The sequence below is a fragment of the Phyllobates terribilis genome, unplaced genomic scaffold, assembly GCF_046119375.1.
Source record: "Phyllobates terribilis strain yellow unplaced genomic scaffold, ASM4611937v1 Scaffold_11__3_contigs__length_659146591, whole genome shotgun sequence".
Taxonomy (NCBI): Eukaryota; Metazoa; Chordata; class Amphibia; order Anura; family Dendrobatidae; genus Phyllobates; species Phyllobates terribilis.
Window position 1 is genome coordinate 147,647,829 of NW_027362771.1, and position 72,089 is coordinate 147,719,917.

General features: G+C 42.4%; 1 pseudogene; it reads left to right on the forward strand.

Moving 5' to 3' along the window:
• The first annotated feature begins 34,016 nt into the window (after positions 1–34,016).
• LOC141167235 (pinopsin-like) lies at positions 34,017–49,300 on the forward strand (annotated as a pseudogene).
• Positions 49,301–72,089: the final 22,789 nt, after the last annotated feature.

Below are 72,089 nucleotides of genomic sequence, written 5' to 3' on the forward strand. Positions count from 1 at the left end.
ACAATACAGGAATTGTTTGTTTTTTTTAATTTTTATCCTGTTACGCGTGTGCTAAAATTGATAAGGTAGCTTTATTCTTCGGGTCAGTACGTTTACAGCTGTACCACACTTATATAGTTTTTCTATGTTTTGGCGCTTTTACACAATAAAAGCTATTTTATAGAAAAAAATATTTTTTTGCATCGCTTTATTGTGAGAGCTATAACTTTTTTCTTTTTCGGCTGATGGAGCTGTATTGCGGCTTCTTTTTTGCGGGACAAGATGATGTTTTCAGCGGTACCATTTTTATTTATATTCATCTTTTTGATCGCGTGTTATTCCCTTTTTTGTTTGGCAGTATGATGATAAAGCATTGGTTTTTGCTTTGTTTTTTATTTATTTTTTTTATTGTGTTCACTAGCGGGGTTAACTAGTGGGACAGTTTTATAGGTCAGGTCGTTCCGGACACGGAAATACCAAATATGTGTACTCTTATTGTTTTGTTTTTTTTCATAATAATACTTATTGATGGGTACATTATATTTTTATTTTTGGTGGATTATTTTTTTGATTTTTTTTTAAATATTTTTACAAATTTTTTTTTTTTCTTCATATTCTAACACTTTTTTTACTTTTATACTTTGTCCCACTATGGGACTTTCACTTTTTTTACTCTGATCGCCTGTATAGCATAGGGATGGAGCACCATCCTTATGCTTTTGTCCTCATAAAGTCATTTTGTCTTTTTCCAATACAGTCACTGAATATAGTATTTTAGCACAGCTTTCAGCATCTCGAGCTTACTAATTTATGAGGGTTACAATATTACCAATGAGGATTTTTAGCAGTTTGCTTTAAACATCACTAAATTAGTATGCACAAATACAAGCCTAGGATTTTGGGCATTATGTAGATTGATTTGCACTTTATGGCTTTTACATATTTTACGAATATCCATTTATTATATATGATATTTTTATATAAAAGAGATGTTAAAGCCTGTAGTCCTGAATGGTTTATAAGTGATGCTTAACAGGTATCAAAATAGAAAAAGCTGAGTGAGTAAGTCTGTATAATATGTTATTACAGTACATCATAATGCATGCAAGACTGGAAATGATTTTGACATTATCATAAATAAATGTACCCTTAGGCTGACTTTACTTGTTGAAAGCAAGATTAATGTTACTGTATAGCAAAGCAATCATTTAGAAATGTGATTGAAGTTTAATTTCTAATTACATACATCCTAAAGCAAGTATAGATTAAAAACTGCCAAATCAGATACAGGAAGAATAATGAAAGAGTGGAAATGTTTCATACAACCATTTATTTAGAAAAATATATATATATGATATTTAAAAGTGCAAATATCTTGGACAAATGCCTTGCAACAACATGTTTCTATTTATCAAGATACTGGCAAAATATATACAATGCGTTGCCTGAGGGGTAGTGCAGGACACAGGGATTTGTGTCAAGAATGTGCAGTTTTACTTTCCACTGTATCTTTAACCCCTTTACCCCCGAGGGTGGTTTGCTCGTTAATGACCAGGCCAATTTTTACAAATTTGACCACTGTCACTTTATGAGGTAATTGCTCTAAAACGCTTCAACGGATCCCGCAGATTATGAGATTGTTTTTTTTCGTGACATATTGTACTTCATGACTAGAGATGAGTGTTGTTCTACTCGAACTGTTCGCCAATCTCAAATTCGAGCTGTTTTGGGCGGTGTTCGAGCCGTTCGGCGAACACGAACGATTTGAGAAAAATTCGGCTGTTCGAGGTTATGTTCGATAACTGTTCGTGCACCAAAATCATAACTGGATTTTTTCTCAGTAATGATGAAAATTAATGTTAATACGCAGTTTGAGTGTACAGCGGGGTGGGGGGAGGGGCAGGGGATGGATCTCTGCAAGAATAATGAAGATCTCCATTTTTTTTACTCTTTCCCGCATTTGCATTGGGGAGGTGCAGTCTGTCAGCCTATCAGCAGCGCACACACGGAGCGAAGTGCTGTTTTTCACACAAGCAAGGGCATGTGTCATTGGCAGTGTATGTCACATGTCCTTGCCCTATAAGACCAAGCCATTTTCCCCGTCGCCACCATTTTCTCACTGCTGCAGCTGCGTGTTAGACGGCACCGCTGTTGCTGTGTGCGCTATACCTTGTTAATTTCAAGCCAATTTTCGCACAAATCTACAGATAGCTTGGGAGTAGGGAATAGTTGTGATTGCAGTCCTTTTAAGGACTAGGTTACAGCATTTCCTACGACTTTTATCAGGCAGGTCTGTGCTCTTAAATAGATAGATTGTGGGAGTAAAGACTAATTGTAATTGCAGTCCTTTTCAGGACTAGGTTACATCAGTTCCTATCAGTTTTTGCCAGGCAGGTCTATGCCAGTGCTGTGCAAGTTTTTTTCACAGCATTTGGCTGAATCTAGCAAAGCTAATCCTTTTTGGCCTATTGCAGAGTGTGTTAGTCAGTGGAGTAGCCTATCTGTGTTGCAAGATATACAACCTGTATGTAGAATACCAATTTTTTTACTGCACCTAGTGAAGTAAAATCTTTTGGGCATAGCATCATTCTATTAGTCCATCTATACTGACCTCCATCAGGTTGCAAATTGAATATAATTTTTTTCTGCATCTAGCTCTGAAAAAATATTTGGGCTTCTATCTGTGTGTGGGACTTGTTCTATTAGTCCATCTATACTGACCTCCATCAGGTTGCAAACTGAATATAATTTTTTTCTGCATCTAGCTCTGAAAAAATATTTGGCCTTCTAGCAGTGTGTGGGACTTTCTCTATTAGTCCATCTATACTGACCTCCATCAGGTTGCAAATTAAAAATAATTTTTATCTGCATCTAGATCTGAAAAAATATTTGGCCTTCTAGCAGTGTGTGGGACTTTCTCTATTAGTCCATCTATACTGACCTCCATCAGGTTGCAAATTAAAAATAATTTTTATCTGCATCTACCTCTGAAAAAAATATTTGGGCTTCTAGCTGTGTGTGGGACTTGTTCTATTAGTCCATCTATACTGACCTCCATCAGGTTGCAAACTGAATATAATTTTTTTCTGCATCTAGCTCTGAAAAAATATTTGGCCTTCTAGCAGTGTGTGGGACTTTCTCTATTAGTCCATCTATACTGACCTCCATCAGGTTGCAAACTGAATATATTTTTTTTCTGCATCTACCTCTGAAAAAATATTGGGCTTCTAGCTGTGTGTGGGACTTGTTCTATTAATCCATCTATACAGACCTCCATCAGGTTGCAAACTGAATATATTTTTTTCTGCATCTACCTCTGAAAAAATATTGGGCTTCTAGCTGTGTGTGGGACTTGTTCTATTAATCCATCTATACAGACCTCCATCAGGTTGCAAACTGAATATAATTTTTTTCTGCATCTAGCTCTGAAAAAATAGTTGGCCTTCTAGCAGTGTGTGGGACTTTCTCTATTAGTCCATCTATACTGACCTCCATCAGGTTGCAAATTAAAAATAATTTTTATCTGCATCTACCTCTGAAAAAATATTTGGGCTTCTATCTGTGTATGGGACTTGTTCTATTAGTCCATCTATACTGAACTCCATCAGGTTGCAAACTGAATATAATTTTTTTCTGCATCTAGCTCTGAAAAAATATTTGGCCTTCTAGTAGTGTGTGGGACTTTCTCTATTAGTCCATCTATAATGACCTCCATCAGGTTGCAAATTAAAAATAATTTTTATCTGCATCTAGCTCTGAAAAAATATTTGGCCTTCTAGCAGTGTGTGGGACTTTCTCTATTAGTCCATCTATACTGACCTCCATCAGGGTGCAAATTAAAAATAATTTTTATCTGCATCTACCTCTGAAAAAATATTTGGGCTTCTAGCTGTGTGTGGGACTTGTTCTACTAGTCCATCTATACTGACCTCCATCAGGTTGCAAACTGAATATAATTTTTTTCTGCATCTAGCTCTGAAAAAATATTTGGCCTTCTAGCAGTGTGTGGGACTTTCTCTATTAGTCCATCTATACTGACCTCCATCAGGTTGCAAATTAAAAATAATTTTATCTGCATCTAGCTCTGAAAAAATATTTGGCCTTCTAGCAGTGTGTGGGACTTTCTCTATTAGTCCATCTATACTGACCTCCATCAGGTTGCAAACTGAATATATTTTTTTTCTGCATCTACCTCTGAAAAAATATTGGGCTTCTAGCTGTGTGTGGGACTTGTTCTATTAATCCATCTATACAGACCTCCATCAGGTTGCAAACTGAATATATTTTTTTTCTGCATCTACCTCTGAAAAAATATTGGGCTTCTAGCTGTGTGTGGGACTTGTTCTATTAATCCATCTATACAGACCTCCATCAGGTTGCAAACTGAATATAATTTTTTACTGCATCTAGCTCTGAAAAAATAGTTGGCCTTCTAGCAGTGTGTGGGACTTTCTCTATTAGTCCATCTATACTGACCTCCATCAGGTTGCAAATTAAAAATAATTTTTATCTGCATCTAGCTCTGAAAATATATTTGGCCTTCTAGCGGTGTGTGGGACTTTCTCTATTAGTCCATCTATACTGACCTCCATCAGGTTGCAAATTAAAAATAATTTTTATCTGCATCTAGCTCTGAAAAAATATTTGGGCTTCTAGCAGTGTGTGGGACTTTCTCTATTAGTCCATCTATACTGACCTCCATCAGGTTGCAAATTAAAAATAATTTTTATCTGCATCTACCTCTGAAAAAATATTTGGGCTTCTAGCTGTGTGTGGGACTTGTTCTATTAGTCCATCTATACTGACCTCCATCAGGTTGCAAACTGAATATAATTTTTTTCTGCATCTAGCTCTGAAAAAATATTTGGCCTTCGAGCAGTGTGTGGGACTTTCTCTATTAGTCCATCTATACTGACCTCCATCAGGTTGCAAATTAAAAATAATTTTTTTTCTGCATCTACCTCTGAAAAAATATTGGGCTTCTAGCTGTGTGTGGGACTTGTTCTATTAATCCATCTATACAGACCTCCATCAGGTTGCAAACTGAATATAATTTTTTTCTGCATCTACCTCTGAAAAAATATTTGGGCTTCTAGCTGTGTGTGGGACTAGTTCTATTAGTCCATCTATACTGACCTCCATCAGGTTGCAAACTGAATATAATTTTTTTCTGCATCTAGCTCTGAAAAAATATTTGACCTTCTAGCAGTGTGTGGGACTTGTTCTATTAGTCCACCTATACTGACCTCCATCAGGTTGCAAATTCAAAATAATTTTTTGTCTGCATCTAGCTCTGAAAAAATATTTGGCCTTCTAGCAGTGTGTGGGACTTTCTCTATTAGTCCATCTTTACTGACCTCCATCAGGTTGCAAACTGAACATATTTTTTTTCTGCATCTACCTCTGAAAAAATATTTGGGCTTCTAGCTGTGTGTGGGACTTGTTCTATTAGTCCATCTATACTGACCTCCATCAGGTTGCAAATCGAATATAATTTTTTTCTCCATCTAACCCAGCCAATAGTTTTGGCCTAATACCACAGTTTGGCCACTCAGCTCTGCTCGGTTCCCATCCATTGTTTTTTTGTGCAAACAACTCCAGAGTTGTGAATTAGTTAACCACCAAAATGAGTGGAAAAAGGCCTGCTGCTGGTGGAAAGGGGAATAGGCGTGTTGGGAAGGGGAAAAAAGGTTGTGTCCGTGGGGTAGGTGTTAAAGCAACAGTAACATCTGCAGAAGAAAGACCATATTCCAGCCAAACTAAAATGTCTACTTCTTTTAGCGGACAATGTGATAAGATCCCTTTCTTACGGCCACGCCAATCACTACAAATTCCAGATGAGGCACAAAAACAGCAGGTGCTTCAACGGATATCAAGTGCTCCTTTAAGTGGGCTCTCCTCCACATCAACTTCAACATCACAAATACTCCAGTCCTCAAAGGTGTCACCCCAATCGCACTTGCTTCCTCACAGCTCCCAAATCTCCAGCTGCCCGTCTGAGTATGAGGTAGAACAGATGGTTGAGTCTGCAGAGCTGTTTACTCATACTATAGCCTGGGAATCAGAGGTCGACTCCAGCGCTTCTGTGAATCCAGACGAGGAAATGATCTGCACTGATGCCCAGAATCTTTATGAGTCGGATCCAGGACCAGACGCAGAAGGTTCTGACCATAATGTAGACCCTCATTCCCAAACTGTAACTCCTGTTGGTGGAGACAATGAGGAAGACGATGATGAGACTCAAATACCTGATTGGAGCGACAACTTTAGTTTTTTGTCAGGGCAGGAACAGGTTGGCTCTGAGGACGACGCGTGTGATAACGCACAGGGTGATGATGATGAGGTTGGAGATTCCACTTACTGTCAACCCACAGTCAGCCAAGAGATGAGGTCAGCAGAGGAGGTGGAGGAAGATGCTAGTGACGACGAGGTCAGGTTGCGCCTTCCTGGACAGAGACGTAGTACTGGAAGCACGTCAACAACTGCATTCTCAAACACAACTCTGCCTCTCACCACAAGTCGTGGTGGCTCTTCAGGTCGCATGGGTGCTAAGCCTTGCATAGCCTGGGCATTTTTTCAGATCGATAAAGATGACCCAACTCGTGTTATCTGTAACATTTGTCAGCAAAAGCTAAGTAGAGGCCAAAAAATACATAGTTTGAGTACTTCATGCATGAACCGGCACATGGACATGAAGCATAAGTTGCAGTGGGAAGCTCAGTGTGCTACAATGCGGCCTAGCCAGCCGGGCCAACCACCGTCTGCCATATCTTGTGCATCCGCGGCCTCTTCATCCTCTGTGACTGGGGGGACAGCAGTCACACCTGTTTTGGGGCGCAGACCTGCCACCTCTTTACCTGCAACAGCCAGCGTGATTGGCAGGTCATCATTTTCTTTGGATTTGGTAACACCAGCTGGTGTTGAGCGCTGTCCGACATCGATAGCACCACCTTTGGATCAAGGCAACCTAACATGTCCGCCTGCATCTTCCTCACAGACCGGCAGTTTGCCGGGGACACCCTTATCAACCCCGTCTAAGCACAATAGCCAGCCCTCGGTCCCTCAGATGTGGACAAGTAAAAGACCATTTCCTCCTAGCCATGAGAAAGCTAAGAGGTTGAATTTCACCATCTGCAAGCTCTTGGCTACAGAAATGCTGCCTTTCCGCCTGGTGGACACAGAGGATTTTCGAGACCTTATGTCCGTCGCAGTGCCCCAGTACCAGATGCCCAGTCGGCACTACTTCTCAAAGAAAGGTGTGCCTGCGCTCCACCAGCATGTCGCACACAACATCACCGCTTCTTTGAGAAACTCTGTGTGTGACAGGGTGCATTTCACCACAGACACTTGGACGAGTAGGCATGGACAGGGGCGTTACATGTCGCTGACTGGGCACTGGGTAACTATGGTGACAGCAGGACAAGGGGCTGCTGTCCAAGTCTTGCCGTCCCCACGAGTTGTGCGTCAATCCTCTTTATGTCAAAGTTCCTCCACTGCTTCTGCCTCCTCAACCTCCTCTCGGTCTTCCACCTGCACCCAAAGCCTGTCTGGTCATGCCACAAGCTTTCTAACTGCGCAGAAGGGATCCTGCACACCTCCTTACTATGCTGGCAGTAGGGCTCAACGTCATCAGGCGGTTTTTACTTTGAAATGTCTGGGAAATGTGAGTCACACAGCTGAGGAGTTGTGGTCAGCTCTGGAGAACCAATTTCATGAATGGTTGTCTCCACTGGACCTGAAACCAGGGAAGGCCGTGTGCGACAATGCTGCAAACCTGGGTGCGGCCCTTCGCCGGGGCAATGTCACACACGTGCCTTGTATGGCTCACGTGTTGAACCTGGTTGTCCAGCAATTTTTAGCCCACTATCCCAGACTAGATGGCCTTCTGCAGAGGGCACGGTCGCTGTGTGCTCACTTCCGCCGTTCGCATCCCGCAGCTCAGCGACTTACATCTCTACAAAAGTCGTTGGGCCTGCCACTTCACCGGCTAAAATGCGATGTGCCTACCCGGTGGAATTCAACTCTGCACATGTTGCAGCGACTGTGGCAGCACCGACAAGCCCTGGTGCAATACGTTCTGACGTATAGCCTGGGCCAACGAGATCCAGAGGTGGGGCAAATCACGCTGGAGGAGTGGTCTCAGATCAGGGACCTATGCACCCTTCTGCACAGTTTTGAAATGGCGACGAAGATGTTTAGTGCTGACGATGCCATTATCAGCATGACTATTCCGGTGATTTACATGCTGGAGCACATGTTAAACAGAATTCGGAGTCAGGTGGTGGCACAAGAGGAGGTGGAGGAAGTAGAGGAGGAGGAGTTGTATGCGGAAGGGCTAACATCTGCAAGGTCCAGTCGGTCGGCAGCACCAAGGCGGCAGGCATGTGAGGGTGGGGGAGATGGTTTTACCAGGGCGCATGGTAGCAGCCAAACTAGTGAGGAAGGTGCAGGAGCCCAGGAAGAAGTGGAGGACGAACTGATGGAAGACTCATCAGATGAGGGAGACCTTGATCACATTTCTGTTGTGCGAGGTTGGGGGGAGAGGACAGAGGAAGGAAGCATGATTGTTACCTCGCCACCAACACAACAGGGACTTGGTGCTCCTGGATGCGCAACACACATGAGTGCCTTCTTGCTGCACGACCTGCAACATGACCCTCGAATTGTGAGAATTAGAAATAATCCTGACTACTGGGTTGCCACACTGTTAGATCCCCGGTACAAAAGTAAATTTGCCGAAATTATTCCTGCCATAGAAAGGGATGCACGCATGCAGGAGTATCAGCAGAGACTGTTGCAGAATCTTACATGTCCTTTTCCACAAAACACCAGTGGTGCACGTAGTGAATCTCACAGTTCCAACTTGCCAACCGTGGGACCGTCAAGTGTTCAGCACTCAAACCGTAACAGAACCACAGTATCTGCTGGTAACATCAATTTTGCAGAATCATTTCACCACTTTTTTAGCCCATCCTTTGCAAGGCCACAGGAGACAAGAAGTCTGACACATAGTCAACGCCTAGAGACGATGGTACAGGAGTATCTCCAAGTAAACATTGAAGCCATGACTGTGTCACTGGACCCTTGGATAAATGGCCGGAGCTAGCCACTTACGCCTTGGAGATCTTGTCATGCCCCGCAGCCAGCGTTCTGTCTGAACGTGTGTTCAGCGCTGCTGGTGGTGTACTGACAGCTAAGCGCACGCGGCTCTCCACTGATAATGTAGACAGACTCACGTTCATAAAGATGAACAAATCATGGATCCGAAACGACTTTTCTACCCCTGTGTCATCCTGGGGAGAGTAAAAGCTTGATGATTGGTTAAAATCACCCTACCAACCGTTTTAAGCTTTCAAATTACTAATCATGTTTATCTGTATCTTGGCTGGAAAATAATTTGGGCTTTGTAGCAGTGTGCAGCACTGATTCTATTAGGCCATCTATATTAAGCTCCACCAGATTTAAAATTACTAATCATGTTTATCTGTATCTTGGCTGGAAAATAATTTGGGCTTTGTAGCAGTGTGCAGCACTGATCCTATTAGGCCATCTATACTAAGCTCCACCAGATTTAAAATTAATAATAATTTTTAGCTGCATCTAGCCCGGAAAATAATTTTGGGGCTCCGAGATGCGCAAGACACATAAGTGCCTTCTTGCTGCACTACCTGCAACATGACCCTCATATTGTCAGAATTCGAAGTAATCATGACTACTGGGTTGCCACACTCTTAGATCCCCCAAACTTTTCGATCAACCTTTTCATTTTAATAAAGACCAAAAAAATGGTCATTTTAGAAATTATAAGCATTAGCAGGTTATTAGAAACTGAAATCAAACAGTTTTCAACTCAAAACTTTATTCTAGGTGATGTTACATTTTCACATAGGACCCCTTGTTCGAAAGGAGCTTCTGAACTCTCTCGTCCATTGAATTTGTCAGGTTTTGGATGGTTTCTGCTTCAATTGTTTTGCATGAGGACAGAATACCCTCCCAGAGGTGTTGCTTAGATGTGAACTGCCTCCCGCCATCATAGACACTCCTTTTGATGATGCTCCAGAGGTTCTGAATGGGGTAGAGGTCAGGGGAGCATGGGGGTCACACCATAAGTTTGTCCCCTTTTATGCCCATATCAGCCAGAGATGCAGATGTTTTATGTGCAGCATGAGATGGTGCATTATCATGCAAAAAAATGATCTTGCTGTGAAATACACGGTTCTTCTTCTTGAACCATGGCAGGAAGTGCTGTTTGAGAAAATCCACATACATTATGGAGTTCATCTTTAGCGCCTTCAGGGATCCTAAAGGGGCCGACAATCTCTCTCCCCATGATTCCAGCCCAAAACATTACTCCACCTCCTCCTTGTTGGCGCTGTAGCCGTGTTTGCGTGGGGTGTCCATCAACCAGCCATCCTCCACTCCATCCATCTGGACCATCGAGCGCTGCACGGCACTCATCCGTGAACAAAACAGTTTTGAAATCAGTCTTCATGTAATGTTTAGCCCACTGGAGCCGTTTCTGCTTGTGTGAAGTGGATAGAGGAGGTCGACAGGATGGCGTATGCACAGCTGCAAACCTCTGAAGGACCCTGCATCTTGTTGTTCGGGGGACGTTGGAGGCACCAGCAGCTTCAAAAACTTGTCTGCTGCTATGACAAGGCTTTTTTGCCGCTGCTCTTTTAACCTGACGTAATTGCCTGTAGGAAAGAGTCCTCAATTTGCCCTTATCAGCACGCACACGTGTGTACAGTGAATCAGCTACATACTTCTTGATTGCCAAGACACTTCATCCTGATCATCTCACAATGTTGATTGTAGTCATGCCTTGACCTAAACACTTCACAATTTGTTGCTTCTCAGCAGCCGACACATCCTTTTTCTTTCCCATTTTGGCAGAAAATGTAGGCTGCTTAATAATGTGAGACAGCCTTCTTAAGTAGTCTTGCCTTTCATTGGACACACCTGCCAAACTAATTAGCACAGGTGTCTGCAATTGCTTACAGTGATATAAAGAGCCCTGACACACATCACCATCAATGAGTTTAACTGACAAACAAACAAATTCTTCCCTTATCACTCCTAAACACTTTTTGCATAATAATTTGGAACACAGTGTACATGTGCTTTTCCACAAAACACCAGTGGTTCACGTAGTGAATCTTACAGTTCTAACTTGCCAACCGTGGTCTGTATGGAGTTGTTCAATAAAGGGCCCAAAATTAAGATAACATAGATGGGAGAGGTCTCTATGAATAGGAATTCCTAAGTATTTGATACCCTGTGAGGGCCAGGCAAAGGGAAAGTTGGACTGGATGGAATCCTATATGGATTTGGGGAGGGAGACATCGAGGGCCTCAGACTTCGCTGCATTGATTTTAAAATTTGACCATGTAACAAAGTGATCTATTTCAGCCATAACAGCATGGATGGATATATGTGATTGAGTGATATATACTAGGACATCATCAGCAAATAGAGAGCACTTGTACTCGGTGCCTCCCACCTCAATCCACCTAATATTGGGGTTATGGCGAATTGATGAGAGCAGGTGCTCCGTCACTAGGATGTATAAGAGAGGGGACAGAGGACATCCCTGCCTTGTCCCATTGGTGATTGTGAAAGGTGATGAAAATGTTCTGATGCACCCCCTGGGCCTTGGGACACCCGGAGCCGGACCCTTTTTGGTAGATGCTGGTAGTTGTAGTCTTCGTGGCGGCGACCCGGTTCCGTGGCTCAGGGTGGTCAAACCAGTGGCGGAACTATTTATGTGGTTTTGATGTTTAAATGTCCGACTACGCCACCCGTGGATTGCGGTCAGAGTGAACCGCCGCTGCAGGAGTATAGCCTCAGGGCAGTGTATGCGGAGGATGGGGGTGATGGTGCAGGGCAGCAGCAGTAACGACACGGAGTCAGTGATGCAGTCCAGGGCCTTTACTCACAGTTCTTATTATCCAGACCACGTCTGCAGGTAACGGCTGCCCACGTCGTACTGTGCTCACCAGGTGAGGGGCTCAGACAACTCCCAGATAACTTTGGAGCACTTCACAGGACCCCCTTTGTGTGTCCTTTTTCTGGCCTTTCTTACCAACCCTTCTGTCCGGCTGCCTCGGGCCTCCTCTTGGTAAACTTGGCGCCAGTTTCCCTGACCCTATGTGGTGCCTTCCTAGCGGGTGTAGCGAGGGGCTGCGCCACATAAAATGTCAGAGCCTCCGGTTTCTAGCTGAGGGTCGTTTCCTGCCTCCACTAGTTTCGGGGACCGGTCTCCCCCTTTGGCCTGACCCCTCCACGCAGGTGGATTCGGGCGTGCGGTGGCGACTCGCCCGTCCGCACCCCTGGGATCCCTTCATTCCTCATTCCTGGAGCCTTCTCCGCTCCTCTTCCTTCCTTCTCCCTCTTCCAGGCCTGGGCCTCTGTTACTAGGCCCGCCTCCGGAGCAGAGCTCATGCAGAGCCCCTGCTCCCTGCCACTTCTGCTCAGACTTCTCTGCACTGAACTAAGATGGTGCCCATCTTTTATACTCCCTTCTCAATGCACCCAGGAACTGCTTCCTCCCTGTTCCTGCACTACAGGGTTCCCCTTCCTCAGTGTTCCCTCCCCCCACTCCAGTCAGGGACAGGGACTGTCGTGCCCATCTCAGAGGCATATTGGTCGCCCTGCCCCACGGCAATGTGGTGTAATGCATGCAGGTGTCGGGTCCTGATCCACACTCCATCCTTACCTGAGAGTGAGATATCACACCTCTGGGTGAGGTGCAATACCTCTGTAGCAACCGAGCCCTCAGGGTGCTACAGTTCCATTTATCTTCAGCCTAGGTGACGTATTGTGATACAGGGCTGTGATTTTGGCTATAAAAGGGTTACCTAGACCCCTACCCCAAGCTTTTTAAGAGAATCATATATGGCGTGCCAGGAGACTCTATGGAATGCTTTCTCAGCATCCAACGAGAGTATCTAATTTCAAATTTTTAACTGCATCTAGCCCAGGAAATACTTTGTGCCTAGTAGCAGTGTCTGCTAGTCAGCGGATTATCCCGGCTGTTAAGCAAGCTACACCACCTGTAGTTTGGACACTTAATTTTTTCAAAGGAAATGCTTCGGGACCACGGGATACTCAGTGAAGAGCATCAGGAGGCACCCCAAGACATAGGGGCTGGGACTGGCAGTAGGATGCCTTGCGGTGGACAGCCGAGCTCGATCCTTATAAAAGCTTTTTAACTGCAGCAGCTTTAGTGGACGCTACTGGAGCTGGAGTTACGCGGCTGCTGGCATGAGACTTGCCATCCAATAGATCCTTGTAAATGGATTTAAAGTGTATTCATTCAAATTAGAGAGACAATTTAAATTAAAAAGCTTAGAGCTGCCTCCACCACAGGGGGGCTCGCTCGACCCACCAGCGGACAGGCACCAGTATTGGGAGAGGGGGGCTGGCCGTCAGGGTTCACCGCGGCTCTGGCACAAACCCGGCGACACGGAGGTGGCACGGGCAGGAGCGGACTGAACGTGTCGGCTTCTCACTTTTTGGATTTTAGAAGGGCATGACATGCCTATATTTGTGTCTCCCCCTCCTTTTACTCCTCCACCTCTTTTCTTTTCGCATGACTATATGTACTTGTCACTTTTCCATGTGTTAGTTGTGTCTTCTGAGCAGTTTGTCAGCTTTTGGACACCTTTGAAGGTGTTTTCTATGTGTTTCTATGTGTTTTTGTTTGCCTGCCATTGGTTTTAACGGTGTTCGAAGGTGTTCGACGAACAGTTCGACGAACAGTTCGGCGAACACACGGGTGTTCGACGAACCGAACTCGAACACTACGGGGGTGGCTCAACACTATTCATGACAGTGGTAACATTTCTTTGTTATCACTTGTGTTTATGTGTGAAAAAATCAGAAATTTGACGAAAAAATTTTCAAAATTTGAATTTTTATGCCCTTAAATCAGAGAGATATGTCACACAAAATAGTTAATAAATAACATTTCCCACATGTATACTTTACATTAGCACAATTTTGGAACAAAATTTTTTTTTATTAGGGAGCTATAAGGGTTAAAAGTTGACCAGCGATTTCTCATTTTTACAACAAAATTTACCAAACCATTTTTTTAGGGACCACATCACATTTGAAGTGACTTTGAGAGGACTTTATGACAGAAAATACCCAAAATTTACACCATTTTAAAAACTGCACCCCTCAAGGTGCTCAAAACCTAATTCAAGAAGTTTATTAACCCTTCAGGTGCTTCACAGGAATTTTTGGAATGGGGAAAAAAAAAATGAATGTTTAACTTTTTTCACAAAAATGTTTATTTAGACCCAATTTTTTTTATTTTTACAGGGGTAACAGGAAAAAATGGACCCCAAAATTTGTTGTGCAATTTCCCCTGAGCATGCAGATACTCCATACGTGGAGAAAAAACATTGTTTGGGTGCACGGCAGGGTTCAGAAGGGAAGGAGCGCCATTTGACTTTCTGAATGTAAAATTTTCTTGAATAATTAGCGGATGCCATGTTGCGTTTGGAAAGCCCCTAATGTGCCTAAACAGTGGAAACCCCCCACAAGTGACACCATTTTGGAAACCAGACCCCTCAGGGAACTTATCTAGATGTGTGGTGAGCACCTTGAACCCCCAGGTGCTTCACAGAAGTTTATAACATGGAGCCGTGAAAATAAAATTTTCACATTTTCCCCAAAAAATGTTTTTCAGCCCCCAGTTTTGCATTTTCATAAGGGTAACAAGAGAAATTGCACCATGCAACTTGTTGTGCAATCTCTCCTGAGTAAGCCGATACCCCATATGTGGGGGAAACCACTGCTTGGGTGCACGGCAGGGTTCGGAAGGGAAGCAGCGCCATTTGACTTTTTGAATGTAAAATTTGCTTGAATAATTAGCAGACACCATGTTGCGTTTGGAGAGCCCCTGATGTGCCTAAACAGTGGAAAACCCCCACAAGTGACACCATTTTGGAAACTAGACCCCTCAGGGAACTTATCTAAATGTGTGGTGAGCACCCGTAACCCCCAGGTGCTTCATAGAAGTTTATAACATGGAGCCGTGAAAATAAAAAAAATCTAACTTTTTCCACAATTTTTTTATTTTCATAAGGATAAGAGGAGAAATTGGAACCTAAAAACTGTTGTGCGTCAATACCCCATATGTGGACAAAATACACAGTTTGGGCGCATGTCAGGGTTCAGAAGGGAAGGAGCACTGTGTGACTCTTTGAGCGCAAAATTTGCTGGAATCAAGAGCGGACGCCATGTCGCATTTCGGGAGCCCCTGGTGTGTCTAAATAGTGGAAACTCCCCATAATTTACTCCATTTTGGAAACTAACCCCCTCAAGGATTTTATCAAGGGGTATAGTGTACATTTTGAACCCAGAGGTACGACAGAATTTGATAACATTAGGTCATCATATTGAATAAGTTGTCATTAGTCTTGAGCGCAAGTGCTCGCTACTTGAGTTTGCATTGGGTACTTGGCTATGCACCATGTATGACAGGTGCTCGAGTGACATATTCGAGTCCCCGCCCCGCAAATTTCACGGTTGTTAGACTCCCCAAAAAAAACATGCAGGGATCGCTCATGCATGGCAGGCGATCCCAGCAACTTTTTTTTGGCCGCGAAGCATATGGGGCGGAGACTCGAGCATGTCACTTGAGCACCCGCGATACTCAGTGCATACCCGAGCACCCTATGCAAACTCAAGTAGCGAGCACTTGCGCTCAACACTGGTCACCATATCATAATCATTTTTTTCTTCTTTACTTTTGAAAAAATCCCAACCCTAACCCCCACCCTAATACAACCAAAACCATAACAAAACCCTAACCCTAGCCCCAATTCCAACTCTAACCCTAGGCCAACCTTAGCCCTAGCACAACCCTAACCCCAACCCTAACCCTAGCCCAGCTCTAACCCTAGCCCAACATTAACCCTAGCCCAACCCTAATACATTTTTTTACACCATCCCTCGTGTGGTATAAGTGATTAGATGACTTTATTCTTTGGGTCGGTGCGATTACAGCGATACCAGATTCGTATCGGGTTTTTATGATTGACAGCTGTCACACACAAAAAGACGCTTTTTTTGCAAAAACTAGTTTTTACATCGCAATGTTTTGAGAGCTATAATTTTTACATATTTTGACCGACAGAGTGATGTGATGGCTTGTTTTTTGCAGGATAAGTTGACATTTTTATTGGTACCATTTTCAGGCATGTGACAATTTGAGCGCTTTCTATTCCGAATTTTGGGAGGCAGAATAAACAAAAATCAGCAATTCCGGAATTGTTTTTTGTTTTTTATGCCGTGTGGTAAAATTGATAAGGCAGCTTTATTCTTCGGGTTAGTACATTTACAGCGGTACCGCATTAATATAGTTTTTTTTATGTTTTGGCACTTTTACACAATAACAACTATTTCCTAGAAAAAATAATTTTTTTGTATTACTTTATTCTGAGAACTATAACTTTTTTATTTTTCGGATGATGGAGCTGTTTGGTGGCTTGTTTTTTGCGGGACAAGATGATGTTTTCAGCGGTACCATTTTTATTTACATTCGTCTTTTTGATCACGTGTTATTCCATTTTTTGTTTGGCAGTATGATGATAAAGCAATGTTTTTTGCTTCGCTTTTTTTTTTTTTTTTTTTACCGTGTTCACTAAAGGGGTTAACTAGTGGAACAGTTTTATAGGTCAGTTCGTTCTGGACGCAGCGATACCAAATTTGTGTATTTTTATTGGTTTATTTTTTTTCAGAATAAATATATATTATGGGTACAATATATTTTCATTTTGGGGGGATTTTTTTTTTTTCATTTTTTTTTTATATTTTTACAAAAAATTTTTATTTTTTTTTAACTTTACTGCTCTTTTATTTTTACTTTTACGCTATGTCCCACTATGGGACTTTCACTTTTTGCAGCCTGATCGGCTGTATAGCATAGAGAGCAGCAGCTCCCTATGCCATGCAGCCTGTCAGCGCTGCACACAGAGGAGACATTACTTTGGTCATGCACTGCGCATGACCAAAGTAACTTCCTGCCTCCCGGTGTCCCGGATGTTATCATGATGACATTCGGGTCGTCATGACAACATCCGGGAGCCGCCGCAGACATCGCTGGAGACCGGAGAGCAGGTGAGTTCCGGCGCTTACCTTCCCCCTTGCCCCCGCAATACTGCGATCGACTTTGAGCGGTGTGATTGCCCAGCACTGCTTGTGTGTGGGTGCGATCGTATTATGCGTAATAGTATGTAGCTGGTCCATAAGTCCCAGGGCACAACTACGTACTATTACTGACGTGGTCGGAAAGGGGTTAAAGGGTTATTCCCACCAAGATGCTATTCCAATATGTAGTAGATGTAATATTAATAATATTAGTGAATACCGCCAATTAGAAATGTACAGTAGTATAGTTCTTCTGATTTGCTATGCCACTTACCCCATGTGCAGGTCAGTGCAGTAGCTTAGGTATCCTTGTCCACAGCTTCACTGTATCCTGGGGAGCTCGCCCCGGTCCATGGCTTACAAAGATTTCCAAAAAGACGTCACAAAAGATGTTTAGCAAAAAATGAATATGATACACAGAAATATAAAAATGACATTGCTGTGCACATGTTTCATCTTATGTCTTTTCTTTTAAAGGCAATCTGTCACCAGCAAAAACACAATTAACCTTCAGATATGGGGTTAATCTGCAGGTTAATAGCATTCTAAGCAGCCCAGTGCCCGCACTTGGTCCAGCGCTGTCGGGAGAAAATGAACTTTATTCTCCTCGGCAGCATTCGGCTTCATTTACGGGGGCAGCGCCTGTAATGACCGGAGGTCCGAGAGAGATCCAGTGAGTCACAAACTGAGACAGAGACAGAAATAAACAACACTTCCTTTACTAAAACAGGGATTAGACTAAAATTCAGTATTGAATGAATCAGTCTCAGGTTCTGCCTGGGACACTGTCTCTACTAAATACACACAATCAGCTAAAGCTGAAATCAATGTGCCAATCTCAAGGTTTCCAGCTTATGTGAATTATTCTAGTGATCTGGAACAATTTTACCTAAACACAGTGTCAGACTAGTGAGGGCGGTATATGGGGACCCCCTGAGATGGCACACTGAATACAATCCTACCACTATGAACAATAATAATGCATGAAACTATATCAATTGCTCTTATACCCTTATTATCAGGATACCCGGGTATCTTAATGTTATGGTACCGTTAACCTCAGATGCAGTCTATCACAGGCCTGTAAATCACGGTGGCTGCAGCTAGTCCCGGAAAACTTTGGCGCCAAAACAAAAACAAAGTTCACAGAAACAGCAAAAATTCCTTGTCTTGTCGGCCGATGCCGAGCCCACACGCCGGGGACTTTAGTCCTGTAGCCTCAGATTAAGGTCTGGGAATATCTCTTCACAAAGTCTTGTCAATATCCTCTCAGTGGAAATGGCACCAGAAACCTTCTTTCCTCCTGAAGTCTCTCACTCTTATCTAGTACACCAACCATGTGCTCCATCACAGAAATGGATTCCTGAGTCCCTTCGTTTATCACTCAACACGTGACTCCTTCAGCACAAAGTCTCTAATCCACTCAGAATAGACTTCCACAAAACTCCACAGAGCCACACAGCTTTCCCAGCTCAGCACTTGTTCTTAAACAGAGAAAGGGGTAAACAAACTCCACAGGGAAGAGTGTAAAGACAGCATCTTATTGCAGCTCCTTTTCACAGACTTCCTGTCTAGACTGTCACACATGAGACGCTCTTAGAACACACACTGTTAGAACTCTCCTGTTAGGTTTTTTCTATCTTGCTGGTCACATGACCTTTTTTGCCTATTTAATCCGCCCTCCTGGCCTTGCTGGCCTTCATTGTAATTTCTACTCATGAGCTAGCTTGGTGCTCTGTTACCTTTCTCGGTCAGTTTTGCTAGGTCTTCGGACCTCTATGTTCTATGTTGTTTGTTTGTCTTATTTCTGCTACAATTTCTGCTAGGAGGTGTCCATCTTTCTCCCAGTCCCTAGTTCTTGTAGGGATCCCTTCCTCACATCTATAGGTCTTCGTTCAGACTAGCCGAGGACTTTAGCGGGTCTGATCGCAGGATCAGGTTCCCCGTTACATCGTAGGGATCCAGCTTAGTTCTATTGTAGGGACAGATCTCCTGTCTTTCCTTAGTGCTTTTAGCAGATCATAACAGTAAGTCCAGCCCAAAAATATCTCTAAGGAAAGACTTCCAGTTTCCATCATGGTGTCGGTTCAGGATTTGGCTCAACGCCTGCAGGGACTCTCTCTGGAGGTGGCCGAGCTCCAACAACATGTGAGTAGCTGTTCTGGAGCACATTTTGAAGAGCCAAAGGTAGGTTTGCCTGATTTATTTTTTGGTGATCAAGAAGAATTTTTTTCCTTTAAAAATGCTTGTTTGTTGTATTTTCATTTGAGACCCAGATCCTCTGGTGATGAATCACAGCGCATAGGGTTCATAATGTCACTTTTGCGCAAAGAACCTCAGGGATGGGCCTTTTCTCTCCAACCTAGTGATCCATACTTTAGATCAGTGGATAGTTTTTTTTCTGCTTTGGGTTTGTTGTATGATGATCCTGATCATGTCTCATCAGCTGAGACTGAATTGAGACGTTTGAGGCAGGGATCAGGTAATGTGGAGTAATATTGTTCTCACTTCCGTCGGTGGTCTGCCCAGGTGGGGTGGAACGATTCAGCTTTGAAAAGTTTGTTTCTTGCGGGGCTAGGTGAAAGGGTTAAGGATTTGCTGATTGCTTATCCCACACCTGGAAACTTGCAGGAGGCAATGCAATTAGCTATACGGGTGGACAGGAGACTGCGTGCAAGGGTTAATGAGAGTAAATCCTCTGCCATGTCAGCTCCGAGTCTTGAGAGGGTCTGTACTGACTTTGGAGAGCCGATGGAGATTGGGACGATGGCACCCCGCTCTCAGGAAAAAGACTGCAGATCTTCTGAAGGTTTGTGCTTTTATTGCGGGAAATCTGACCATTTTATTAAGAACTGTGTGCTTCGTTTGAACAAAGAGAAAAAAAAGGTCAGTTACGCCCGTATTGCCTGTTTAAATTCTAAGGGGGTATTTCTTTCTGCTACTACTGCTGCTCAGGAAGAATTAATTGAATTTCGGATATTTGTGGATTGTGGTTCTACTCTGAATGTGATTGATGGGGGATTCTTGGAAAAACTTAAATTAAAACCCAAACCTTTGTCATCCCCTATTGCTGTGGTTTCTGTCGATGGCTCCCCCTTGAAGAGTGTTACTCACAAGGTCTGTGAATTTCCCCTCACTATTAATGGTATTCACCAAGAAAATTTGGATTTGGTGGTATTAAATAATTTGCCTTCTCCAGTAATTTTGGGGTTACCCTGGTTAAAATTGCACAATCCTGTACTGGATTGGTCTACCAATGAAATTAAGTCCTGGAGCCCTAAGTGTTATGACAAGTGTTGTAACGGACGTATTGCTGTGGTGGAAAAAGGGGAATTACCTGTACCTATTCAGGATTTTTGGAGAGTTTTTTCTGAGGAGGAGTCACAAATTTTTGCCTCCCCATAGAGACTATGATTGTACCATTGAATTTGTCCCTGGAGCGACTCTTCCTAAAAGTCGTTTATTTAATCTTACTATTCCTGAGAGAAAGGCTTTGGAGGAATACATACAGACAAGCTTGGCCGCCGGTCACATTAGGCCTTCCAAGTCTCCTGTGGCTGTTGGATTTTTTTTTTGTTAAAAAAAAGGACGGCGGTTTACGTCCTTGTCTGGATTTTCGTGAGATTAATAAAATTACTGTACGCAATCCTTACCCACTGCCATTGATTCCTGATTTGTTTAACCAGTTAGTGGGGGCCAAGTGGTTCTCTAAAATTGATCTCTGGGGGGCATACAATTTGTTGCGCATGAAAGAGGGTGATGAATGGAAGACTGCTTTTAACACTCCTGTGGGTCATTTTGAGAGCCTGGTTATGCCTTTTGGTCTTACCAATGCTCCAGCATTTTTTCAGAATCTTATTAATGACATGCTTAGACCTTTGATCGGCAAAAATGTGGTTGTGTATTTGGATGACATTTTGATTTATTCACCGGATCTGGAGTCTCATTGGCAGAGCGTACGTGAGGTATTACAGTTATTAATTGACAATTCGCTTTTTGCTAAGCTAGAGAAATGTGAGTTCGCTGTACAGAGAATTCGTTTTTTGGGCTACATTATCTCCAGCGAGGGCTTTGAGATGGACCCTGTGAAGGTTCAGGCGGTTCAGGAATGGCCTAGGCCTATTGGTTTGAAATCGATACAGAGGTTTTTGGGTTTTGCCAATTATTACAGAAAATTCATTAAAAAATGTTCTATTATTGTCAAACCACTGACCGATCTCACCAGGAAAGGTGCTAATGCGGTTCAGTGGACTACTGAGGCCATTGAAGCTTTTGTGTTTCTAAAGGAGAGGTTCAGCTCTGCTCCCATCCTTATGCAGCCTGATGTGACTAAGCCGTTTTTGGTTGAGGTTGATGCTTCTTCGGTGGGGGTCAGTGCGGTGTTGTCTCAGAAAAAACAGGATGGAGTACATCCCTGTGCTTTTTTTTCAAAAAAATTTTCTGAGACTGAACTTAATTACGATATTGGTAATCGGGAATTGCTGGCTATTAAACTCGCATTTGAACACTGGCGTCATCTCTTGGAAGGTGCTGAATTTCCCATTCAGGTTTTCACTGATCATAAAAATCTGATCTATCTTGATGCTGCCAAGCGCTTGAATGCCCGTCAGGCTAGGTGGGCACTTTTTTTCTCACGGTTTAATTTTTCCGTTACTTACATCTCGGGTACCAAGAATGTTAAAGCTGATGCTTTGTCTCGCAGCTTTTCTCCCATGGTCGGTGCTGAGGAGGAGGGGAGCATTTTACAAGAAGGTGTTGTGTTTGCTGCATTGGACTCCATTTTGGAAGATGAGATTTTTAAAGCACCGGAGAATGCCCCATCTAACATTCCCCATGGGAGGTTGTTTGTGCCTAGGACCTTTAGGAGAGATTTGTTTGTTGAGTGTCATGAGTCTCGGTTGGCAGGTCATCCAGGAATTTCTGAGACCAAGAGACTTGTGGGTCGCAGTTTTTTGTGGCCTGGATGGCAGAAGGAAGTCATTAAGTGGGTGCGTCAATGTACGGTGTGTGCTAGATCTAAGTCTTCACATACTCCTGCTGCGGGGTTGCTTTGCCCTCTGGAGGTTCCTAGTGCACCATGGACACATCTGGCTATGGACTTTATTACTGACCTTCCCCCCTCTGAGGGTTTCACAGTCATCTGGGTGGTCGTGGACCGTTTTAGCAAGATGTGTCACTTGGTTCCTTTCATCAAACTGCCCTGCGCTAAGACACTCGCTAAGACCTTTGTCAAGGAAATTGTCAGACTACATGGCGTTCCTACTGACATTGTTTCGGATAGGGGACCTCAGTTCGTGGCTCGTTTTTGGCGTGCTTTTTGTGACAGTTTGGGAGTTCATTTGTCGTTTTCATCCGGATATCATCCTGAGTCTAATGGCCAGACAGAAAGGAAGAATCAGGATGTTGAGCAGTTCTTGCGTTGTTTTGTGGCAGACAATCAGGAGGGGTGGTCAGAGTTTCTGCCACTTGCTGAGTTTGCTCTTAACAACCATACATCCTCTTCTGCTGGTTGTTCGCCTTTTTTTTGTTGTTCTGGGAAACATCCGTCTTTTGGGTCATTCTCCAAATTGGTATCGGCTGTGCCTGAGGAGGAGAGTTTTTCTGGTGATTTGGAGAGAGTTTGGACGGATGTGCGTGGTAATCTTCAGGAGGCTAACAAAGAATCTAAGAGGTACTTTGATAGGAAACGGCAAGAGGTTTTGTTTGCTATTGGTGACATGGTTTGGTTGTCCTCTAAGAATCTGCGGTTGAGGATTCCTTCTAAAAAATTGGGTCCCAAGTTTGTAGGTCCCTTTAAGGTGCTTCAGGTAGTTAACCAATCTGCTGTTAGGTTGGAGGTTCCTACCTCCTGGAAGATTAATCCGGTGTTTCATGTTTCTCTGTTGAAAAGAGCTTATGTGTCGGATGGAGACGCCTCTGTCACTGTTCCTCCGGAGGTGGAGGACGGGGAATACGAAATTTCCCGCATTCTAAATTCTAGACGGTATAGAGGGAGTTTGCAGTATCTCGTCGCTTGGAAGGGTTTCGGACCCGAGGATAACTTATGGGTGAGGGCGGATGATGTTTCTGCTTCCAGACTTGTCAGAGCGTTTCACAAGAGGTTTCCTGATAAGCCTGGGCCTAGGGGATCTGGAGGATCCTCATAGAAGAGGGGGTACTGTTAGAACTCTCCTGTTAGGTTTTTTCTATCTTGCTGGTCACATGACCTTTTTTGCCTATTTAATCCTGCACCGCCCTCCTGGCCTTGCTGGACTTCATTGTAATTTCTACTCTTGAGCTAGCTTGGAGCTCTGTTACCTTTCTCAGTCAGTTTTTCTAGGTCTTCGGACCTCTATGTTCTATGTTGTTTGTTTGTCTTATTTCTGCTACAATTTCTGCTAGGAGGTGTCCATCTTTCTCCCAGTCCCTAGTTCTTGTAGGGATCCCTTCCTCACATCTATAGGTCTTCGTTCAGACTAGCCGAGGACTTTAGCGGGTCTGATCGCAGGATCAGGTTCCCTGTTACATCGTAGGGATCCAGCTTAGTTCTATTGTAGGGACAGATCTCCTGTCTTTCCTTAGTGCTTGTAGCAGATCATAACACACACAGTTTCTTGCACTGCCCCTCCTCTGAGCTCAGCCAGGCAAAAGTCACAGGGTCCTAGTGCTCTCCTGCTGTTACCACATTTCACACTCTCACATGCCACCCCACTAGAGGTTGGCGTCCTCGACACACCTCCACACTCAAAGTCGTCTTGTGCATAGCGTTGTGGAGGTTTACCCGCCGTAGCTCGAGTAGTTCTCCTGAGACCCACACCAACAGGCTCGGCTCCCGAGGGAGCAGAAGTCTCTTCAACGGGAGCCAATGAGACTGCTCCCTCCTGAGGTGTGGCGCCCTGAGCCACATCATACAGATCAGGTAACTGACCTGATTCCCCGTTCTCTGAAGGACATACCACATTCTCAATACTCTCTCCACACTGGGACAGATCAATCGCAGGGGGCAAGTAAGCAGGGGCGGAGGCAGACCCACCATCAAATTCAAGAGCATTAGGGATGCCCCCCCCTTGGGACACGGCCTGTGGATCCGGGGAAACTGCGACGGCATCTTTAAACCTGCACCGTTGTAGCATGTTACGATGAAGATTACGGGATGGTCCCCCTGTCCCCACCGGTTCGACCTCGTAGACTGGAATCTCAGGGCTCAGCCATTTTTTTACCAAGTATGGAGTTGCCTCCCACCGTTCTCTCAGCTTTCCGAACCGTTGTTTGATTCTCACCAACACTCTATCCCCCGGGTAGAAAGGCTCGGTTTGCACGGGGCGCGTGTCCCTATGGGTCACCTGACTGAGTCGATCACCCACCACCTTATACACCACCCTCAATCGCAGCCGTTGTTCCCAAACCCATTCTGATGTGGTCCGAGGGCGATTGGAGGAGGGATCTGGCATGCTCAAATCCTCAATATCCTGCCCTGGCCTCTTGAACATCAACATGTGTGGTGAGTAGCCAGTAGTGCTGTGCACTTTATTATTGTAGGCTCACATCAATTCGGGAAGATACTCAGGCCGGCGTACCTGTTGTTTACCCTCCAACATCCTCATCATCTGCAACAGAGTCCGATTAAAGCGCTCAGAAGCTCCGTTACCTTGGGGATGGTAAGGTGTCGTTCTCGACTGTGCGACACCATACAGCTGGTATAGCTCCTTCATCAATGCCCCCTGAAAACATGCCCCTTGATCCGAGTGTATTCTTTGCGGATACCCAAACACCTGAATGAAATATTGACACATGGCTTCAGCTGCCGACTCCGCCGTCTGATCTTTTGTCGGCACTGCTACAGCATACTTGGCGAAGTGGTCTGTCATTACCAAGCAATAGGAATACCCAGACGTTGAGTATCCTATCAGGACATAGTCAATCATGAGCAGCTCTAAAGGAGCGCAAGTCTTAATAGATTGCATGGGTGCCCGCTGCTCAGGGCTCTAACTGAGCCCACAGACCCGACACTGCCGACACGCCTCTGTCACCATCTCCCCCAATTCTGGACAATAGAAGACTCACTGTAGCCACTGGAGTGTCTTTTCACTCCCAAAGTGGGCCCCCTTCTCATGCGCCTCGCGAGCGACCACCAGACCCATCCCCATAGGAATTACTAGCTGGTACCGCCGGTGCAGCAGCTCAGATGGCAGGTACACCTTAAGGTACAAGAGGCCCTGTTCCACGCACAACTTATCCCTCTGTCGCAGTAGTTTCACTCCTTCCACGGACAACTGGGCCTTTTCCTCTGCACGCGGCCAGACCCCTTTTTGTACCCAACTGCGCACTAGTGCAATGTCAGAGCAATCGTTCTGCTCCTTCGCCCGATGGTCTTCAAATGAGGCCCCGAACACCACAATGTCATCTAGGTATATCAGGACTGATTCAAAATTCAGATCGCCTAAGCAATGTTCCATCAGGCGCTGAAAAGTTCCCGGGGCGTTAGTGAGCCCGAAGGGCATCCGGTTGAATTCAAGAGCCCCATTGGTAGGACAAACGCCGTCTTGGCTCGATCTTTTTCGGCCATTGGTACCTGCCAATAGCCACTTGCTAAATCCAACATCGAGAAATATTTGGCCTGACCCAATGCCGACAGAGACTCTTCTATGCGAGGTAATGGATATGCGTCCCTCACCGTGTGAGCATTCAATTTGCGATAGTCCACACAAAACCGAAGGGTCCCATCCTTCTTCCGCACCAAGACCACAGGGGCCGCCCAGGGGCTCTGGCTTTCTCGGATCACTTGGTTGTCAAGCATACTGGCCACCATGCACTTCACCTCTTGATAGAGCGTTGGGGGGATTTGACGATAACGTTCCCTAATAGGAGGAGTATCCCCTGTGGGAATCTCATGCTCAATTGTCCGAGAACAACCGAAATCCTCTGCATGTCGCGAAAAGGTCTCTTTATGTTCCCACAAGACCTTCACCAGCTGCTCCAATTGCACGGGGGTCAGTTTCTCCCGATCCACTCCCATCTGGTCCATGATCACACGACCATTCCATTCTTCGGTAGGAGATTCGGTCTGGCCTACTTCGACCGCGAATGTCCAGGAAGACTGTCCATCTGGGCGAAGTTCAAACACTGTCTTATCAGGCACCTTCCCTGCTGGCAGGAACAATTCTGCCAGAATGGTCCCAGCAGGAATTGTAACAGCCTCATCTAAAACATTGACATCTGACTGGCACCCGTCCATTCTTCACAATCGCCAGAGACCGGGCCACAAGCCCCTTGGCGAACGAGGACTTCTCTGGGGCTGGCTCGATGAGTACTTCAAGCCCATTTAGTCTCTGCGCAGCCCACACCGGTAGCATTAAGAGTTCTTCATGCCGGGGCGCTAGCGAGATCGTGGTCCGCGATGGCACTCGGACCAGGCCCACCCGACCCCCAGGGACCACACTCTTCAGGAGATCGCAACTCAGCACTAGACGGTGTAACATTCTCTGGGTGGGTCGATGGTGGGTAGCACATGCCCAGTATCAGGGTCCCTCACTGGCATACATCTGATGATTTAAATCTCACAGAACGTTCATTCCGAGCATCACCTCCATCCCTCTTCTGGGAGCATGGTCCACCAGCACTATCCCTTTCTGACCCAGCTCTTGACCAAACATTTTCAGTTGCATCCACACAATTCCCTTCTCCGTCAGTTGGCCATTGTTAGCGGCTGTAAGCCTTATCACTCGGCCGTCCTCGGGAACCACGAGTTGACTGAAGTGCCTTTCGTACACCTCTAAGGGCATTATGGTACATTCGGATCCTGTGTCGACCAAGCATCTCATCTTCCGCCCTTCAAACTCTGCTTCCAGCACTGGACTGCATGCGAACAAATCTTGTTCTTCCCGTCGAGGGCTTTGTGGGGGGTGGGCCGCTGCTGCTCGCCCTCTCATGGCAGCGGCTGGGAGTTTAACGCCGGCGAAGGAGGCTCCGGGGCTGCAGACATCCGAGGGGGGCGACCTGGCAGATGGTGGAACCACCATTCCAGAGGACGGGGCGGGTGGCCCTTCCGTAGGAGTAGGGACCGGGCCAGCTATGAGTTTAGACACCTCCAGCTTTAGCTCCTTCAGTTCAGCACGCAGAGCCTGTACAACGTTTACCAGTCCGCCCCCTCCTGAAACTGGCACCAGACCTCCTTCCCACTGTGCACTGGCCCCTCGGCCACCAGAGTAGACTCCTCCTCCCTTTCCACCGCGGCCCGATAAATCTGCCAGAAGGATAATTCTGGGGTAGCTCGGGACATCTCCATCAGTTTGTCTCGAAGGAGTCTATTGGCTAACCCCGTTATGAATTGATCCCGGAGTAAGCGGTCTACCTCTCGGAATGCCCCCATGGCCCCTGGGTCTAGTCGCTGCACCTCATTCAACATTTCCTGTAAAGTGTTCGAATACTGCATCAAAGTCTCACATTCCCTTTGGGGCCGATTGAAAAACAAGGAACGAAGCTGGGCCACACGACCCCGGCCTCCTGAACCCCCTTCTAACAGCTGCAAGATTTTCTCTAACGTGCTCCTCTCTGACTCTGGACGTACCATCACCATCCGCCTAGCGTCGCCCTCTAGTGCATTTAATGCCAACTCTGCCCATAATGTGGGGGCCAGATTACACATCCGCAGCACACTCCGAACCCTCTCAGCCCAATCCTGCAACGGCATGTTACGCCCGTCGTATTTCGGCACGTGCTGGAGTAAAGCTCCTACCGGCACATATCCTCCCACAGTCGTCGCGGCTGCCAGGGGTTCCGCTACCAGCGGGGGGGCTGCTGGTGCGGCAGAGTCATTTCTTCCCTCGCCTCTGTCCATGACAAGCACTGGATCCTGCCGACTACGCCAAAAATGTAATGACCGGAGGTCCGAGAGAGATCCAGTGAGTTACAAACTGAGACAGAGACAGAAATAAACAACACTTCCTTTACTAAAACAGGGATTAGAATAAAATTCAGTATTGAATGAATCAGTCTCAGGTTCTGCCTGGGACACTGTCTCTACTAAATACACACAATCAGGAAAAGCTGAAATCAATGTGCCAATCTCAAGGTTTCCAGTTTATGTGAATTATTCTAGTGATCTGGAACAATTTTACCTAAACACAGTGTCAGACTAGTGAGGGCGGTATATGGGGACCCCCTGAGATGGCACACTGAATACAATCCTACCACTATGAACAATAATAATGCATGAAACTATATCAATTGCTCTTATACCCTTATTATCAGGATACCTGGGTATCTTAAAGTTATGGTACCATTAACCTCAGATGCAGTCTATCACAGGCCTGTGAATCGTGGTGGCTGCAGCTAGTCCCGGAAAACTTTGGCACCGAAACAAAAACAAAGTTCACAAAAACAGCAAAAATTCCTTGTCTTGTCGGCCGATGCCGAGCCCACACGCCGGGGACTTTAGTCCTGTAGCCTCAAATTAAGGTCTGGGAAGATCTATTCACAAAGTCTTGTCAATATCCTCTCAGTGGAAATGGCACCAGAAACCTTCTTTCTTCCCGAAGTCTCTCACTCTTTTCCAGTACACCAACCATGTGCTCCGTCACAGAAATGAATTCCTGAGTCCCTTCGTTTATCACTCAACACGTGACTCCTTCAGCACAAAGTCTCTATTCCACTCAGAATAGACTTCCACAAAACTCCACAGAGCCACACAGCTTTCCCAGCTCAGCACTTATTCTTAAACAGAGAAAGGGGTAAACTGACTCCACAGGAAAGAGTGTAAAGACAGCGTCTTAATGCAGCTCCTTCTCACAGACTTCCCTTCTAGACTGTCACACATGAGACGCTCTTAGAACACACACAGTTTCTTGCACTGCCCCTCCTCTGAGCTCAGCCAGGCAAAAGTCACAGGGTCCTAGTGCTCTCCTGCTGTTACCACATTTCACACTCTCACACGCCACCGCTGCTTCAGTCACCGCTCTGAGAATACAGAGCAGCGGCTGTAACCGCGTCCCCAGCCCTAACTGACTGCCGGCCCCAATGCAGAGCCAGTGTCAGTCAGGGCCGGGAACGTGATTACAGCCACCACTCGGTGACTGAACCAGCGCTTGCGACGCCCACATGACTGAAACTGGAATGCAGCTATGGAGAATAAAGTTCAGCTATGTGTGGCTGCATTTTTTCTGGTGACAGGTTCCCTTTAAACCTGAAGCTGCATGAAAATCATGACTCACCAAATTTGTTATAGTTCATGCCACATGGAACTCTTATACTTAACACTTTATGGAAGACTTCACTCAGAATTTAGTACATGAAATAATCAGAATTGACCATTATCACAAATTGGTACATGTTGTTTTTTTAGCAACATCAGTGAAGTGTATATTTTGAGCTTCATTCCGTTTTACATCTATGTATTGCGTGTTTTTTGTGGTCCAGATACTGTATCTGTATAGGTAAAATTATATTCTGACACCATGTGGCTAGTTGTCTGACTACAGACATTTTCAGTCTGCTTTATTTCTGGAGGTATTTGAATCAGCTCAGTATTCTGCTTTACATTTGTTATATATTGTATCGTATCTATCCTAAGTAAGAGTATATGCACACAATGGGCCCAATTCATCAAAGCTTTCACACCACAGTTCTGGCATTAAAGCTTTGAAAAGTTGCAAAATTTAAGCTCAAGTTGGAGTTGCTCCTAAATTTTGTGACTTTTGTCGTTTTCACGCCAGTTTCTCCCAGTTCTGACAAAATGGACAAATCTTTGATGAGATGGGGACTTGGCAAGGTCTATTTCATGAAGAACTGTGGTGTTTCTTATGCTAGGAATCTTACTCCAGTCCCTGACTGAAGAAAGATTTATAGAGCGGCGCAGAGGCATACGCCAATGTCATATGCTCCAGATTCACAAAGTGGCATGCACCTCTTCATGAATCAGGAACATCTGTCTCCATCACATCTCCACATTAAGACTGGCGAGAAAATCATCGGTCTTGATGAATCTCGGCCAAAGTGTTTTAGAAACCAGAGTACCCACTGAGATTGTCCTGTAAAAGACACTTCAGGAAAATGCAGGCAGTGTTTTTCCTGACGTGTCTTTATTGACACCTTTGCGGCTCGTGTTTTATTTTTCTAATTGTATGAATTAATAGTGAGCCTGAAGAATCGACTGGTCACTTCATTTAATTGCCTTGCGGCTTTGAAGACATACAGCAGTGTAAAGAAACTCAAAGAAATTGAACATACAGTGGCTTGCAAAAGTATTCACCCACCTTGGCTTTTTATCTATTTTGTTACATTAAAACCTATGTTTAAATATTTTTGTAATCTTATTTGTGTGTGATGCATCAGCACTAAATAGTCTAATTTGGTGAAGTGAGAAAAAAATAGGCACAAATTAAATTTATGGGATTAAATAACTAAAAATTAGCATGTGCATATGTATTCACCCCTTTTGCTATGAAGCACCTAAAAATTTCTGGTGCAAGCAATTGCCTTCATAAGTCTCATGCTTAGTAAAAGGAAGTCCACCTGTGTGCAATCTAAGTGTCTCGTGGTCTGTCAATATTTACACACCTTTTCTGAAAGGCCACAGAGGCTGCAATATCATTAAACAAGAGACACCACAAACCAAACAACACCATGAAGGTGATCTACAAACAAGTCAGGGACAAAGATGTTGATAGAAGTCAGGGTTGGGAAATTAAAAAAATCCCAATCTCTGATGATCCCCACCGAGCACCATCAAATGGAAAGAACATGAGACGATAAGAGAGAGTCGCCCATCAAAACCCTCAGCCCAGGCAAGGAGTGCATTCATCAGAGAGGGAGCACAGAGACCAAAAGTAACCCTGGAGGAGCTGCAGAGTTCCCAAGAAGAGACTAGAGTATCTGTCCATGACACCACAATAAGAAGTACACTCCATAGAGGTGGTCTTTATGGAAGAGTGGACAGAAAAAAGCCTTTACTTACACACAAATAGTGTAAGGCTCATTTTAAGTTTGCAAAAAGACATGTGGGAGACTCCCCAAATGTATGGAGGAAGGTGCTGCTGTCAGATGAGACCAAAGTTTTACTTTTTGGCCACCAAGGTGAACGCTATGTCACAGCGTTCAAACCAACACAGCTCATCACCCCAAGAACACCATCCCCACAGTGATACATGGTGGTGGCAGCATGATGCTGTGGGCATGTTTTTTTGGCAGCAGGGACAGGGAAAATGGTTGAGTCAAGGGGAAAATGGATGGTGCAAAATACAGGGAAATTCTTGAGCAAAACCTGCTTCAGTCTGTCAGTGATTTGAGACTTGGACGGAGGTTCACCCTACAACAAGACAACGACCCAAAGCATACTGCTAAAGCAACAGTCGAGCGGTTTAAGGTGAAATGTGTAAATGTACTGGAGTGGCCTAGTCAAAGCCCAGACCTTAATCCAATTGAGAATTTCTAGTCAGACTTGAAGATTGCTGTTCACCAGAGGAAACCATATAACTTATAAGAGCTGGAACAGTTTTGCCTTGAGGAATGGGCAAAAATACCTGTGGCAAGATGTGGAAAGCTCATACAGACTTATCCAAAGCGACTTGCAGCTGTAATTGCCATAAAAGGAGGCTCTACAATGTACTGACTTTAGGGGGGTTAATAGCTATGCACACTGAAGCGTTCAGTAATTTTGTCCTATTTGCTGTTTGCTTCACAATAAGAAAATCAAATGTTCATAGTTGTAGATATGTTCTTTACATGAACTGATGCAAACCCTCAAAAAAAAGTGAAATTTCAGGTTGTGAGGTAGCAAAACACAAAAAATGCCAAGGGGGTGAATATTTTTGCAAACTACTGTACATACCAGAGGATACTATGTAATAAAAAATGGCACTTTTATTGGTATTATTTATTATTATAGCACCATTTATTCCATGGTGCTTTACATGTGAAAAGGGATATATACTTAATAAAAACAAGTACAACAATCTTAGACAATAGAAGTCGCTGACTGGTACAGGAGGAGAGAGGACCCTGCCCACGAGGGCTCAAACTCTACAAGATATATAACAAGAGGTTGCTATATACCGTATTTTCGGACTATAAAAAAATTTTTGTAGGAAAGTGGAGGGTGCGTCTTAATGAGTCTGAATGAGGCTGTGGCTGTAAATTGTGTCGGGTGTGGGGGGAACGGCGGAGGATTGGGGCACAGGAGGCAGGAGCCGCTGGCTGCGGCTAACACTGTGCCAACTGCTAAAGAAAATGAATATTCACTGCTCCCCCAGTGCACCCCATGGGCGTGGGGAGCACTGAATACTCATTCTCCTCAATAGCACACACAGTGTCAGCAGCAGCCGTTGGCTTTCTGCAGCGGCAGGGCGATTACGTGTGCCCTCTATTAAAGAGCATGGATATTCACCACTCCCCACTCCCATGGACATGGAGCATAGTGAATATTCATTATCTTTAGTAGCTGGCACAGGTGATCGCCGAGCCGCAGCTGGAGCCGCGGCTCTGACTGACCCTGCGCACTATTAAGGAGAATGAATAGTCACTGCTCCCCACGTCCATAGTCCCAGCACGGATAGCAGTGACTATTCCGGAAGCTGATGTCTGAGGGCACATGGCAGTGACGTCATGCGCGGCTCATACGCGAGATCAGCTGCTGGCAGCAGAACAGGATGCAGCACTGGAGCAGAGGGAAGGAAGGGGAGTAGAATCGTTTATTTTTTTTTGTGCACGGTGATGGGGATGGGAGTGCCATGCATACCAGGATGGGGGTGCCATGCTTACTAGGATGGGGGTGCCATGTATACCAGGATGATTTATGAAATATAAACTAAAATGACGGTTACGCTTTAAAGGTTAACCCTCTTTGTAATGTATATTCTGCAGTTATGGGGTTAATCTGTAGGTTAATAGCGTTACTAACCTGCCCGTTGCCTGCACGTAGTAATAGTAATCCTATTAACCTGCAGATTAACCCCATATCTGCAGGTTAATAGTGTTTTTTCTGGTGACAGATTCCCTTTAAACCTTAAAGGAGTTGTCTAAGATCAGAAAAAAATATTGCAATTTCTTTCTAAAAACATTCATTGGCTTGGTCTGGTATTGCAGTTCACTTGCATTCAATTGATTAGACAAGAGTTGCAATTGCAGATACAAACCATGGAAAATAATGATGGTATTTTTGGCACTTGGTGAAATATAAAAATATAATAAAAGAATATTCAATGTATCAAGGGCAAACAAAAATGCAATGGGTTACATTCTCATACATCTAAAGTCATAGATGTACTATGACTTTAATCAGCACTGATGTGCTGCTGAGCCGGCTGTCAGTCAGTGTCGGGGAGCAGTTACAGCCGCCGCTCATCATGTACTGAGCAGTGACTAAAGCTGTACTAGCCACGCCCCTATGACTGAAAGCTCTTGGCTGCATGGAGGAACAAAGTTCATTTCCTCTGGGCAGCCGGCCTGTCAGTGTGCGGCCAGGCAGCTTTAGAACATTATTAACCTGCAGATTAACCCCATATCTGCAGTTTATAGAGTTGGGGAACATGACAGGTTCCTTTTAATGATCTAGTCGCATCTTACTTCAGCATCATTAAGACTGCTGTACAAAATACCGATCTTAATGAATCTGGACCATTGCATGTAATAGATTTAGCAAACTTGAAATGAAGAGTAACATACTGTACGGTTATTAAATGAATCAATCCTGAAGCAAATATGTAATCTGATTAGGTAATTTCCTAATACAAGTGTCCATATAAAGAAGAGCTGAAAGGGACAGATGCTACTTTAATATTTTATCCTTTACGACACAATAAACCTAAAAGCAGTCTTATCATGAGAGCTAAGAAGCAGGGAGACCAAAAGCTGTAACATCTTAAGATGATAGGAGTCGGTAAGAAAAATCATTGACCAATATGTATTCCAATATAACCAAAGCTGATCTAATGGAAAACTTCACAGCTAAGCCCACCGTATTCCCCAGATCTGGATATGGCATTTTGTCATTCCTCATGTTTTTAAACACTGTATTTCCATTTTTAATAATATGTTGGTGATTTTAGTAACTTTGAAATATCCACAACTCCGCAACCCAATCAATATATTCATACTAAATGTATCCTTTTCGGACTTGTTAATGACACTATGTGGTACCACCATAGTAGTCAGCACGAATTACCACGGCTACTTTTACCTGGGCGAAAAATTCTGTGTTTTCCAAGGATTTGCTGTCAACTATTTTGGTAAGTTTCCAAAAATGTTTGTTTATATATATATAATTCTGTGCTTATAATTTATACATATGTTTTTAGTATATATTGAATATTAGGCATGTTAATTCACTGAGCGGAAATGAAAAAAAACAACACGATCACTAGGAATTATAATAATATTTAACTTTCTTTACTGATTTTAGATTTATGATTATCCACTAGTAACACTTATTCATATGTACTTCGTGTATCGCTCTTCAAGATCTCTGTTTCCTGTCATTGAAAGAGAACGTTATTGTTTTACATTGGAAGGCTCAAACCTAGGCACAGACCTAATATCCTACTTCTTAAAGGGGTAATCCAGCCTCTGAAAATTGATGGCTAAGCCATCAATATTAGATTTGTGGGGTCACTCTCTGGTCAGCCATTTGAAGCGACTGCGGAGCTCATACAAGCGCCATAGCCTCTCCAATATTTATAACACCTGCGGCCTTTTTTTTTATAGATGCTGTTCAATGAAGCAATGCTAAACAGCCAGTAAAATAATACTGTTTTGGCAAGTACTAAACAGCCTGCAGCCGATGCTTTGCAAAAAGGCTGCCGCCTCTCCAAACAGCTGATTTTGACGAGCTTTAGATATTAGACCACCACAAATTTAAAACTGATGGCTTATCCTGAGTGTACCTCCATGCACCACGGCCGAGATCTTAGGCTATGGTCACATGTCCAGTAATCATCAGTAGTGTTGAGCCACCCCCGTAGTGTTCGGGTTCGGTTCGGTTCGTCGAACACCGGGATGTTCGAGGAACTGTTCGTCGAACTGTTCGTCGAACACCTTAGAACACCGTCGAACACCGTTAAAACCAATGGCAGGCAAACAAAAACACATAGAAACACATAGAAAACACCTGCAAAGGTGTCCAAAAGCTGACAAACTGCTCAGAAGACACTCTCTTTAAAAAAGCCGGCCGGCAAATTCAGCAGCGGCATACACCGGTACCCGACAATTTAGACAAGAAGGAATAGAGCATCACACATAGATTAGATAGATAGAAACATGTCAGTCACACATATAAGAAGCACAGTGACAGTGTTGGTTACTGCACTTGTCATTTAGTGTAAAGGATTTATTAAAAAAAATATTAGTGTTTTCATGCACTGTCTCTTTAAAAAAGCCGGCCGGCAATTCAGCATCTGTACCCGACAATTTAGAACAGAAAGAATAGAGCTTCACACATAGATTAGATAGATAGAAACATGTCAGTCACATATATAATAAGTACAGTGATAGTGTTGCTTACTGTACTTGTCATTTAGTGTAAAGGATTTATTTAAAAAAATAATAGTGTTTTCATGCACTGTCTCTTTAAAAAAGCCGGCCGGCAATTCAGCAGCGGTACCCGACAATTTAGAACAGAAAGATAGAGCATCACACATAGATTAGATAGATAGAAACATGTCAGTCACATATATATGAAGTACAGTGATAGTGTTGGTTACTGTACTTGTCATTTAGTATTAAAATAAAGGATTTATTATTAAAAAAATTGGCGTGGGGTTCCCCTTAATTTTAGGCTCTAGCGGAGGTTAAGCAGACGGCTGGGGCAGATGTTTGAAGCCTGGGAAGGGGGTAATACCCACGGAGCTTCCCAGGCTACTAATATCAGCCTCCAGCTGAATACATAGCCTTTACTAGCTATTAAAATGGGGGACCCCCCCAAAAAAATGACGTGGGGTCCCCCCTAATTTAATAGCTAGCAAAGGCTAGGCAGACAGCTGGGGGCTGATATTAATAGCCCAGGAAGGGAGCCATGAATATTGGCCCCCTCCCAGGCTAGAAACACCAGCCGTCAGCCGCCCCAGAAATGGCGCATTCATAGGATGCGCCAATTCTGGCACTTAGCCTCGCTCTTCCACGCTGCCCTGGTGCGGTGGCAGGGGGTAATAGGGTTGGGGTTGATGTCAGCTTATAATGCCAGCTGACATCAAGCCCAGGTTAGTAATGGAGAGGCGTCTATAAGACACCCCCATTACTAACCCCATAGTCAAAGTTAAAAAAAACACAAACACCCAGAATAAAGTCCTTTAATTGAAATAAAGACACAATCCTTTATTGTTCTAAATTAAACCATACTTACCATCACGCCCATTCCAGCTGAAGCCAACGATCTCCTGCAATAAAAGAAAAATAATAAAGCAACCTCATCCTTACCTTTCCATGGTTCCCACGAAAGCTTCAGCTCTGCTACATCGAGATGACAGGCTGGACCGCAGCAGAACGCTGCCATCCAGCCTGTCATCCCGCAGACACTGAGAAGCGCAGGCTTGCTTGCGCTGCTCAGCGTCTCTCTGTGACGACATCCAGATGAGCCGAGTTCATGTCCAATGAACTCGGCTCACCTCATGCACGTCACTGACAGCGTGGGAAAATTCTCACGCTGAAGCGCTGATTGCAGGAGAATTTTCCCACGCAGTCAGTGACGTGCAGGAGGTGAGCTGAGTTCATTGGACATGAGCTCACCTCATGCACATCACTGACAGCGTGGGAGTATTCTCCTGCACTCAGCACTTCAGCGTGAGAATTTTCCCACGCTGTCAGTGACGTGCATGAGGTGAGCCGAGTTCATTGGACATGACCTCGGCTCATCTGGATGCCGTCACAGCGAGACAGTGAGGAGCGCAAGCATGCCTGCGCTTCTCAGTGTCTGCGGGATGACAGGCTGGATGGCAGCGTTCTGCTGCGCTCCAGCCAGTCATCTCGATGTAGCAGAGCTGAAGCTGTCGTGGGAACCATGGAAAGGTAAGGATGAGGTTGGTTTATTATTTTTCTTTTATTGCAGGAGATCGTTGGCTTCAGCTGGAATGGGTGTGATGGTAAGTATGGTTTAATTTAGAACAATAAAGAATTGTGTCTTTATTTCAATTAAAGGACTTTATTCTGGGTGTTGTGTTTTTTTTAAATACTTTACTAGAAATTCATGGCGGTCATGTCTAATACTGGCGTGACCCCATGAATTTTGGGCTTGGGGCCAGCTGATAATACCAAGCTGGCCCTAACCCCTTTATTACCCAGTGAGCCACCGCACCAGGGCCCTGGATGAGTTGGGTACAGCGCCAGAAGATGGCGCTTCTATGAACGCGCCATTTTCCGGGGTGGCTGCGGACTGCAATTTGTAGCGGGGGGGGGGCCCAGAAAGCTTGGGCCTCCCTGCGCTGCAGATTCCAGCCCCCAGCTGCCTAGTTGTACCTGGCTGGACACAAAAATAGGGCGAAGCCCCACGTACTTTTTTTTTAATTATTTCATGAAATTCATGAAATAATTAAGAAAAAAAGGGCTTCCCTATATTGTTGTGTCCGGCCAGGTACAAATAGGCAGCTGGTGGATGGGGGCAGCCCGTTCCTGCCTGCTGTACCTGGCTGGACACAAATATAGTGCGAAGCCCCACTTCAATTTTTTTAAATTATTTCAGGAAATTCATGAAATAATTAAGAAAAAAAGGGCTTCCCTATATTGTTGTGTCCGGCCAGGTACAAATAGGCAGCTGGTGGATGGGGGCAGCCCGTTCCTGCCTGCTGTACCTGGCTGGACACAAATATAGTGCGAAGCCCCACTTCAATTTTTTTAAATTATTTCAGGAAATTCATGAAATAATTTAAAAAAAATTGACGTGGGGCTTCGCACTATATTTGTGTCCAGCCAGGTACAGCAGACAGGAACGGGCTGCCCCCAACCACCAGCTGCCTATTTGTACCTGGCCGGACACAACAATATAGGGAAGCCCTTTTTTTCTTAATTATTTCATGAAATAATTTAAAGAAAATTGACGTGGGGCTTCACCCTGTTTTTGTGTCCAGCCAGGTACAACTAGGCAGCTGGGGGCTGGAATCCGCAGCGCAGGGAGGCCCAAGCTTTCTGGGCCACCCCCGCTGCAAATTGCAGTCCGCAGCCACCCCGGAAAATGGCGCGTTCATAGAAGCGCCATCTTCTGGCGCTGTACCCAACTCATCCAGGGCCCTGATGCGGTGGCTCACTGGGTAATAAAGGGGTTAGGGCCAGCTTGGCATTATCAGCTGGCCCTAAGCCCGAAATTCATGGGGTCACGCCAATATTAGACATGACCACCATGAATTTCCAGTAAAGTATTTAAAAAAAACACAACACCCAGAAAAAAGTCCTTTAATTGAAATAAACACACAATTCTTTATTGTTCTAAATTAAACCATACTTACCATCACGCCCATTCCAGCTGAAGCCAACGATCTCCTGAAATAAAAGAAAAATAATAAAGCAACATCATCCTTACCTTTCCATGGTTCCCATGACAGCTTCAGCTCTGCTACATCGAGATGACAGGCTGGACCGCAGCAGAACGCTGCCATCCTGCCTGTCATCCCGCAGACACTGAGAAGCGCAGGCTTGCTTGCGCTCCACAGTGTCTCTCTGTGAGGGCATCCAGATGAGCCGAGTTAATGTCCAATGAACTCGGCTCACCTCATGCACGTCACTGACAGCGTGGGAAAATTCTCCTGCACTCACCGCTTCAGCGTGGGAGAATTCTCACACTGAAGCGCTGAGTGCAGGAGAATTCTCCCACGCTGTCAGTGACGTGCAGGAGGTGAGCTGAGTTCATTGGACATGAGCTCACCTTATGCACGTCACTGACAGCGTGGGAAAATTCTCCTGCACTCAGCGCTTCAGCGGGAGAATTCTCACGCTGAAGCGCTGAGTGCAGGAGAATTTTCCCACGCTGTCAGTGACGTGCATGAGGTGAGCCGAGTTCATTGGACATGAACTCGGCTCATCTGGATGTCGTCACAGAGAGACGCTGAGCAGCGCAAGTAAGCCTGCGCTTCTCAGTGTCTGCGGGATGAGAGGCTGGATGGCAGCGTTCTGCTGCGGTCCAGCCTGTCATCTCGATGTAGCAGAGCTGAAGCTGTCGTGGGAACCATGGAAAGGTAAGGATGAGGTTGCTTTATTATTTTTCTTTTATTGCAGGAGATCGTTGGCTTCAGCTGGAATGGGCGTGACGGTAAGTATGGTTTAATTTAGAACAATAAAGGATTGTGTCTTTATTTCAATTAAAGGACTTTATTCTGGGTGTTTGTGTTTTTTTTAACTTTGACTATGGGGTTAGTAATGGGGGTGTCTTATAGACGCCTCTCCATTACTAACCTGGGCTTGATGTCAGCTGGCATTATAAGCTGACATCAACCCCAACCCTATTACCCCCTGCCACCGCACCAGGGCAGCGTGGAAGAGCGAGGCTAAGTGCCAGAATTGGCGCATCCTATGAATGCGCCATTTCTGGGGCGGCTGACGGCTGGTGTTTCTAGCCTGGGAGGGGGCCAATATTCATGGCTCCCTTCCTGGGCTATTAATATCAGCCCCCAGCTGTCTGCCTAGCCTTTGCTAGCTATTAAATTAGGGGGGACCCCACGTCATTTTTTTGGGGGGGTCCCCCATTTTAATAGCTAGTAAAGGCTATGTATTCAGCTGGGGGCTGATATTAGTAGCCTGGGAAGCTCCGTGGGTATTACCCCCTTCCCAGGCTTCAAACATCTGCCCCAGCCGTTTGCTTAACCTCCGCTAGAGCCTAAAATTAAGGGGAACCCCACGCCAATTCTTTTAATAATAAATCCTTTATTTTAATACTAAATGACAAGTACAGTAACCAACACTATCACTGTACTTCATATATATGTGACTGACATGTTTCTATCTATCTAATCTATGTGTGAAGCTCTATTCTGTCTGTTATAAATTGTCGGGTACAGATGCTAAATTGCCGGCCGGCTTTTTTAAAGAGACGGTGCATGAAAACACTATTATTTTTTTTGATAAATCCTTTACGCTAAATGACAAGTACAGTAAGCAACACTATCACTGTACTTCGTATATATGTGGCTGACATGTTTATATCTATCTAATCTATGTGTGAAGCTCTATTCTGTCTGTTATAAATTGTCGGGTACAGATGCTGAATTGCCGGCCGGCTTTTTTAAAGAGACGGTGCATGAAAACACTATTATTTTTTTTGATAAATCCTTTACGCTAAATGACAAGTACAGTAAGCAACACTGTCACTGTACTTCGTATATATGTGGCTGACATGTTTCTATCTATCTAATCTATGTATGATGCTCTATTCTGTCTGTTATAAATTGTCGGGTACCGCTGCTGAATTGCCGGCCGGCTTTTTTAAAGAGACGGTGCATGAAAACACTATTATTTTTTTTGATAAATCCTTTACGCTAAATGACAAGTACAGTAAGCAGCACTTTCACTGTACTTCGTATATATGTGGCTGACATGTTTATATCTATCTAATCTATGTGTGAAGCTCTATTCTTTCGGTTCTAAATTGTCGGGTACCGGTGTATGCCGCTGCTGAATTGCCGGCTTTTCATGTTTCACTGTTGGCACTGTTCCCATCGATTTGGGCAATCACTGTAATGCCACAACCACCATGGCTGTGGCATTACAGTGAGTGGCAGACAATCCCTGCATGATTGGTGCTCTAAATAGCGCCAGACATGCAGGACACGCTTTTGGTGCACGAACAGTTATCGAACATAACCTCGAACAGCCGAATTTTTTGCAAATCGTTCGGGTTCGTCGAACAACTGGAACACCGCCCAAAACAGCTCGAATTTGAGATTGGCGAACAGTTCTAGTCGAACACCGCTCATCTCTAATCATCAGTTAGGATGGATTCATTCAGCAGCAATCCGTTCACAAAAAAAGTTGTGCAGACTCAACTTTTTAGTCCTCTTGAAAAAAAAACTGATTTCAACTGGATCCATTTTTTTACATTGAAGTCTACGGAAAACTGATGTTAACTAGCCATCTGTTGTTCTCCCATTTGAAAAAGATCCTTTTTCTGTTTACTGAATCAGTTTCAAATAGATGATTACTTGAAAGTTTACGTGTCCAGTTGTATATGTTATATATTTTTTTTTCCACCTCCAGTAAGCAAAAAAACAGATCCTTTTCAATTAGGAGAAAAACTGATGATCATTTAACAGATCCGTTTTCAATCGATTTCAATGTTAAAAAAAGATCAGTTTTTTTTTGCGTCTGATCAACTTTTTCATTAATGGATTGCTGCTGGATCCATTCTAACGGATGATTACTGGACATGTGAACCTAACATTGTTAGGTAAGATTTCTGGTGTAAGGGACGCCACAGTTCGTCATAATTTAGTGGTATCATGCCTTTGCCGCAGCACTAGACCTGTACAGGCTTTCAGCCACTGGATTCGTTTTCATTCACCTCCAGCAGATATTTATCATTAAAATTGCAAGGAATTGAAACAAATTATGTTCAAAGTATATTAAAAAGAGAATACTTTATTGTACAATCTTAAATAGGATTTTCTAGTTTAGCGAATCAAGATTGTTTCTTGCGAAAAGTGGAATTTTTCAAAACACTTTCTGCATAAATTCCTCATAGTTTTCAAGATTTTTTCTTGCCATCACTCAATCGGGATCTTTGTTGTTGTCCTTGTCAGGTGATGATCACACAGGTGCATGAAGAAGTGTCATATCCTAGCAATATTCAATCACTTTATAACGACTCCTGTATAAGGTGGTGACTATCTAAGTACTTTCTTTATCACTTCTTCATGGTTTTCAAGATCTCTGCTGGCTGTCAATCAGTAAGGACACCCGTTCCTACATTTACAATACACCTGTTATAACGGCAAGGCACCTGTGTGTCTATATCATGACCAGGACAGATTTTATCCACCAAAAGTAATCAATATCATCCCCAATTGAATTACTTTGATACTTTTTTTGTTGTGCTTGTCAAGTACAGCACTGTGGCTCAGCGTCTCAGAGAGAATAGCACTAGTTGTTACAAATTAGTGTACTGCCAGGCACTTATCAGCACTAGCTGGATAATTTAAAAAAACAAATAGGTAACTGTTAAATATAGTAATAATTATATGTATTTGCAATTAGAATCCTTTTCCAAGTAAAGACACAAATTATTTAATGATTTTTTAATTTAAAGGGGTATTTCCATTTTCTAAAATCAGGAAATATTGCTAGGATATGCAAACACTTTATAATCAGTGGGATTCCGACCTCCACACCACCCCACTTTAATCCTGGAAATGAAGACTCCACATCGCTGATGCAGGGCTCTGTCCCCTTCACTGTTTTTCACTTCATACAGGTGCCCAGCCATCTGATGTGTTGGGAAATGCAGAACATGTCTTTGCAAGAAAAACAGTCACTGGTAAAACTATCACTGTTGCTTTTTCATTCTCAGCTTTGGTTGATGTCACCGTAATCTCACTGATCATAAAATAATGCCATATCCTAGCAAGACTGTCTCTTTACAAGGAATAAGTATTAGTATTTTAAAATTCAGTTGTGCAAATGCTCCCTCTAGTGGCGATTAAACTGAACATTCTGGTTCCTAAATAATCTGTACTTTAAATTTGTTGTTAACAAGATTATAACTGTTGTCTTTCTTTCAACACTGACATTATGTTACAGGAATTGTGTCTCTCTGGTCCCTGACGATGCTAGCATATGAGAGGTACAATGTGGTCTGTGAGCCAGTGGGAGCATTGAAACTCAGCAATCGGAGGGGTTACCAAGGCCTGGCATTTATTTGGCTCTTCTGCCTTGTTTGGGCTATCGCACCTTTATTTGGTTGGAGTTCATATGGACCTGAAGGAGTTCAGATGTCTTGCTCAATTGGCTGGGAAGAAAGGTCTTGGAGCAACTACACCTACCTGATTGGCTACTTTCTGACATGCTTCATTATTCCTGTAACAATAATTGGATTTTCATATGGAAGTATACTGCTCTCATTACATAAGGTATATTTTAATATATGGCAAAACTGTTTCAATGGCCCATTTTTATACGTGTTTCAAATTCTTTACAAAATATTATAGACGAGCATTTGTCTAAAAAACAGCTTCTTAATTTTGTTATTTAGACGCAAATACTGATGCCAATACACATATACATTAATACATAATACAATGCAACAAAAGAATATATTTCGGGTAGTAACATAATTTTAAAGAGTATCTGTCACGTGGACAAAAATATTGAGTTAAATACATTGTAAAATCCCTGAGCTCCCCTGATTCAGCTCTTCTTTTCTATTTTGTGCTGCATCACTTGATTGCTGAGATATTCACATTTGTTATTTTTACAGTGCAGTATGTGAAATCTCTGTTTGCAGTCCAACTGGCCATTTCTTCAGTCTTTTCTAGGGGCCTGTGCTTTCACCCTTCCCTCCCACACGCTGTCAGTCACAGCGGGACAGCATCTGAGCCTGTTACATCAGCTGCAATTGGCATCATCTGGGAGGGAGGTGTGAAAGTGCAGGCTCCAAGAAAAGTCACTGAAGAAACGCCCAGTTGGACTGCAAGCAGAGATTTCACATACTGTGCTCCAAAAGGAACAAGAGTCAATGGAGTGACACAGCGCAAAATGGAGAACTACAGAATCAGGGGAGCTCAGGGATTTTAACAAGGCGTACTGGTGCCCTGCAAATCCATCAGTTTACACTTTACACTATTCTGATGTTTGGTCTGGGATCTTTATGTATTCCTAGGCTTAACCTGTGGTCTGTATCAGTTCAGGGATTGGATCTGGGGTTTGTGTTAGTTTAGGTGGTCTGGCCTGGAGTTTGTATTCCTGGATTTGGTCTGGGGGTGTGTATTTATTCTAGGGTCTGGTCTAGGGTTTGCATTTATTCTAGTGTCCGGTCTAGAATCTGCATAAATGTTGTGGCCTGTGGTAAATATTTATCCTGGGGGTCAGTTCTTATGTCTATCATTCCTCTTAGGTTTGTTTTTTTTTCTGAGATTTGTATATGTTTAAGGGATTGGTTTTGGGTCTGCATTTATTACAGGCTCTTTTCCAGGGTCTGTATTTATTTGAGCACTTGGGTACTTTGGGGTCTGATTATTTTGGGTTTAGGGGTTTGTATTTATTACTGGGTTCTATATTTATTTTAGGATATTGTTGGTACCTATGTTTAATTTTGAATATGGACGGTATTACATACAGCGTTAGTTTCTGCTTAGGACAAATCCCAAAAATCAGAATTTGGACAAAATCTGAATTGTGTTACCTGTGGGTCTGTCCATGACAATTTGCCTAAATTTGACCCTTTTTTCATTTTGCATTGAAAAGTGTGAAATCTAAGGCCAGCAAAATTCTTCGACATACAGAACATGCTTTCCACAATATGTAAACAGGATATATGTGAATCCAATTCACTTTTTTGGAATGGGATTCCAACATGAACATTTTCCCCAATGGAAATCTTCAACATGGGGTGGGAGGGCACCATTTTACATTTTGCCACTGGCAGTAGAAAGGCTAGGTGCACCATTGGAGTAATACACTCTGAAGCTGCTTAGAACCTTCTTTTTATACAAGGAGATATCACTACATGTCAAAAATAGAAGGAAATTATATACTAAAAAAGCAAACTATAGTAGACCAGACAGGTTCTGACTAGTGTTGAGCGAGTATGTTCTGTCCGAGTATGCTCGGGCCGAGCTCCGAGTATTTATAGCTGCTCGGTGATAAGGTTAAATCGCTCCCGTGTGCATGATTTGCAACTGTTTGACAGCTTTATTACATGTGAGGAATGTGCAAGAAATAGACATTCCTCACATGTAATAAAGCTGTCAAACAGTTGCAAATCATGCACACGGGAGCGATTTAACCTTATCACTGAGCAGTTATAAATACTCGGTGATCGGCCCGAGCGTACTCGGCGAAAGGGTTAACAGAACATACTCGCTCAACACTAGTTCTGACGTGATATACACGTGTATTTGTATGCAACTGAACAAATAGAAATGTGATTTGCACGTTTAGATCTGAGCATTGAGCCACAAAAAACATTTGTAACTATCGTTTTTATTGTGTTTCTTTTTTTCTTAGCTGAACAGAAAAATAGAAGATCAAGGGGGAAAGGCAAACCCAGAAGAAGAGCTAAGAGTAGTAGTGATGGTGCTTTTCATGGTGATTGCGTTCCTAGTTTGTTGGCTGCCATATACAGTGTTTGCCCTTATTGTCATCATTAAACCTACACTCTACATTGCTCCTCTTGCTGCAACTCTACCAACATATTTTGCTAAGACAAGTCCTGTCTATAATCCAATCATCTACCTCTTTCTAAACAGACAGGTAAATAAATAAAGATATGATTATGTAGGGCATATATAACTCCAACGTAACACTGGATTCTGAAGATTTAGAGCTCTCACTAGGATTATCTTTAGGGGTTTTTTTAAAAAGAAAAAAATATATTTAGATTGATGTCTGGATGGTAGAAATTGAGTGTGTTTTTTGATGTGCAGCAGAATGTAAAAGTTCTGTGTCTGAAAATGAGTTACATACATTGTAATAGAGTTAAATCTGCAGCATGATCATGGATGAATGCTGGTGAATTCATATTATCTCTTTTTGCAACATATAGCAATTTAGTCTAAAGGAGCTAATGTATCGTTTGTACCCAACATGTTCACGAACAAAGAATGTGGTGGATAACCCACTCTCTTGGACCAAATTGCTTTACATCATATATTACAAATGTGAATATATTCTATGCTCAGACTAATTAACATAGGCAAGTCAACACATTAATAATAGGATGTCTTTCCATTTTTGAGCTTTTGTTTTTTCCTGTCCTTCTTCTAAGAATTATAACTTTCTTATTTTTCCATTGGCATAATCATATAAGCACTTTGGACGCAGCGTATTTTCACTGCGTCCAAAGCGCTGCATCCGATCACGCAGGTAAATCCGCATGTGTTCATTCAACACATGCGGAGTTACCACACCCAATACATTCTACTGGGGAAATTAACATGCCGCGGAGTTTACGCGCTGTCAAATAGAAGCACAGTGGGAATGGCATTTCTATAAATCCCACTGTGTTTCTAATGTAGAACGCAGCTTTTTGGACACTGCGCAAGTGAGCTGCATCCAAAACGCTTCAAATACTGATCATAGGCCTGTACCCTAAGGGCTTGCTTTTTTTGCCGGACCAGTTGTAGTTTTGACTGACACCATTTTACCATTTAACGAACTGGAAAAGAGGAAATTTCAGTGCAGTGAAGTCTAACTGTTGGAATAAATACACAATTCAACAATTGTTTATGCAGTCTTATTTTTATGCCTTTCATTGTATTGTAAAAATGACCAGGCAATATGATTCTCCAGGGAAGTACAATTATAAAGATACCAAACTTGTATAGTTTTTTTTTCTTGCGTTCCTGAGACTTAAAAAAAAATGCATATCTGGCGCTTTGATTTTTCTTTTCTCCATTTACTGATTGGTTGAATTAATTGTTTATTGTAATAGATTATACTTTTACCGATGCAGCGATACCAAATAAGTTTAATCTCTACATTATTTTTATTCCTTTATTTTTAAAGGGGATAAAAGGAAGTGATTTACATTTTCATATTTTCCACATTTTTAGAAACTTTTTTCTGTTTTTACTTTATTTTTAGTTTGCCTTAGGAGACTTAAACCTGGAATCAACTGACCACTTGTACTATATACTGCAATTTTACAGCATTATAATATTGCACTGAACAGTAAAAATTATGATCTCCTATGAAGGCCAGCCACAGACTAACCTTCACAGAAACATCATGGGACCCAGCATAGGATGGATCAGTGTATCAAATGTCAGAAAGGGGTTAAAGAAGCACTCATTAAATGTGTGTGTGTATGAATGTAATGTAGTGTGAGTGTATTAATATACTCACTTACTGCCGCTCTCTCCGGGATCTAGCACTGTTTCTCTGGATCACACTGCACTCTATGTGACCCAGAAGTGACTTTTACAATATATGCCTATAGAGTGTCAGAATGAGGCTATATACTGTAGGCTTTCATTGTAAAAATGACTTCCGGCACACGCATAGAGTAGAATGAACTGGCTAATCGCAATTGCGGTAGAGTCACTGAGAAGAGGAGAAGAACGGCACTGGATACCGGAGAGAGCGGCGTTAGGTGAGTATAGTAAAACACTCACACTACACACTGTACACATATGCACACATTTAAAGAAAAAATATATTCATAGGAGTGCTTTTAAAGGGAAAAAAATTACCATTTCTGTTTGTTATTAAATAGTTGAATTTCCCCTGATCGAAACAATTCTGAAGCATTGTATGTCAGAACTCCGCATTTTGTTTTTCCTCTGTTATTCTGTCTAAAATTGTATAAATAAATTGACAACTGGGTGTCACCATTCCTCTTGTCCAAATGGTCCAAGTGATGTGTCTCGACTTAGTCTGATATAGTCAGCACTAATTGGACAGTATTTGACTATGAAGGAACACACCCCCAACATGTACACCCGATTGTCAATTTATAATAACATTTCTAAATGGAAAACTAGAAAACCAGCATAAGAGAGAAAAAAAAAACATCAGAAATGTTATTTCATGAGGAACGTACACAAAAATGTACTAAAATAAACATTTCAGAAGACATGACAGGTTCTCATGGAAGGAATAATCCAGGCTTAGGGTTCAAGTCTGTAGTCACTCTATGTGACTTCAGACTTGTTAATCCTCAGAGGGCGCACACTGCACATTGTCAGGATTCTCTGTTGCTGGCGATGCTGGGGGTTGGGTGGGCATGTGACCACAAGAATGTGATTTGCATACTAGCAGTCAAGTGCCAAGTGAATAGAGCAAGGCTGGAAATGTTTAGTCAGAAAGAGTCTGGAAGTATGCAAATTACATTTTTGCAGCCACAATAGTGCTGATTCCCGGCACCAGCACTGTGCGCATTGTGAGGATTCAAAAATCGGCAGTCATATTGAGTGTGGTAGATCGGTTCACTCGGCTGCGCATAGAGGTAGGCACAGGAACACTGTCTGTTTAAATCTTCTAATGGTTTATTAAGAGTACTGCATAAACCAAGACAATGTTGGCAAAACAAACATGGCCTTCCCGGCCTAACAGGAAAAACAAAACATAATGTATGGCTCAGTCCTTGTTGCTATGAGTAACCATGCGATTCAGGAAAAAACAACCCAAGATTTAGCTTTCCTTCACATGACAAAACAAATCAGAGCTTTCACCTCCATGCTTCCTCACACACAAATGATCTAAAAGGCTGAGATTTTATCCTCTGACCTCCTCCCTCTCTACAGGTGTTTAATCACCCTAGCACTAAACATGGCTGATTAACCCCTCTCATCACTTCCTGTGCTGGAACATTTTTCCTATGTCTATATTACTGGAGCTAACAATCTCAGTGCTACATATCTCCCCTCCAGTACTTTGCCAGTGACTTTGTCACAGGAGTTACTGCAGACATAAACAACAAGAATGAACAACCCCTTTAAGTATGTTCAAAGAAGGCAGATAAGTTGCAAAACATTATGTCAGTGTTCTATACATAAAAAAGGGGTTTTTAAAAGCCCATGCAGAAATCTCAACATCAATTCATGTGTGAGACTACCCTTTCCATGACTACAATCATAAGCTATTGAGTTACTTCTGCAACAAGCATTATTTTGCAGGTAAAGCAGGAAAAATCCCAGCAAAAATGCCCACAGCTTCCCTTCCATCACATTATAAAGTTTCTAGCTAGCTTCTATTTCTTTGGCTAAATACAGATCACAGTTTTCAATATCCAGAAGTAATTTGCTTATAAGCTGCACTTTCCCCATGATCCTCATCTCTGTTCCAGTCATGATTCTCACAGCATGAGTGACTCAACTAGTAAAAGAGCATTACAAAATTTGGTTAATGTGTCCTAAAAAATACATTTTCATAAAAAAAAAAAAATAAGTTTCATAAAACATGTATAACATTGCTTTTCTTTCAGTTTCGCAGTTGTGCTGTAGAATTATTGACCTGTGGTCATATTGACCTTTCTACCCCAGAAGAAGAAACCATATCTATGGCTGGACCGGTGGAAAGCCAAACTGCTCCTAAACCCAATCAAGTTGCACCGGCTTAATAGCCACAAAATAAAGATATACGACAATGATTCTATCCATGTCTGTCTTGTAAGGAAATGATGCTGAAAAAACCTGTGTTTTGGGCGTAAATTAAACACCTTAGGACTGACTAATTTACACTGATTGGTATTAGAGCAGCTAATCAAGTAGATTTGATTTTCTAATTAAAATTGACATGATGTAGCAATAGAAATGGTATCATCTGATTATAACTGTGAGTAATAAACAATACCACATATTAAGTAAAGATTGTTTGTCACATTTATTACATTCATATTTGTATTTGTTCAGCAATAAAACAGATCATTATGAATCCAATTAATTTCTACTGGACTAAAAATAATGCCAACATCCATAAAGTCTCTTTACATCTGTGATTGTCCATTCCATTCTTCTCTGTCTTAGGAAATATAAAGAAAAGATACAGAAAGTAGAGGCTGATCCTCCAAGAAATCTGTTTATACTTTATTCAGTACAAAATAACGAAAAAGTATAAATTACTACATGCCCTCATTCAAAATGGCGGACAAAAGGGGTGCCCACACTGTACCATAAATTGATCCATTAATATCAAAGTATACACATCATTGTAGAAAATATGAAAAGAGATATAGATAGTGATGAGCGAGCGTGCTCATTTAACTCTTTCGCCGAGCATGCTCGGGTGCTTTCTGATCTTTGGCGTGCTCGTATATTAAGTTCGAGTCCCTGCATTGGCATGATTTATGAACTGTTAGTCAGCCTCAACACATGTTAGGATTCCCTAAAAAACAGGTAATCTCTGCATGTGTTGAGGCTGACTAACAGTCATAAATCATGCAGAAGCAGGGACTCGAACTTAGTATACGAGCACGCCGAAGAAACTCGGAAAGCACCTGAGCGTGCTTGGCGAAGGGGTTAACCGAGCACGCTCACTCATCACTACATATAAATAATAATCTTATAAATCATATATAAAGGTATACATTTGTAAAGCAAGGGGAAAAAAATAGAAACAAGTCCGCTCACCTTAAGGGGTGTGGAGTGTATGTAGTCCTGCACGGATACAGTCAGAGCAGCTGGGCTGAGGACTAGGAAAAAATACAAAATGATCCAGCGGGGACTGCTAAAAAGTTAGTAAAACTTAGCTTTTAATTAGCCTTTAAAACATGATACTCCACCATATGTTGGCATTAGTGCACTATAAGAGTTACGACTTACGCGTTTCGATATTAGTCTTAAATATCGTCTGACCTGTAAAAAACACTTCAACAAAATACCGGCAGTGTTTTTCCTAAAGCATCTGTTTCTTACTAACTTCGAGGGGTCTATTCTTTATCTTTTTAATTGTATGCATTAATAGTGAATGGCTTCCAAGAAGAAGCCACCAGTAGAATGGACAGGTCATTTCTTTTAACTGCTTTGAGGTTTTACAAGCTTAAAGCTCAAAAAGATGGAACATATGCAAAGCAAGCTATTTTTACATTGCTAAGCATATGTTTATTCTTCTTGGTGTTCTTTTTAGCACTTTTTTAGGCAGGATCCTGAAAATTAATATCAAATGTTCCCTACAGTGAGTTTCCCTACAGTTAACATGCATAGCCTATTCTGAAACGAAAATGGGCAAAATCCACCACTCATTTTTATTTGACAGTAGAGGATTCAGATTTTGGAAGCCCATGTACATGATGTGTCAGTCTCATTATTATGGGTGCCATGAATGTGTATGGACAGTATGGAAATATGTGATTTTGAATAGGGTATGTCTCAATCCCTTTGCCTTGAACTTATTTTTGTATGCATTCCTTCCTTTAATGTTGATCAAAAGTTAAAAATTTCTTTGGATCAAATTACCCATAATACAATGTTTCAGGTCAGGACCTTAAAAAAATGTAAACTACTGTATATGTTCAAGAAGAGCTGTCACTTTGTTAAATCAATCTGTTTAACCTCTTGCCCTTTACAGTAATCTTTCCCTCAACAATTCATTATACAACCATACAGGTTTACCTAAAAAAAGATTCTATTACATCTGCTTTCCAGTTACTATTGTCTCCTTTTCTGTTCTTCGAATATAACTCACTCCATTTCTGGTCTGTTTTCACCCAGGAGGTTTTTGAGAAACCGTGCTTATTATCCAATTATCCCCAAAGATAAATGTTACTTTTTCATCCTTCAATCATGTAAGCGAGTCTGTGGCACTGTACAGATGGTAAAACTCCTTCCTAACTATGATATTCTACAGCAAGTTCCTTCTAAGCTCAACTACAGAACTTGTCTCATCTACCACTACACTTTAAATTTAGAGACTTAAAGCCTCAATACATATTAGTGAAAAGTCAGCCAAGCCTGACAATTTCAGTCCAAGCAGCTGACCACTTAATGTGTATGGTGACCTCCTGACTCTCCCCCAACCGATGATATTGGAGTAATGAAAGATCTGGCTTGTTGATTTTCAAAGCCTGATCCTTTTGTTCTCCCTGGAGGTAGGCGTCTGGCAGTAGTTTGCTCCACTCTCCCTGATGTAAACACATGAGCAAATGAACCTTCAAGCCAATAGCTATCTGTTGGCATCTTTATGAATACCCAATTGAACAAAAAGGTGCTACAAAGGTCTCGTCTCATATGAAAGGGCCATGGGATAAACCAGGCTTTACTGACATCATATCATGTACTGTAAGTAACCTGTATAGGGGCGCTGTATGTTATATTACCCACTAGCGCTTATACTATAGGCACTAATATACTCCACTGTCTTAGTATGCCAATTGTGCACGCATCAGTTACTATCATAATAATGTCATTTTTTGGTTTAGGATTGCATACTATAGTATATTATCCACTGTGATTTGTTACTGCAGGCACTAACTTATCCACACAAATAAAGAGAGAGTATTGAGGGTAATATAAAATCATTAATCTTTATTCAAAAATTAAAAAATAAATAAATAAATACCCGTACTTCAAACAAACAGGGGTACAGCCCCCTTAATGCTCCATCCAAAATAGCCAATCATATATAGATATAGACAATTATATTTTATACCCAGGCAAAAAGTAATGCAAATATATATATATGCTTTTGTATATTTTTTTATAAGCTTATTTTGTATATTTTGCTAACTATGCATAAGCATGTATAAACGAATGACAAGAAGTGGGTTAAGGATGTCACTAAAGAGAGTTAGACAGAACAGTACTCCATACCAATAATCCCCACTTCCAAAAAGAATCTTTTGATTATAATAATAAATTTACCTGGAACAGGACTGCTAGGGATGAGCACGTGAGGGCAAGCCTGAACGCTCCGACGCGCGTTTCGTTACCTTCTTCAAGGAGCGCAGTGAGTACTCTGTGTTATGTGCTATATATAGGGATGCTGCCTGTCAATAATCATGTACAGCTGTTCGTTAGGAAATGCAGTTGGTTGTGGCGCGCATGTGCGATGACCGCTTCCTATTGCCTCACTTCCGTTCACGGTCGGTGACACGCAGGCATCAGGTTGCTATGCAACCCGCGTGCCAGGAGTCACGTGGTCCGTGTAAGGAAGGGGCGGAGGCACTGTCTATCATGCATGTGCGACCAGACTGCAACACTGAGGTAACTATTCAAGTGCCGATTTAATATGATCCAAGCCTACAGAATTGCATCTAATGCCTATCCATAATGGATTTAACAAAACAAGGCTTATTAAAGTAGAAATATATAAATATAAGTATAAATAAAGAATGAAGTGCCAAGAGAAAACATCATTAATTAAAATTAGGAGAAAAAAGGGAAGAGGAAAAATAATAAATATAAATAAAAATGAATATGAAAAAAATAAATAAAAATAATAATAAAAATAAAAAAAATAAAAATAAAATAATAACAAGATTAATGAAAATAATAGTATAGATATAAATATAATAAATAAATATTAATAGTGTGTATAATGTGTTAATAGAGTGCATATGAAGTGCATAATTAAAGACATGAGTAGATTAAAAAAAGTGTGACTGTAGTGTAAAAAATACACTACTGACAAAGTGTATAGAATTAGAGTGCAAATGTATGTAAATGTATGTGCAACAAAAATACATGAAGAATAATAAATAAATAAATACTAAAAAGTGTATGAAATGTGTGAAAAATACATATATATAAAAAATGCACATATAGAGCAAAATACATAATGCTCAGTAAAAAAGTGTCACTGTGATGAGGTAAAAGTTCAAAGCTAAAAAAGTATATGAGATATGTTGATAAAGTGCAAATACATATTGAAGAAGTGTGCAAAAGCAATGCACAATGCTTATAATATATTTTGTGATGAAGAAATCATAATAATAATGAACAAAAATATAAACATAATTTTTGACATCTTTCTTAAAAAATAAAGTCCAACATAAAATCCAACATAAATATATAAATAAATATAAACAAGGATTCAAAAATAAGTAAATAATTCTCCACAATTTTCTTCAGCAGTAGAGTCCGACACAGGATGAAAAATGATGATCACCCCCACATCAAACGAAAGGTGGATCAGAGCACTATCACTCCACAGGTACCATAGAGCAGCAAGACAGGAAAAGACCAAACAGCAGCAGCCATCGCCATAATCAGGTGAGTATGATAAAATCACTAAATGTAAAAACATACATAGTTAAAAACAAATAAAACAACACTTGAAACACATAAGTAAAACCAGTTACAGAAAAGAACCAAACCCAAAATTTTCACTTAACCCGTAAGGTACGATGGAGTTCAATCGGTAAATCCATCGACTTTCAATACGTGAGAGTGCTTTAAATAGATCACCTCCTCTACTCCCCAGGGATACCTTATCTATTGCCTTTACCCGTAATGAGGAGGGGTCAGAATTATGAAAATACTTGAAATGTCTGGGGAGGGTCTTCAAATGTTCATCAGCATCAGAATCTTTAGCTTTCTCAATATCACGTACATGTTCACGTATACGGATCCTAAACTCCCTGGTGGTCATACCGACATAAATTTTGTGGCATGCACATTCAGCCACATAAACCACTCCTCTTGAGGAGCATGTGAGGAATTGTCTGATAATGAACTTACGTTCTTTATTTGAATAAAAAAACTCCTTGCTCCTCTCGGTGTTGCGGCAGGCTTTGCATTGCCCACAAGGACAGAAACCCTGAATGCGGTCGCTGAACAAAGATGGATTAGTACTTATTGGTTTGTATTCACTGCGAACTAGGTAATCCTTCAGATTCCTGGATCTTTTCGCAGTGATACAGGGTTTATGGATATAATTTTATTCAAAATTGGGTCAGTTTGCAAAATATGCCAGTGTTTTTGAATAATATCGGTTAATTTATGCCATTGGCAATTATAGGGAGTAATCAACCTGACCACACTTGAACTGTTATCATTTGTATTTTTAGAAGGCTGGACCGAGTAGAGGAGCTGGTTCCTACTGGTTTCCTTGGCCCGACGACAACCGCGTCGAATTTGTCTGTGTCCATATCCTCGCTCTCTAAATCTCGCATAGAGTTCAGAGGCTTGCTGTTCAAATATTTCATCAGACAAACAAATTCTTCTAGCCCTCAGATATTGACCAACCGGTATACTCCGGATCGTGGAGGGAAGATGAAAAGAATCCGCCCTGAGTATAGAGTTGGTAGCCGTGGGCTTACGAAATATATTAGTTTGAACTTTACCATCAAGGGACACCATGATATCAATATCCAAAAAGTTAACCCTACGCCCATAGGTGTAGGTCAACCTGATATTGAGATCATTATTGTTTAATTGACACATCAATTCGTTAAGTTCATTGATACTCCCGTCCCAAACAAATAGGACGTCATCAATGTATCTAGCCCAACTGAGGATCTTTTCGCAACCAGGGAAGGGAGAACACTGAAAAATCTCCCTTTCCCAAGCACCAAGGAACAAATTAGCATAAGAGGGAGCACAAGCTGCCCCCATTGCTGTCCCTTGTGTCTGCAAAAATATCTCCTCTTTGAACATAAAGCAGTTGTGCGTAAGAATAAATTCCAACAATATCAAAATCAGCTCTACCAGGTCGGCATCCAAATTACTATTGTGGAGAAACCACGACACAGCCTTCAAACCATGTACATGCATGATGGAGGTATATAAAGCCTCAACATCAGCTGTGACCAGAAGCATTTGACTATCTAATTGTAACTGGTCCAGTCGTTTCAAGGCTGCCGTGGTATCCTGCACAAAAGATGGGACAGTCGCTACAATAGGTTTCAAATAAAAATCAATCACCTGACATACCATTTCACACAGGCCGCCATTTCCGGACACAATTGGTCGGCCCGGTGGATCCACTATATTTTTGTGTATCTTGGGAATAAGAAACAGCGTCGGCATACGAGGCTTTAATTTTTGTATATAATCAAAAAACTTTTTTGGAATAATACCATTATCGTATGCCTTCTCCAAAATTTGAACCAATTTGAATTGAAAATCATTGAGTGGATTATATGAAAGTTTCATGTAACATAGGCGATCAGATAACAATCTATAGGCCTGTTTTTCGTAAAGGTGGTTGGGCCAAATAATCAAATTCCCACCTTTATCAGCAATTTTCAGTACACAATCTTCCCACATGCCGATTTCTTGAATCACATCCATGAATTGCTTATTGCCATAATGTTTGCGGCTGTTAACTTTCAATTCTTTTATGTCTTTAGTAACCAACTTGACAAAAATATCAACCGCAGGACAGGTGTTAAGATTGGGAAATTTTTTTGATTTATTCATGAGTTGAATAGGAAAACTGCATGTTGGTTCAACCTCATCATCTACCAGTGTTTCAAGAATGGCCAGTGCTGCTCTCTCCTCCTCAGTGTCAAGGTTGATCCCTAAATTGGATCTCTCGTAAAATCTTTTGAATATGAGTTTCCTTGCAAAGAGGTGCACATCCTTGACAGCAGTAAAGGTATCAAGAACCTGAGGAGGAGAGAACATCAAGCCCTTCTCCAACACGTATTTTTGTTTTGATGTGAGGATATGATCAGATAAATTAATTACCTTAGGTTGATTATTTTGCTTGTGACGTTTATGGCCATAGCTTGATCCATCGTTATCTCGAAATTTGTTTTTTCCTCTAAATCGTGTACGAATAGGCCTAGTATCCAATTTATCAGGTTCCAGACCTGAGGTGGAGCTACTGGCCACTGATGAAATGGAGGACATAGAAGAATTCCTTGTTATCCTATTGGTATCGTCGACTTTTTTAAATTGCCAACGAAAGACTCTTTTGTTTTCATAGTCTCCCATGTCACGTAGGTATTTTTTAGATTTAAGTGTACTTATATTTTCCTCCCATTTCTCCATGTCCTTGTTCATATCGGCCAGGAATTTCCCCAGCATTTCAGCCGGAGTATCCCGCTCCATCTGTTTATAGATTTGGTCCAATTCACTATCAATTTCCCCCAAAATGATAGAATTCCTCTCATTAATAATTTCAATGAAAGTCAAAGAACATAGGGAAGCGGCCTGCTACCATTTCGCACTCAACTCCTCACTTTCCAGACCAAATGTGGGAAACAGCTGAATTCTTAGCCCCCTTGGAACAATTTTTTGCTTAAGATAATTATCCAAAGAGGCTTTGGTCCACCAGACCTTGGTTTTCTTCTGTAACAGGCTTTTATATTTTTTAAAAAATTCTTTATACTCAAAGTGTGTACCACTAACACCAACTGAAGTGCTGGGTTTAAATAGCTCTGATGCTTTATCCTGCCAGGACTGCATCCTGGCTTTTAGGTCCATTGTCCTGGAACCAAATCTGTTATAAAACAGAATATCAAATATTAACAAGCACAAAAAAGGTCCCGAATGGTATCCATAGGTAATTATATATCATACCCAACTCAAAATTTATAGAACATGAATTTGTACAGAAAAAAATCTTATCCACACAAATAAAGAGAGAGTATTGAGGGTAATATAAAATCATTAATCTTTATTCAAAAATTAAAAAATAAATAAATAAATACCCGTACTTCAAACAAACAGGGGTACAGCCCCCTTAATGCTCCATCCAAAATAGCCAATCATATATAGATATAGACAATTATATTTTATACCCAGGCAAAAAGTAATGCAAATATATATATATGCTTTTGTATATTTTTTTATAAGCTTATTTTGTATATTTTGCTAACTATGCATAAGCATGTATAAACGAATGACAAGAAGTGGGTTAAGGATGTCACTAAAGAGAGTTAGACAGAACAGTACTCCATACCAATAATCCCCACTTCCAAAAAGAATCTTTTGATTATAATAATAAATTTACCTGGAACAGGACTGCTAGGGATGAGCACGTGAGGGCAAGCCTGAACGCTCCGACGCGCGTTTCGTTACCTTCTTCAAGGAGCGCAGTGAGTACTCTGTGTTATGTGCTATATATAGGGATGCTGCCTGTCAATAATCATGTACAGCTGTTCGTTAGGAAATGCAGAGAAAAAAGGGAAGAGGAAAAATAATAAATATAAATAAAAATGAATATGAAAAAAATAAATAAAAATAATAATAAAAATAAAAAAAATAAAAATAAAATAATAACAAGATTAATGAAAATAATAGTATAGATATAAATATAATAAATAAATATTAATAGTGTGTATAATGTGTTAATAGAGTGCATATGAAGTGCATAATTAAAGACATGAGTAGATTAAAAAAATGCATGATAGACAGTGCCTCCGCCCCTTCCTTACACGGACCATGTGACTCCTGGCACGCGGGTTGCATAGCAACCTGATGCCTGCGTGTCACCGTCCGTGAACGGAAGTGAGGCAATAGGAAGCGGTCATCGCACATGCGCGCCACAACCAACTGCATTTCCTAACGAACAGCTGTACATGATTATTGACAGGCAGCATCCCTATATATAGCACATAACACAGAGTACTCACTGCGCTCCTTGAAGAAGGTAACGAAACGCGCGTCGGAGCATTCAGGCTTGCCCTCACGTGCTCATCCCTAGCAGTCCTGTTCCAGGTAAATATATTATTATAATCAAAAGATTCTTTTTGGAAGTGGGGATTATTGGTATGGAGTACTGTTCTGTCTAACTCTCTTTAGTGACATCCTTAACCCACTTCTTGTCATTCGTTTATACATGCTTATGCATAGTTAGCAAAATATACAAAATAAGCTTATAAAAAAATATACAAAAGCATATATATATATTTGCATTACTTTTTGCCTGGGTATAAAATATAATTGTCTATATCTATATATGATTGGCTATTTTGGATGGAGCATTAAGGGGGCTGTACCCCTGTTTGTTTGAAGTACGGGTATTTATTTATTTATTTTTTATTTTTTAATTTTTGAATAAAGATTAATGATTTTATATTACCCTCAATACTCTCTCTTTATTTGTGTGGATAAGATTTTTTTCTGTACAAATTCATGTTCTATAAATTTTGAGTTGGGTATGATATATAATTACCTATGGATACCATTCGGGACCTTTTTTGTGCAGGCACTAACTTAGTCTATGGAGACAGGGAGTTACTTGGATCTATTCACATGGCCTTCCATTGAGTCATTCTTCCTTTTATTTATTTATTGTTAAATTGCATATTATATTAATAAAGTATCCTTTTTGTAGTACCTTTTTGTTCAGTTGGGTATTCATACCTATTGTGGGTTCATCTTTACTGTAGTATTATATCTATTACTATTTGGTGCTGTATTCAAATTGCCTCTTCAGAGAGGAAAAGGACTTGAATTCTATAGCGCGTCCTGTTGGAAGAAGCAATCCTTCAAGTCACTTTACACAACTTTAACGAGCCTTGCAATATGACTTATGATAAAAGCCAAATAAGAATCTATTTGGTGCTGGCAATTTGTTGGTTTCACTATTGGCATCTTTGCTAATTATACATATCACCAGATTTCACAATACCAACTGCATACATTATTAAATACAGTAGATACCTTCATTGCCAGTCTTAGCTATGTGAGACCTGTGTGATCGCACAGGGCACCAGCCACTAGACTGCGGTAGGGGCGACAATGAGTTACCCTGTCTCTGTGCATTGGATCGCTGCCTCCCCACTGCTGTTATTAACACCTCTGTAGTGCAGAGTTTCTTGTACACTAGTGCTGTAGGAAGAGGGGGCAGCTCTGCCACTCTGCATGCAACATATTTTTTTATGTTGATCGATTATGTTGATTGATTTTATGGCTGATCCGACACTAGAGGTAGCTCTGCACACATAGAGAAAAGGAGGATGCAACGTGCAATTTAAGTAGGACACCCTCCTTTTTTAGGAGGGTGCCCTACTTACATTGCACGCTGCATCCTCCTTTTCTCTATGTGTGCAGTGCTACTTCTAGTGTCGGATCAGCCATAAAACTTTATGTGAACTTTATATATATATAAAAACGTTAAAAAATAAAAGGAAAATTTCAAACAAAGACTAGGACCACACGGCGAGCCCTTGATAAGATAATAGTCACCATCCAGCAGAGAAATATATATATATATATATATATATATATATATACTGTATATATATATGTAAATCAGTTAGACACACTTCAATTACTATGATGATAAGTCTTCAGAAAAGCAGGAGCAAAAGAACAAAATCCCATAGCGAGGTCAACATGATAATAAACAAAATGGTGGGCTAAGTGTCACAAAGGAGTAAGCTGTGAAAAGGAATCCTACAATAATCCACTGAGGACACACTAAAAGCACCATGGAAGGTAATTAGAATTGACCATGCTGACCAAGAAGACTGAAGATAAAGTGCTGAACAGAATGAAGAGTAAACATAAAGTGAAGGAGGACAAAAACCTGTGTGAGAGCCAAGGGGAAAACTCATTGTGATTGTGTAATAACTCACACAAGAAAATAGGTAAAACACTAAAAAAACTGCTATTCACCAAGCCGGTTTCTATACAGACTAGAGATTCTGACTCCGGGGTCTCTAGCGGTTCTTATATGGGCTGGAATAGCAATAACAACAGACTGAACAATGGCAGTTCAGACTTATGCTGCCTAAAAGGCTGTCAAGTGCTTCATGTTCCTACTGTTATGATCTGCAACATAGGCTAAGGAAAGAAGGGGAGAGCTGTCCCTACAGTAAGACTAAGCTGAGCCCCTACGTTGTAGCGGGCTACCTGTTCCTTGTGAACAGACCCGCCTTCATCCTCGGCTAGTCTGAACGGAGACCTATAGAGAAAGGGAGGGGTCCCTAAAGGAACTAAGGACTGGGACAAAAATGGAACACCTCCTAACAGAAGTTGTTGCAGAGCAAAAGATAAACTGACAAAAAGTACTAGAGGTCCCAGAGGACCAAGCAAACTAGAGCTAGATAGGCACAAAAGCACCTGGCTAGAGAGACAGTCAAAACAACACTGAAGTCCAGCAAAGCCCGAAGGGCGGAGCTGGAATATATAGGAAGATGGTCACGTGACCGCAAAACACAAGATAGAAACAAAAACAAACAGAAGGGTTCTAACAGTACCCCCTCTTTTATGAGGATCCTCCGGATCCTCCAGGCCCGGGCCTATCCGGAAATCTCCTGTGGAAACCTCTGACAAGTCTAGGGGCAGAGACATCATCCGCCCTTAGCCAGGAGTTATCCTCGGGACCGAAACCTTTCCAACTGACAAGATACTGCAATCTCTCTCTATGCCCTCTGGAATTCAGGATACGAGAAATTATATATTCGCCGTCTTCCGCCACTGGAGGAACTGTGACAGTGGCATCCCTATCCGATACATCAGCCTTTTTCAACAAGGAAACATGAAAAACAGGATTAATCTTCCAGGAGGTGGGAAACTCCAACCTAACAGCAGACTGGTTAACCACCTGAAGCACCTTAAATGGCCCCACAAACTTAGGACCCAATTTTTTAGAAGGAATCCTTAACAGCAGATTCTTTGAGGACAACCAAACCATGTCACCCACAGTAAACAAAACCTCTTTACTTTTCCTGTTAAAATATTTCTTGGACTTTTTGTTAGCCTCTTGAAGGTTACAACGCACATTACTCCAAACTCTCTCCAAATCACCGGAAAAATTCTACTCCTCCGGCACCACCGACCCCAATTTGGAGAACGAACCAAAAGACAGATGTATCCCAGTACAACAAAAAAAAGGAGAACACACAGCAGAGGAGGATGTATGGTTGTTAAGAGCAAATTCTGCGAGTGGCAGAAACTCAGACCACCCCTCTTGATTGTCTGCCACAAAACAACGCAAAAACTGTTCAACATCCTGGTTCTTTCTTTCTGTCTGTCCATTAGACTCAGGATGATACCCAGACTAAAATGACAAATGGACTCCCAACCTGTCACAAAAAGCACGCCAAAAGGGAGCGACAAACTGAGGTCCCCTATCAGAAACAATGTCGGTGGGAACGCCATGGAGCCTGACAATTTCCTTAACAAACGCCTTAGCGAATGTCTTAGCGCAGGGTAGCTTAATGAATGGAACCAAATGACACATCTTGCTAAAACGGTCCATGACCACCCAGATGACAGTGAAACCCTCGGACACAGGAAGGTCAGTAATAAAATCCATTGCCAGATGCGTCCAAGGCGCACTAGGAACCTCCAGAGGGCAAAGCAACCCCACAGCAGGGGTATGTGAAGCCTTTGTCCTAGCACACACCGTACATTGACGCACCCACTTGATGACTTCCTTCTGCCACCCAGGCCTCCAAAAACTGTGACTGATAAGTCTCTTAGTCTGAGAAATTCCTGGATGACCTGCCAACCGAGATTCATGATACTCCACAAACAAATCTCTCCTAAAGGTTCTAGGCACAGACAACCTCCCATGGGGAGTGTTAGATGGGGCATTCTCTTGGGCTTTCAGAATCCCATCTTCCAAAACAGAGTCCAATGCTGCTACCAAAACTCCTTCCTGTAAAATGCTCTCCTCCTCCTCGGTATCAACCATGGGAGAAAAGCTGCGAGATAAAGCATCGGCTTTAACATTCTTAGTACCAGGGATATAAGTAACAGAAAAATTAAACCGAGAAAAAAAAAGTGCCCACCTAGCTTGACGGGCATTCAAGCGTTTGGCAGCATCCAGATAGATCAAATTCTTAAGATCTGTGAAAACCTGAATAGGAAATTTAGCGCCTTCCAAAAAATGATGCCAATGTTCAAACACGAGTTTAATAGCCAGCAATTCCTGATTACCAGCATCGTAATTAAGTTCAGTTTCTGAAAATTTTTTCGAAAAAAAGCACAGGGATGTACTCCATCCTTGTTCTCCTGAGACAAAACTGCACCGACCCCCACCGAAGAAGCATCAACCTCGACCAAAAAAGGCTTGGTCTCATCAGGCTGCATAAGGATAGGGGCAGAACTGAACCTCTCCTTGAGATACACAAAAGCTTCAATGGCCTCAGTAGTCCACTGGACCGTATTCGCACCTTTCCTGGTGAGATCGGTCAGCGACTTAACAATTGTAGAAAAATTCTTAATGAATTTCCTGTAATAATTGGCGAAACCCAAAAATCTCTGTATCAATTTCAAACCAATAGGCCTAGGCCATTCCTGCACAGCCTGAACCTTCACAGGGTCCATCTCAAAGCCCTCGCTGGAGATAATGTAGCCCAAAAAACTAATTCTCTGCACAGCGAACTCACATTTCTCCAGCTTAGCAAAAAGTGAATTATCACTCAATAACTGCAACACCTCACGTACACTCTGCCAATGGGACTCCAAATCTGGTGAATAAATCAGAATGTCATCCAAATACACAACCACATTCTTACCAATCAAAGGTCACAGGATGTCATTAATAAGGTTCTGAAAAAACGCGGGTGCATTGGTAAGACCAAAAGGCATCACCAGATTCTCAAAATGACCTACCGGAGTGTTAAAAGCAGTTTTCCATTCATCACCCTCCTTCATTCGTAACAAATTGTATGCCCCCCGGAGATCAATTTTAGAGAACCACTTGGCCCCCACTAACTGGTTAAACAAGTCAGGAATTAACGGCAATGGGTAGGAATTGCGTACGGTAATCTTATTAATTTCACGAAAGTCCAGACATGGACGTAAACCCCCGTCCTTTTTTTTAACAAAGAAAAATCCAACGGCCACAGGCGACTTAGAAGGTCTAATGTGACCAGCAGCCAGGCTAGTCTGTATGTACTCCTCCAAGGCCTTCCTTTCAGGGATAGTCAGATTAAATAAGCGACTCTTGGGAAGAGTAGCTCCAGGAACAAACTCAATGGTGCAATCATAGTCCCTATGAGGAGGTAAAACTTGCGACTCCTCCTCTGAAAAAAACTTCCAAAAATCCTGAATAGGTACAGGTAATTCCCCTTTTTCCACAGCCGCAATGCGACCATTGCAACATTTATCATAGCACTTAGGACTCCAAGACTTAATCTCATTAGTAGACCAGTCCAGTAAAGGATTGTGCAGTTTTAACCAAGGCAAACCTAAAACGACTGGAGAGGGTAAATTATTTAATACCACCAAGTCCAAAATTTCTTGGTGAATACCATTGATAGTGAGGGGAAATGCCGCAACCTTGTGAGTAATACATTTCAAAGGAGTGTTATCAATTGCAATCACAGAAATAGGTGATGACAAAGGTTTGGATTCCAATTTCAATTTTTCCAAAAAACCCCTTATCAATCACATTAAGTGTTGAACCACAATCCACAAATACCTGAAATTCAATCAAATCTTCCTGCAATGAGGTACTCCCTGAAAGAAATACTCCCATAGAGCTCAAACAAGCAATACAGGCGTAACTGACCTTTTTTTTTTCTTTACTTAAACGAAGCTCACAGTTCTTAATCAAATGGTCAAGTTTACCACAATAAAAACACAATCCCTTGGAAAACCTGCAGTCTCTTTCCTGAGAGCGGAGTGACATCGCCTCATCCTCCATCGGTTCTCCGCCGTCTGAGCAGACCCTCTGGGGACTAGGAGCTGCCATTTCACAAATTTTTTCATCATTAACCCTGGCACGCAGTCTCCTGTCCACACGTATAGCTAATTGCATGGCTTCCTGCTAGGTCTCAGGTGCAGGGAATGCAATAAGCAGATCCTTAACCCTTTCACTTAGGCCAGCAAGAAAAAAACATTTTAACGCCGAATCATTCCATTTCACTTCTGAGGACCACCTTCTGAAGTGTGTAAAATAATTTTCAACCTCACCTGACCCCTGATTCAAACGCCTCAGTTCTGTCTCAGCAGATGAGACTCGATCAGGATCGTCATACAATAGCCCCATAGCAGAAAAAAAATCCTCCACTGACCTAAAACACGGATCATTAGGTTAGAGAGAAAAGGCCCACCCCTGTGGTTCCTTGCGCAAAAGTGACATGATAAATCCAATGCACTGTGATTCATTCCCAGAGGACCTTGGTCTCTAACAAAAATATAATAAACAAGCATTTTTAAAGGAAAAAAAATCTTGTTGTTTTCCATAAAAGATATCAGGCAGTCCTACCTTGGGTTCGACAAAATGCGCTCCAGAACAGCTACTCACGTGTTGCCGGAGCTCGGACACCTCCAGAGACAATCCTTGCAGGCGTTGAGCCAAATCTTTAACAGAAACCATACTGATCCCTGGATTTCTTTCCTTAAAGTTTCTGTTTGGGCTGGACTTACTGTTATGATCTGCAACATAGGCTAAGGAAAGAAGGGGAGAACTGTCCCTACAGTAAGACTAAGCTGAGCCCCTACATTGTAGCGGGCTACCTGTTCCTTGTGAACAGACCCGCCTTCGTCCTCGGCTAGTCTGAACGGAGACCTATAGAGAAAGGGAGGGGTCCCTAAAGGAACTAAGGACTGGGACAAAAATGGGACACCTCCTAACAGAAGTTGTTGCAGAGCAAAAGATAAACTGACAAAAAGTAGTAGAGGTCCCAGAGGACCAAGCAAACTAGAGATAGATAGGCACAAAAGCACCTGGCTAGAGAGACAGTCAAAACAACACTGAAGTCCAGCAAAGCCAGAAGGGCGGAGCTGGAATATATAGGAAGATGGTCAAGTGACCGCAAAACACAAGATAGAAACAAAAACAAACAGGAGGGTTCTATCACCTACTAAGGAACCAGAGGGCAGATAGAGTCCAATTTACCTACAGAAGAGAATGAGTGCTGAGATAGAAAGAGAACCGAGAGTGAGTTAAAACAAACCACGAAATACAAAATTAAAAAAAAATGCACATACTGCTAGAGAGTATGCCGCCTACTTCCTAAACAAGGAACAGAAGATAGCTGCAGGGTGAAAAGCATAATCAGCAGAGAGAAAACGCTAGCTGGTCTTTCACTGACTGGCATATACAAAGGTAGTATTGTTGGATATTCAAATGACAATATCACCAGCAGGAAACACCAGCAGGGGGAAAGTAAATATAGCCATACCCGAAAGATGATTGGGCAGACAAATGAATAAAAGAAAACACCTGTCACCTAAAAAGACTAAAGCATGGATACCAGACAATAAACACCCAGAGAAGAGGTGTAACTACTGTGGCTTAGCGGATAGAGAAGCCGATCACAAAGCACGGGCTCAAGGGTTCAAACCCAGATGCATGACAACACCCCTAATGCGTGTTTCATATACAGCTTCTTCCTAGGGGTGATATTATGGTCAGGACACCAGATATTTATGGCAAGACTTACCAATGAGAAAGCAGCTGTGTGCGGCACTCACGTGCCAAAACCAGAACTGTATATATATACTGTATATACTGTATATATATATGTAAATCAGTTAGACACACTTCAATTACTATGATGATAAGTCTTCAGAAAAGCAGGAGCAAAAGAACAAAATCCCATAGCGAGGTCAACATGATAATAAACAAAATGGTGGGCTAAGTGTCACAAAGGAGTAAGCTGTGAAAAGGAATCCTACAATAATCCACTGAGGACACACTAAAAGCACCATGGAAGGTAATTAGAATTGACCATGCTGACCAAGAAGACTGAAGATAAAGTGCTGAACAGAATGAAGAGTAAACATAAAGTGAAGGAGGACAAAAACCTGTGTGAGAGCCAAGGGGAAAACTCATTATGATTGTGTAATAACTCACACAAGAAAATAGGTAAAACACTAAAAAAGCTGCTATTCACCAAGCCGGTTTCTATACAGACTAGAGATTCTGACCCCGGAGTCTCTAGTGGTTCTTATATGGGCTGGAATAGCAATAACAACAGACTGAACAATGGCAGTTCAGACTTATGCTGCCTAAAAGGCTGTCAAGTGCTTCATGTTCCTACTGTTATGATCTGCAACATAGGCTAAGGAAAGAAGGGGAGAGCTGTCCCTACAGTAAGACTAAGCTGAGCCCCTACGTTGTAGCGGGCTACCTGTTCCTTGTGAACAGACCCGCCTTCATCCTCGGCTAGTCTGAACGGAGACCTATAGAGAAAGGGAGGGGTCCCTAAAGGAACTAAGGACTGGGACAAAAATGGAACACCTCCTAACAGAAGTTGTTGCAGAGCAAAAGATAAACTGACAAAAAGTACTAGAGGTCCCAGAGGACCAAGCAAACTAGAGCTAGATAGGCATAAAAGCACCTGGCTAGAGAGACAGTCAAAACAACACTGAAGTCCAGCAAAGCCAGAAGGGCGGAGCTGGAATATATAGGAAGATGGTCACGTGACCGCAAAACACAAGATAGAAACAAAAACAAACAGAAGGGTTCTAACAGTACCCCCTCTTTTATGAGGATCCTCCGGATCCTCCAGGCCCAGGCCTATCCGGAAATCTCCTGTGGAAACCTCTGACAAGTCTAGGGGCAGAGACATCATCCGCCCTTAGCCAGGAGTTATCCTCGGGACCGAAACCTTTCCAAGCGACGAGATACTGCAATCTCTCTCTATGCCCTCTGGAATTCAGGATACGAGAAATTATATATTCGCCGTCTTCCGCCACTGGAGGAACTGTGACAGTGGCATCCCTATCCGATACATCAGCCTTTTTCAACAAGGAAACATGAAAAACATGATTAATCTTCCAGGAGGTGGGAAACTCCAACCTAACAGCAGACTGGTTAACCACCTGTAGCACTTTAAATGGCCCCACAAACTTAGGACCCAATTTTTTAGAAGGAATCCTTAACAGCAGATTCTTTGAGGACAACCAAACCATGTCACCCACAGTAAACAAAACCTCTTTACTTTTCCTGTTAAAATATTTCTTGGACTTTTTGTTAGCCTCTTGAAGGTTACAACGCACATTACTCCAAACTCTCTCCAAATCACCGGAAAAATTCTACTCCTCCGGCACCGCCGACCCCAATTTGGAGAACGAACCAAAAGACAGATGTATCCCAGTACAACAAAAAAAAAGGAGAACACACAGCAGAGGAGGATGTATGGTTGTTAAGAGCAAATTCTGCGAGTGGCAGAAACTCAGACCACCCCTCTTGATTGTCTGCCACAAAACAACGCAAAAACTGTTCAACATCCTGGTTCTTTCTTTCTGTCTGTCCATTAGACTCAGGATGATACCCAGACTAAAATGACAAATGGACTCCCAACCTGTCACAAAAAGCACGCCAAAAGGGAGCGACAAACTGAGGTCCCCTATCAGAAACAATGTCGGTGGGAACGCCATGGAGCCTGACAATTTCCTTAACAAACGCCTTAGCGAATGTCTTAGCGCAGGGTAGCTTAATGAATGGAACCAAATGACACATCTTGCTAAAACGGTCCACGACCACCCAGATGACAGTGAAACCCTCGGACACAGGAAGGTCAGTAATAAAATCCATTGCCAGATGCGTCCAAGGCGCACTAGGAACCTCCAGAGGGCAAAGCAACCCCGCAGCAGGGGTATGTGAAGCCTTTGTCCTAGCACACACCGTACATTGACGCACCCACTTGATGACTTCCTTCTGCCACCCAGGCCACCAAAAACTGTGACTGATAAGTCTCATAGTCTGAGAAATTTCTGGATGACCTGCCAACCGAGATTCATGATACTCCACAAACAAATCTCTCCTAAAGGTTCTAGGCACAGACAACCTCCCATGGGGAGTGTTAGATGGGGCATTCTCTTGGGCTTTCAGAATCCCATCTTCCAAAACAGAGTCCAATGCTGCTACCAAAACTCCTTCCTGTAAAATGCTCTCCTCCTCCTCGGTACCAACCATGGGAGAAAAGCTGCGAGATAAAGCATCGGCTTTAACATTCTTAGTACCAGGGATATAAGTAACAGAAAAATTAAACCGAGAAAAAAAAAGTGCCCACCTAGCTTGACGGGCATTCAAGCGTTTGGCAGCATCCAGATAGATCAAATTCTTAAGATCTGTGAAAACCTGAATAGGAAATTTAGCGCCTTCCAAAAAATGATGCCAATGTTCAAACACGAGTTTAATAGCCAGCAATTCCTGATTACCAGCATCGTAATTAAGTTCAGTTTCTGAAAATTTTTTCGAAAAAAAGCACAGGGATGTACTCCATCCTTGTTCTCCTGAGACAAAACTGCACCGACCCCCACCGAAGAAGCATCAACCTCGACCAAAAAAGGCTTGGTCTCATCAGGCTGCATAAGGATAGGGGCAGAACTGAACCTCTCCTTGAGATACACAAAAGCTTCAATGGCCTCAGTAGTCCACTGGACCGTATTCGCACCTTTCCTGGTGAGATCGGTCAGCGACTTAACAATTATAGAAAAATTCTTAATGAATTTCCTGTAATAATTGGCGAAACCCAAAAATCTCTGTATCAATTTCAAACCAATAGGCCTAGGCCATTCCTGCACAGCCTGAACCTTCACAGGGTCCACCTCAAAGCCCTCGCTGGAGATAATGTAGCCCAAAAAACTAATTCTCTGCACAGCGAACTCACATTTCTCCAGCTTAGCAAAAAGTGAATTATCACTCAATAACTGCAACACCTCACGTACACTCTGCCAATGGGACTTCAGATCTGGTGAATAAATCAGAATGTCATCCAAATACACAACCACATTCTTACCAATCAAAGGTCACAGGATGTCATTAATAAGGTTCTGAAAAAACGCGGGTGCATTGGTAAGACCAAAAGGCATCACCAGACTCTCAAAATGACCTACCGGAGTGTTAAAAGCAGTTTTCCATTCATCACCCTCCTTCATTCGTAACAAATTGTATGCCCCCCGGAGATCAATTTTAGAGAACCACTTGGCCCCCACTAACTGGTTAAACAAGTCAGGAATTAATGGCAATGGGTAGGAATTGCGTACGGTAATCTTATTAATTTCACGAAAGTCCAGACATGGACGTAAACCCCCGTCCTTTTTTTTAACAAAGAAAAATCCAACGGCCACAGGCGACTTAGAAGGTCTAATGTGACCAGCAGCCAGGCTAGTCTGTATGTACTCCTCCAAGGCCTTCCTTTCAGGGATAGTCAGATTAAATAAGCGACTCTTGGGAAGAGTAGCTCCAAGAACAAACTCAATGGTGCAATCATAGTCCCTATGAGGAGGTAAAACTTGCGACTCCTCCTCTGAAAAAAACTTCCAAAAATCCTGAATGGGTACAGGTAATTCCCCTTTTTCCACAGCCGCAATGCGACCATTACAACATTTATCATAGCACTTAGGACTCCAAGACTTAATCTCATTAGTAGACCAGTCCAGTAAAGGATTGTGCAGTTTTAACCAAGGCAAACCTAAAACGACTGGAGAGGGTAAATTATTTAATACCACCAAGTCCAGAATTTCTTGGTGAATACCATTGATAGTGAGGGGAAATGCCGTAACCTTGTGAGTAATACATTTCAAAGGAGTGTTATCAATTGCAATCACAGAAATAGGTGATGACAAAGGTTTGGATTCCAATTTAAGTTTTTCCAAAAAACCCCTTATCAATCACATTAAGTGTTGAATAGAGATGAGCGTTGTTCTACTCGAACTGTTCGCCAATCTCAAATTCGAGCTGTTTTGGGCGGTGTTCGAGCCGTTCGGCGAACACGAACAATTTGAGAAAAATTCGGCTGTTCGAGGTTATGTTCGATAACTGTTCGTGCACCAAAATCATAACTGGATTTTTTCTCAGTAATGATGAAAATTAATGTTAATACGCAGTTTGAGTGTACAGCGGGGTGGGGGGAGGGGCAGGGGATGGATCTCTGCAGGAACAATGAAGATCTCCATTTTTTTTTTCTCTTTCCCGCATTTACAGTGGGGAGGTGCAATCTGTCAGCCTATCAGCAGCGCACACACGGAGCGAAGTGCTTTTTTTCACACAAGCAAGGGCATGTGTGATTGGCAGTGTATGTCACATGTCCTTGCCCTATAAGACCAAGCCATTTTCCCCGTCGCCACCATTTTCTCACTGCTGCAGCTGCGTGTTAGACGGCACCGCTGTTGCTGTGTGCGCTATACCTTGTTAATTTCAAGCCAATTTTCGCACAAATCTACAGATAGCTTGGGAGTAGGGAATAGTTGTGATTGCAGTCCTTTTAAGGACTAGGTTACAGCATTTCCTACGACTTTTATCAGGCAGGTCTGTGCTCTTAAATAGATAGATTGTGGGAGTAAAGACTAATTGTAATTGGAGTCCTTTTCAGGACTAGGTTACATCAGTTCCTATCAGTTTTTGCCAGGCAGGTCTGTGCCAGTGCTGTGCAAGTTTTTTTCACAGCATTTGGCTGAATCTAGCAAAGCTAATCCTTTTTGGCCTATTGCAGAGTGTGTTAGTCAGTGGAGTAGCCTATCTGTGTTGCAAGATATACCACCTGTGTATAGAATACCAATTTTTTTACTGCACCTAGTGAAGTAAAATCTTTTGGGCATAGCATCATTGTATTAGTCCATCTATACTGACCTCCATCAGGTTGCAAATTGAATATAATTTTTTTCTGCATCTAGCTCTGAAAAAATATTGGGCTTCTAGCTGTGTGTGGGACTTGTTGTATTAGTCCATCTATACTGACCTCCATCAGGTTGCAAACTGCATATATTTTTTTCTTCATCTACCTCTGAAAAAATATTGGGCTTTTAGCTGTGTGTGGGACTTGTTCTATTAATCCATCTATACAGACCTCCATCAGGTTGCAAACTGAATATATTTTTTTCTGCATCTACCTCTGAAAAAATATTGGGCTTCTAGCTGTGTGTGGGACTTGTTGTATTAGTCCATCTATACTGACCTCCATCAGGTTGCAAATTGAATATAATTTTTTTCTGCATCTAGCTCTGAAAAAATATTGGGCTTCTAGCTGTGTGTGGGACTTGTTGTATTAGTCCATCTATACTGACCTCCATCAGGTTGCAAACTGCATATATTTTTTTCTTCATCTACCTCTGAAAAAATATTGGGCTTCTAGCTGTGTGTGGGACTTGTTGTATTAGTCCATCTATACTGACCTCCATCAGGTTGCAAACTGAATATATTTTTTTCTGCATCTACCTCTGAAAAAATATTGGGCTTCTAGCTGTGTGTGGGACTTGTTCTATTAATCCATCTATACAGACCTCCATCAGGTTGCAAACTGAATATATTTTTTTCTGCATCTACCTCTGAAAAAAATATTGGGCTTCTAGCTGTGTGTGGGACTTGTTGTATTAGTCCATCTATACTGACCTCCATCAGGTTGCAAACTGAATATATTTTTTTCTGCATCTACCTCTGAAAAAATATTGGGCTTCTAGCTGTGTGTGGGACTTGTTCTATTAATCCATCTATACAGACCTCCATCAGGTTGCAAACTGAATATATTTTTTTCTGCATCTACCTCTGAAAAAATATTGGGCTTCTAGCTGTGTGTGGGACTTATTGTATTAGTCCATCTATACTGACCTCCATCAGGTTGCAAACTGAATATATTTTTTCTGCATCTACCTCTGAAAAAATAT